The sequence below is a fragment of the Equus caballus genome, unplaced genomic scaffold (assembly GCF_041296265.1).
Source record: "Equus caballus isolate H_3958 breed thoroughbred unplaced genomic scaffold, TB-T2T unassigned-0001564, whole genome shotgun sequence".
Lineage (NCBI taxonomy): Eukaryota > Metazoa > Chordata > Mammalia > Perissodactyla > Equidae > Equus > Equus caballus.
In genome coordinates this window covers 221851-293939 of record NW_027222397.1, presented here as the reverse complement: position 1 = coordinate 293939, position 72089 = coordinate 221851, and the positions used below count along the sequence as shown (strand labels likewise).

Below are 72089 nucleotides of genomic sequence, written 5' to 3'. Positions count from 1 at the left end.
TCCAAACTCCCTTTAATGTAAGAGAAATAACCATCAGCGTGTTTTGGAAGCCAAAGGGATTCTCAGAGTGTGTCACTGCCTTGTACACTGTTTCCCAGACCTGGGAGGGGTGGGGTGGCTGCATAACGGTTCCCTCCAGGTCGGGGCCCACTGAAGCCTCAGGCAGTTAGAGGGGCTGGCCCTCGGCCCTCACTTTGGGCGGTTCTCAGCTCTGACCCACAGGACATAGAGAAGCCACTTGGCATGCCTAAGCCTCTGTTCTCCTCTGTGGAGAGGGGGTGTCTGTTGAGGATTCACTGGGCTGGTGCTCTGCACAGAGGGAGCTCTGTTGTCCCTCAGCGAGCAAATGGCCTCCGGGAGCTCAGTGTGGAATCCTTCGCAGGACCAAAGTCAGATTGTACTTTGAGAGCCCAGAGCCTTGCTGAGTGTGGGAGCTCATGTGTCTCCTGTTGCAGATGTGTGGGAGGGGCTAGGAGTTCCTGGGTCAGCTGCAGACCTTGATAATCCTGGTGGTTTGCAGTGGTGGCCCTGACCCTGTGTCCTCCTCATCCCACCCAGAGTGAAGATGAGTCCACTCTGTCTGTCACTGAGGCCTGCAGGATGCGTGCCCTCCAGGCAGGCGTGATGCAGAGGCTCTCAGAGTCTGTGCTGCCAGCCTTCCCCAGCAGAGTCCTCTGCAGTGTCACCACCTCCCTCTGCAGCTACTCAGGCTGCAGCCCACAGCCCACCAGGTGCTGGACCAGCTGTTTCCCAGGTGACTGCCCACCTCCTCCTCAGCACAGTGGTGACTCTGCCCACTGCCAGCTGTGTGTCTTGTCTTGGGAATGTCACCGCATCTCTCTGAGCCTGAGTTGGCTCCTCTGAAATGTGGAGTGGCAGAGGATGAACTTGCTAGGCTTCTCCCAGGGATGAATGGGATCGCCCTCCAGGTGCTGCCCTGGTGCCCGGCTCTGCAGAGAGGGTGGTGGGCCGTGCTGTGGTTGCTGGTGGTGATTATTTCTCTGTCCCCCACGGAAAGTAGTCTTCCTCTCCCTTCACTGGCTTGTGGCTTTTTGAGTTTGGAAAAGCACCTGGAGAGCACCCTGTCAAGGAGTTTGAGATGCCATCCAGCTGGTCCTGGTGCTTGTCCTTGGTGTAGCCACTTAGGGATCTCTAGGGCCACAGAGGGGCCACAGGCCCACTCAGACACCTGGGGTGGTTCTGGTTGGAGTTCATTTAACAATGTCTATGAAGGACGTACTGTGTGCAGGGCATCTGGACACACTAAGTGTCACTCAATAAATGAAGCAGACAGCCTCCCTGGGCCTCCTCTCTAATCTGAAAGTGAGTCACACTTGACATCATTCCTAGGTCCCATCTACCCTCCATCCCGGGCAATGCCCTCATCCCCTTTGGGACACATGGAGGCAGCTTGGCCCATTGTGTGCGGGATGCTGGAAGACAGCACCACCTCCCAAAGTGAGTGGTCTTTGGGTGCAGACGGAGGGCCTCCTGTCTCTAGCAAACAGGGTGCGGGGAGAGGATGGAGGCTGCGGCCGGGTCAGGCCTGGGAGAACCCTGCATCTCACCCATCTTGTGATTCCCATGGGAGGGCTGAGTTCTGGTGGCTTCCACTCCAGCAGGACTGGACTCAAAGAGAGCTATGCATGGGTCCCAGGCCCCCTGAGAACTGGAAGGGAGGCTGGGCTGAGTTTGCCTCCTAGAGACCCAATCCCAGCAGAGTCCCAGCTCCTTCTGCCTCCTTCTTTTCCACACATCCACCCCTTGTGAGCGCCACCACCAGGTCCATAGTAGGAGGTGTGTGAGCAGACTGCTCACAGATCTGCTGGAGTCTTCATTCCAGTGGTCCATTTGCATGGAGGGCTGGGGTGGGATGTGTCCAGACCCTTGGGGAGGAGAGTGTCGTTGGGAACAAGAGACTCTCACAGACTCTGTGTTCGACCTGCTCAATAGCAGGCCTGCCACAGCCAGGACAGCCAGCCAGGGCTCAGGGCTGGGATGGGCCCCTCCTCTGGAGGGGGAGGGGATGGCGCAGGGGCCCAGATGCTAACAAGAGTGCCTTGGGTGGGCAGTGTTTAAGGAAAGGCTGGGCCACTGACTCTCTGGCCCATCTGCCTCCCTGCAGTGCTATCTATTTCCTGCTGGGAACCTGGCTGGGCCAAGGGCAGGATTGCAGGGAGCCCCTACAGTTTCCATGCTGGACCCTGCAGCTGGCCACTCTGCACGTCAGCTTTGGTGGCTCACATGTGGAGGGCCATGCCTACCTTCTGCCAGGACACCTGGAGCACCTGAAGGCCATTGAGGCCAAACAGAAAGGTGAGGGTACTGGAGTCTGAGAAGACTGTCTGTGTTGAGGTTCATGGGCTAGAGTTCCCTAAAGGCAGTGGAGTCCTTCCTGTCTTTGGAAAGGCACAGAAACTGTCAGGTGTGTGGGTGAAACTTTCTCCTTATCCTGCTGCAGAGCCAGCTCCAAAGCTCCTGCCACATCCAGAGCCAGAGCCAGAGCCAGAACCAGCCCCTGGGCTAGAGCCATCTCCAGCTCCAGCCCCACCACCCATGGCAGAGCTGGAGCCAGCGTCACCTGCATCATCGGACCCTACAGGGCTGGAGGAAGGGGCACCATTAGCTTCAGCCCTAGTGCCAGCTCCTGAACTAGAGCCCACTGGACCCTGGGCTGTGACCACCGAAAACCAGCTGCGGGAGGAGAAGCCGAACATCTTAGTCCCTCCCCGGCTGGTGAGGCAGCTGACAAGGATGGAGGCGGTGAGCAGTGGGGTCTGCAGGGCAGGGGGGCCCTGCCTTCCTGTGCCGTCAGCTGCCCCACACCTGCCATTCCCTGATCCAAAATCTGATGATCTGGGTTGCACATTCCTGCTCCCCCGTTACCAACACTGCGACTTGGGCACTTTCTTAACCCCAAGCACTCGCTGTCCTCACGTGCACAGCAGAGCCGGACACTAAGGGCACCTGCTGCACGGGGTGGCTGTGCCGATGAATGAGGTGGAACAGGGGAGTTGGGCAGGTCTGGCCTTTTGGTGCAGGAGGGAGCTCACTGAAGTGCTGCCAGGTCCTTGGGCCGATCACACGGTGCCCAGGGGGCCTTCAAATCCTCAGCACACATCAGGCATGTGATGTGTACTGACTCCAGCAGAGACAATCACATAAAGCCGGTGCTTCTCCCTGCCTCGGGGGAATGTGCATGGGAATGGGGAGTGGGACCCGAGGGGGACTGCGATGGGTGGAAGATGTCCCTTGGGGTGGGCCGGTGAGGGCTGTTTCCGGAGCTTGGAGGAAGTGAGATGGGGCTGGGAGCAAATGCCCTCCCTTCTGCACAGCACTGTGTCCCAGTCATCTTGTGCTGACACCTTCAGTGGACACAGACAAAACCCAGGGAATCCCACACACCTCAGAGATCACATCCTCTGCTTCCTGAGCTCCTGCTCTGTCCTCAACCCGCCTGGGACTGTGGAGGATCATGGATGCCAAGCTGGGGTGAGGCAGTGCTGGCAACACTCTGAATCTTCCCAGGAGCTGTTCAAGAAATTGGTGCCTGCCCACTGCCTGGGCTCCATCTGGTCCCAGCGAGACCGCAGGGACCGCAAATTCCTGGCACCCACCATCCGTGACTCTGAGGCACACATGAACACCTTGGCCAACAGTGTCATCGCTACGTGCCTCGGGGCCCTGGGCATGACAGCGCAGGACAGGGCCAGGATGGTAGAGCTGTGGATTCATGTGGCTGAAGTAAGTCATGGGAGGCCCATGGAGGCCCTGTCTGGAGTCATGGGAATTGCCTCTTATTTCTCAGCTGTCGATATTGAAGTCTGTGGTCTGAGTCCCTGCACTGGCCCTAAACACTCCTGCCAGGGCCACACTGACCTTGACTTGAGGTCCTGGTGGTGGCAAGCTCACTTCCTTCCTGTGCTCCTTCCTTGTGTTCAGCTAAAAATCCTTGCACCTGGCAGTGTTACTCCTCAGGTCCCAGGTGTGCCCTCCCTGGGTTTCCTGGGCATCTGTCTCATCCAGGACAGGAGAAGTCCATGAGGGGACAGAATCCAGAGCTGGAGAGCTCCAGCCCCCACTCACAGCTCAATCTCTTCCCTTCCCTAGGGGTGCCTTAGGCCTCAGAAATTTCGCGTCCTTCCACACGATCTTTTCTGCTCTGCAGAGCCCTGCCATTAAGCGTCTCAAACACACCTGGGGACAAGTGTCCAGGTGGGTAGGCTGCCCTCCATCCAAGCACCACGAGGGGGAGGTGGACCCTGCACCCAGCATTGGGTCGCCATGGCCCCCGCAGTCAGCTGAGACCACCTGGGAGACAGTGAATGCCTGGGACATGGACTGATCTGGTTCCTGGGTCTCTGAGCCTCTCAGGACCTAGGCCAGCGGTTCTGCCCAGGAACTCATTTCCTTCAATATCAGATCCTGACTTGAGCCCAGTTGGAGATTCTCAAGTGTTTCCTTTGCAGCAACAGAAATCTCCATCCAACTGAAACCAAGAGTGTTCAAAACAGATCTGTGTGGTAGATATGGGAATGGAGGCCCCAGGTGACAACAGGAGAGGCCCCTCCCCAGTCCAATGGGGACCTCAGGGCTCAGAGCAACCCAGTGAAATCCCTCATCCAGGCCCCAGGCTGTTTGGGTCTTCTGGGATCTCAAACAAACGGATTTGACCTTCAACCATCCCATAATATTTCTTCCTTTCTTTCCCCACTCCCCAGGGAGAGATCCTACACCTTTAAGAAGTGGTGCAGGGGACAGCAGCACGTGAGCAAGAGACTGTTCCTGAAGGTAACCTGGGGCTGGAGATCTGGAGGAGGGGCCTGCGGGGGCCGGGACGGGAACATCCTGAGGGCATCCTAGGAAGTGAGGCTATGGTAAGGCCATCCTGGGGTTCAGAGACCCCTGTGGGTGGGGCAGGAAGGAGATGCCACATGGCTCCCCCAACACCCTTGCCCTCTCCCTCCATGTACTGGTTATTGTGGACACACTCTTGGGAGTGCAGAGGTCAGGACCGTGGTGAGTGGTGGGGCAGGGCGAGGGGTGAAGGCAGCAGGGACAGGGACTCTGGCTGGGAGGGAGAGTGACCTCTCCTCAGTGGGTCCTTGAGCAAGTCTCTGCCCCTCTGTGGGCCTCGGTCTCCTCCTCTGGGAAATGGAGGGAGTGGCATGGTGCAGGCCTCACGGTGGGGTGATGCCATCCAAGGGAGGACAGGAATGGGAGGAGATTTGTGCTGGCTCCTCCTCGAGAGCTGAGGGGAGAGCAGTGATGACAGTCAGATGACAGGGAGTCCTCAGGAGAGCCCTGGAGGCAGGTGGAGTTCTCCCACTCTTTCCTGATGAGAAAGGTCTCAGATGGGCAGGCCCAAGGTCACACAACAGTGAGTCCTGGAGCCAGGACTGGTCTTTTAAGAATCAGAGCACCCTGGAGGTGGGAACAGCACAGGCAGCAGGGGACTGGAGCCAGATGGCCAGGGTCTGAGGTCAGGGGCCTTGAGGGACATGTGGAAGGGAGCAGGGCCTCTCTGACCCTGTCCTCGGCACTGACAGGAGGCGACCACCGTGTTGGCCACTGCACAGAGGGGCCGCCATAGAGCCCGGGAGAGGCAGCGGCAGCAGGTGAGGGTGCCTGGGGGAGAGGTGCCCAGGAGTCAGAGGAAAGGGTGCTCCCCCTCCCAGCTAGAGGCCTGCCCCACGAGAGGGTCCTTCCTCCTCCAGCGCATCTGCTGTGGCTGCCGAGCCTGAAGTGCCTGCAGTGGCAGTGAGCAGGAGGAGCCTGGGAGGGCTGCGGAGCAGGAATTGGTTTTGGGGTGGGGTGGGGCTGGGGCCACACCCCCTGGGATTGGCCCACAGCCAGCCCTGGGACGTGACTGGGGGAGTTTGGTGTTCCTGGAGGGGAGGGGAGGAGGGCATTGTGTGTGGTGGGGGCTCCTGAGGGTCCTAGGCTACTGTACATGGGAGCCTGGGGTGGGCAGGTGGCTGGGGTAAGGGGTTTCAGGGGAGGGTTCATGGGGGCACCTGAGTGCTGGAACTCATCACCATCCCCACCTTCCTGGAGCAGGGTGTCATCCCCTCCCTCGAGATGATCTTGAGTTACCTGGAGCTGCTGCATGATGAGACGGATTATTATGAGGAGGTGAGTGAGCCTGGAGGTGGGGCCGTGGGATCAGGCTCCTGAGGGTTTGGGAGGGAGGGTAGCCCTGAGCCCTGAGCTCTCACACTTGGAAAGGTCCTCTGCAGAGCCTCCCAGCCTCCTGTGGAAGCCAGGGCATCAGGCCCATCTCAGCAACGAGTGATGGGAGGCTCTGCCTAGGCCGCCATCCAGGCTCCCTCCTGGTGCTGAGGCTCAGAGCTGCCTGGCTGTGTGGGCGCAGGAGGTGGTGTCTGAGCTGGACTCAGCCTCTCCCTCTGGCCCTGCCCATGAGGGAAGAGAAGTCGGGCCCCTCCCAGTCAGGAAGCACATCATTGGCTGAGCTGTCCCTTCCTGCCTGAGGCCTCAGTCTCCCCACGTGTCATCAGAGAGGGTTGAGTACAAGGTCTCAGCTCCTCTGCCCCCAGGTCTGGAGCCCAGAGCCTGGCCCAGGTCCAAGTCCGGTCTCTGGAAGGGCCTGCCCACTGGCAGCAGTGCAACACTGGAAGAGGTGGGATGGGGGCTAGTTCTGGGCTAAGGGGGCTGTTTCTGATGGACTTCGGCTGTCTGCCTTCCAGGGCAATGTGCTCAGCTGTCGGAATGAGGTAAGGAGCTGCGGCCTCACTGTGGTGAGTATGGGTGTGTGGGAATGAGAGAGCCCCCCTTTCATAACAAGCCCTCTAACTCAATCCCTGGGGTCGGACATTTATTTGCAGAGTTTGATATACAGAGCTGGGGATGCTATGGCGTTGGCGGGTAGGGGAAGGGCTGGCATCAATGACCCCTTCCTGGTAGAGGATCTATTTCGGGCCAACTGTGAGAACAGGCACGTCCTGACTGGAATTGCAGGGAAGGAGAGTTCCCAAGTTGGCAAAGGCCCCACACTGGCTCCTTGTCCCCCTCCTCACCCCCTCCAAGAGCCCTGCAGGGAACCCCACCCAGGCCATGTCTCCATCCTGTCCTTCCTCTGTCCAGGAATTCAAATTCATCAAGGACATCGAGATGGTCCAGAAGGCTGCAAATCTGTACACCGTGCAGCCTGATGAGCATTTTGGTGCCTGGTTCCAGGCCGTGGAGCCCCTGAGCGAGGAGGCGAGGTGAGGCGGGGCAGGAGTTGGGTGAGGCAGGGCAAGCTCTCTGCAGACCAGCTCCAGTGTCCATGGCCGTGGCTCCATGGTCAGCCTCAGATCTGGCTGCATGGCGACCCCTGGGGCCCTGGGACTCCAGCTGCTGGGAGGCTCTGGGAGGCACAGCTCAGGCGTGGCTCCTGGGAGCCAACAACTCCACTCTGTCCTGTAGCTACAGCCTGTCCTGTCAGCTGGAGCCGTACCAGTGGACCAGAAAGATTCGACTCTTCTTCACAGACAGGAAGAGCCACTCATCTTCCCGCCCAGAGCTGAGTGAGTGTCTGGACTGGCAGTGGCTGAATCCAGGGGCTCAGTACAGATTCAGGCCAAGTCTGGGCCAGGGGAGCTGGACAGCTGTGGTGCTGGGGCCCCAGCTCCACCACTGAGCAGTCCTGTCACGGGTGATTCCCCTCGCATTTCTGGGACTGGTTTGTTTCTCTGTGAAGTGGGTGACACTAAATATCAGCCCCTGTGTCAGACATGGGGTGCTGTTGGCTGACTAAGCACTCAGCACCGGGGCTGGGCACAGGGTACAGTGGGTGCGGGGAGGGGGGAGAGTATGCTGTGTTTCTGGGGGAGGCCCCCTAGGAAATTCCTCTCTCTATCCAGACACCAGGCCCCCAAAAAAGAACCCAGTGGTGGTGGCAGATGATGCTCCTGAGACCAGCTGAACTACAGCAGGGACACAGCGGGGACACTCAGGTGCATGGGGCCACCTCTCAGAGGCTGATGTGAATGAAAACTTTGTGATCCATTTCCTGGGGTCCCTGAAGGCAACAAGGGAGTGGACGATCCCCCCATCTCCCTCACACATTTTCCCCAGCGCCTATTTCCCTCTTTGGAGGGGCCATGTTTTTGTTGTCAATGATAAATGCTAAGTTTGGGTATTATATTAAATTTCTGTTTTTTTCTCAGCCTGGGAGTGGACATGTGGTTCTTTCACTCTCTGTGCTCATGAAAATGAGAATCCAGAATCTCACATTCCTCCTTGAATTCAGAAACCTCGCAGAGTCCTCCGCTCAGGGCATGTGGTGAAGGGAGAAGTGCCAGTGCCGCCCCTGGCTGCTGAAGGACAGTCCTGTGTCCCCCTCACTCAGAGGACAGGATCATTGCAGTGTGGTTCACCTGGTCCTGGAGCAGAAGTGGCCCCTCCGATCTTACAGGGGCTGAGACGTTGGAGGGACTTTCTCTGGCAGAACAACAGCCACAGAAACGGGGGTGTCTTTAAAAGTAGCACTTGCTTCGGGCCAGCCCAGTGGTGCAGCGGTTCAGTTCCCAAGGTCCCCTTTGGCCGCCTGAGGTATGCTGGTACAGATCCCGAGTGCAGACCTAAGCATCCCTTGTCCAGCCACGCTGTGGCAGGCGTCCCGCATATAAAGTAGAGGAAGATGGGCACGGATGTTAGCTCAGGGTCAGTCTTCCTCAGCAAAAATAGGAGGATTAGCTGCAGATGTTAGCTCAGACCTAACCTTCCTCAATAGCCAAAAAGCTGGCCCTGGCCTGTGCCTAGCACAATTCCTGCCCAGGACCGTGGCTGCCTTGCTGCACTTGGAGGACGAGGGAACATTTTCCCAGTTCCTCTTGCCCAAATGAGGAACTTGTTTTCTGATTCAGCCCCTGGAATTGCATCCACTGTAAGTGGGGAAAATCCTGTAAAACCTCAAAATGTGCGCGTGGAGAGGGCGAGGCTAGAGGAAGGTCCTGTGCAAAGGGACTAAGGGCGGGCAGGACTATCTCCCTCTCTGGGCCCTCTAGGGTCTCCCTGTTCACCTTTGACCTGGGCTTGGTCCTCCTGGGATTCGGGTCCTTGACTCTGATTCCCACTTTCTGCTTATTTTTCTCCAAGGGAAAAGTGGGGAGGCAGCTTTTAGCGCCAAGGCTGGGGTCTCCCTCCACGACCTGGTGCTCCCTGTGAACTAGGATTTTCAGCATCCCTGCACTTCCGCATGCAATTCTCTCTGAGGGCAGAAATTCCCTAGATGCCCCCAGCCTTTCTGTCAGGTCCATCGTGGCCACTCCTCCCAGGCTGGACCTGATGGATCCCAGGTGCATTCTGGTTTTCCAGGATAACAGACCATCATCCTGACCAGGAATGACCCCACAGTGTTCCTTGCTGCCCAGGGTGACCTCTGGGCCTGTGAGGTACTGAGGTCCATGGTCTTGGACAATCACCAGTTTACACACTCTGGTGTAATTTGACTGGCTTTTCCTAAAGTGGTAGCGGCCCCGAGCCCATGAAGCATGTAGCCCCTGGGGTGACTAGGGTCTTTTCCACAGTCTTGTGCGGTGGTTCTGTCATTGACGTGTGAACCTTTCCTGTTGGGAAGTTGGAAAGATGAGGACTAAGAAAGGTGTAAGAGTGGGGGTCCTGGGGGCAATGCCACCAAACTAACGTTCTGTGGATGTGCATGGACACAGCTCACCAAGTATAATCCGGAAATGCTCCCCGTGTGGGTGTCCAACAGACACTGGTCTGGCTCAATCGGAGAACCCGCCTGAGAACCAACAGCTACGGGGTGACCACCCGGCATTTAAGAAGAGTTCATCCCCAGGAAACACCATGTAAGCAAGGACCAGATGAATCGCTTGTCACTTCTGAGTTATCCCCTCCTTTCCTGATGGCTACAAGTGTCACTCAGACACTCGGCAGGCCAGACTCTGCCAGGAAGGCCGTCTCAGGACAGCCAGGAAGGCTGAGATAATCCTGGTTCCCGGCAGCCTTTTAGGCCCTTGCTGATGCGGCACAGCCACCCAGGAAAGAGACTTTGCCAGAGGAAGGTGGGGAAGGCTGTGCTGTCCCTCCAGGGAGAAAGAGTCGTGGCAGGTCCAGGGCTAGTCCAGGGCCAGGATGAAGGCACGGGTGTCCCACGAGTGTCTCCTCCAGGACTGGGATGCTCCTGAGAGCCGACCCGGCAGGTCAGACATTCAGTAAGTCACGTGGGTACAGCTGTGGCAGAGGAGGGACAATTTATCCCATCTTTGGGTTTCCAAATTGGAAATTGTTTGCTGAAGTCCATGAGTAAAGCAGTAGAAAATCTGGATGACAGGTTTATTTTTGAAGGAAAGTATGAGTTACCAAAACTGGCTTCCCAAGAGCTAACTAAAGGGAAGAGAAAATAACAATATAAAATGTTTGAAATCCCTCAGGTGCATATAGTTTCAGAGAAATCGTCAGAATATTTGAGGAACTGGAAAGCAGGGTTCTGTTTAAACTGTTGCAGGTGTAAGATAGGAGATGGGTCTGCATCTCATCTTCCAGTGTAAGTGAAAACAAGATCACATTAGATGAACTCAGTCTTTCCAAAGTGGTGTAAGACATGGGATTGTACTCCTCACTCACGTCCCTCAAGAATCTCTTGCCACGTGGTCCATTCATTGATGCATCTTCCATTTACAGGAGCTAACAAAAAATCTGTCCCATTGACAGCCATACCACCCAGCTAAATGCCACCTCACCCCACTCACAGTGTCCCGCAAGCCTCTCTTGGTGATCTGTCTCATCACAGTGAGGGATTCATGCCAGAGTATTCCAGAACCCTGGGAACCATATTCATACCACCTCCAATTGCCAAGATGAGGGTCTCCGAATGGGAAACCTGACTCCCAAACACTGCCTTTCCCTTGGCTCGCCTTAGGATTTCTCCCTGAATGACATGATTGGCCCATTCACCCGACTGCTGCCCCTCGGTTTTGGTGGCTCTGGAAGAGGTCCAGATGTACTGGCCTTTCCTTCACCATTGAGGAGACCAATGAGAACCCTTCTTGACTCCTCAACCTGCCCTTAGGTTTTGATGTGTACACTGCCTGTCCCAGTGACCACAAGACCTTGGAGACCACTCTGACTCTCCTTAGGGAATTGAACTCTCTCTAACTACAACCACCAGACTAGAGCAAAACTGGGGCCACTGTTTTAGGAACAACTTCAGCATTTGCAGCTAAGGTAGACACCTGTGAGATCACAAAGCCCCTGGGTAAGGGGTCTGGATTCTGGAGAGAGATTCCGGTCTTCACCAATCAGTTCTCTCATCCAATCATAGGGAAAGGCAGAAGCTCTACGTATGTCATCCCAAGGACTTCTCAGTTTGTGAGATTATTAACTGGGTTGGGAAGGAATATGATGGTGAAGGAGAAGTGCCCTGGAAACATTGAGACTCAGCCCAGGGTCATGCTTGAGGCCGTGCATCCACCACACTGCTCCTGGGAACATTGGCTGAGGACAGCTCACAGCTCTTTCCCTCACAGGACATGCCCACAGCATAGGGCACCACCTAACCTTTAGGACACAGCCCTCTTCGAGGGACAGCCAGAGGCCCATGTCTGGCTGATGACCGGGAATAAGAAGCCTGGTCTCAATTTGGGACAACACAAAGGGCTGTCCCAGCTCCAGAGATCCTTGAGAGTTGGCACAGACTCAGTGGCAACTGTCTTGGCCTTCAGCTTCTCCTTCAACTATCTCCGCCTTGCTAACTTCCCATAGGGATATCTCCCAGAACACTTCCGTAAACCTTCCACATGGAATCCTCCCCCTCACAGTCTCTTTCCAGGGCCCCATCTGTGACAGGCAGCAATCGGGAGACATTAATGCTGAACACAGCAGCATGAGATTCGGCAAATGCTGTTCTGGAAGAATTATCTGTTAGATGATCTGAGAGGTTAGTGGAATGTCATCTCCAGGATAACTTAGGTAATGCTCTGGTAATAAATGCAACAATTGAGAAATTCATGACTAAAGATGCATTTCTCCTCAGATTTACATCATACATTGATAGTTGAGGTGAAGGGACCCCTGCTTCCTAAGTCACGTGGGGCAAGGCTGATGGAGGCCCCACGATCTTGTTGGTACACCATCTGAAACTGATGCCTTCTTCAGTTGCCCCCAAAGGACAGAAAGAGCACCTAGGGTCTTACACCTCCTCTTTTCTTCTCTGGCTTAAAAGTGATGCCATTGGTTGGAAGGTGCCACACATCCTTTCCAAAACCAAGAGGTCTACCAGAAACATAGTCTTCTGTGTGCCAGAGTGAAAGCAGAAGTGGATGCTGGCACCACACTCTCTTTCTTTTCACCAAAGGATATGATTGCTTTCCCTCTCACATAGAGAATTCACTCACCCTATTTCCCAAGGAGGACATCTTGAAGACCCGGTAGACTCCAAACCCTAGCTGACCCTTGGGCTAATAGGACAAAGACTTCAGGGACCACACATGACAAAGAGATTCCGCCAGAACTCGCAGGAGTGGATCAGAAAATTCACTAAAGAAATGAACAAGGACTATTGTAATAAGCAGAAACAGAGACCTTTGGGGATGGGGAGAACCTGACATCCTCAATTGTCACATCATCCTATTCCAAATACTCAGTCTCCTGCAAGAAGCTTCAGGGCATACAAAGGGACAAAGAAGGATGGCTCATACAGAGGAAAACTTAATGATTAGAAGGGGCCCTTGAGGAAGCACTGAGGGGTTGCTTTGCAGAAACTTTTGTCTGCTTGTTGCTATTCACATTCCTGTGCTGAGCCTATGTCTTCAGAAAACTTGTTGCGGGGATGCTGAACAGCTCTGTTTCAGGGTAAGACAGTCAGAGGTCATGGATACCAGCACCTGATTTGTCTATTCTCTTCTGTCTTTCTCCATGACTATATCTACTGTCTCATCTTGCTTTACAAGCAAAACCTGGAAAACCTACCAAAGCAATTGTTTTTGGGTTTTTCTACCAATAGTACAGAAAATATGGCTGTTACTTTTGGTGCTGAAACTCAATTTTGTGGAGCAAATTTCAACCTGAATTTGAAGTTTGTTTAAAATAGTTAAACATAGAATAACCTGATGACCTGGCACTTCCACTCCTAGATATTCCCTAAAATCGAACACAGGTATACAACCAACAATTTGTCTAGGAATATTCACATCAGCCCTGTGCATAATAGTCCAAGGTGCAAGGTCCATCAACTGATGAAGGGAGAAACAAAAATGGGGACATCCATGCAATGGGATATGAATCAGCCATGGAAAGAAGTGAACTGCTGATGTGTGTATAATCTTTAAAAACACTATGCTAGTGAAAGAAGGCAGACACAAAAGGAGAAATCTTTATGTTTCTATAGATACGAAAAGTCCAGAAAAGGCAGATCAATAGATAGAATGTCCCTTCCTGGTTGCCAGAGGCTAGGCGTAGGGTGGAATGGGGAGCGACTGCTTAATTTGTATGGGGTTTCCTTTAGGATGATGAAATGTTGTGGTCCAGACAGTAGTGATATTAGAGATTGCACAGCACTGGGAATGTCCTAAACCCCACTGAATTGTGGGTGATTCACCCTTTCACAGTGAATTTTACATGACGTGAATTTTACCTGACTTTAGAAAACAATACAGAGTTCATTAGCTCCCACAACAGTGTCAAGAGCCCCTGTGGCTCAAGGATGAAAGGGCTCTATCAACAACCTCATGACTACTCCAGGAGTGGTAGATTTTCATTTTCTCTCATAGTGAGAGTTTTATATCCATTGTCACAAGATTATTTGATTCTTGGCCCCAAATGTCCAAAGACAGTGAGAGAAAATATGCCCTGTCATACCCCTTTCACTAGACAGGGCTTTCCTTCCAGAAGCCCCAAGGGAACTTTCTGGGTCAGGGTTGCAATCCAGCCCATCACTAAGCTACACTTTGAGCAGTGACAGAATTGCATTCAATTCCTTCCCCACTGTTCTCAGGTGAGAAGAAAAGGTCATGTCACCTGAGTCCATGAGATGGGAAACACCCAAACCAAACTTAGGTTCTAGCAAGGAGACAGCCATCAGTACACAAATAACTCCCTGTTCTAGGATTTAATTTTCTTATTAATAGACTTTACTTTTGAGAATAATTTTAAGTTTACAGAAAAATTCAGCATGGGGCTGGCTGAGTGGCATAGTGGTTAAGTTTGTATGTTCCAGTTTGGTGGCTCGGGTGTCCCAGGGTTAATACAGGGTGCAGACCTATGTACCACTGATGAAGCCATGCTGTGGTGGTGCCCCACATACAAAATATAGGAAGATTGGCACAGATGTTAGCTCAGCAGCAGTCTTCCTCAAGCAAAAAGAGGAAGATTAGCAATACATGTTAGCCCAGGGCCAATCTTTCCCCAGCAAAAAAATAAAATAAAATAATATATATATATATATATATATATATATATATATATATATACAGCAGACAGCACAAGTTCCAATATCCTCCCTCATACCCCAGTTCACACACACTTTCCCTTGTCATCAATATCTTGCATTTGTGAGATGCATTGGTTATATTTGATGAGCCAACACTGATACAATATAAAGTAAACAGCTTATGTTAGGGTTCACTCTGTGTGTTTTATCTTTAATGGGCTTTGAAGAATGTATAAGGACATCTATCCACTGTTACAGTATCATACACCATAATTTCTCTGCTCTAAAATTCCTCTGTGCTCCTCCTATTCATTCCTCCCTCCTTCTGCCCAAGTCCCGGTAACTACTGAAGTTTTTATCATCTCCTTGGTTTTGCCTTCTCCAAAATGGCACATAATTGGAATCATACAGTGTGCAGCCTTTTCCAATTGGCTTCTTTTACTAAGAAATGTGCATTTAAGATTCCCTCCATGTTTTTTTCTTGGCTTGATAATTCATTTCTTTTCTATTGCTGAATAATATTCCATTGTTTGAATAGACAACAGTTTGTTTATCCATTTACCTCTTGGAGGGCATCTTGTTTATTTGCCATCTTTTCCAATAATGAATAAAGCTGGCATAAACATTCAACTGTAGGTTTTGTGTGGATATATGTTTTCAATTCATTCAAGTATATACCAAGGAGTGAAATTGCTGGATCTTAGGGCAAGAATGCTAGCTTTGTAGACCTCCAAACTCTCCTCCAAAGTGGCTGCACTGTCTTGCATTCCCAACAGCGATGGATGAAGTTTCCTGTTGCTCCATGTCCGCCTCAGCATTTGCAGTTGTAGATCCTTGTTCTGGGTTTTGGCCGTTCTAATAGGCCTGTACTTGTATCTGATTGTTATTTCTAATTTGCATTTCCCTGATGGCAAGGATGTTGAGCATCTTTCTGTGTGCTCATTTGCCATCTGTGTATGAAAGGCAGGAAAACCAATGAACTGCAGGAACAGAGATGGCTGGGATGACAGGAAGGTGGAGGCAGAGATGATCTTCAGGGCTGACTAGGCACTGACTGTGCCCTCTGTCAGATAAATTGTGGTCTACCTAAAATTGAGTTTTGAGTGAAAACTCCATAGTATCTGGTTGTGCACACATATATCTTACTGAGGCTTGAGTTTTTATATATGCTTTTACTGAAAGATGCCATAAGCCCTATGTATAAATAGGTTGCTGTACAGCAGGTGATGACAGTGTCAGAGATGATGAGAGTCTATCTTGAGTGGATGGTGTCTGCCATGCAAGCGGCATGTGTTGCCTATCACCAGAGGCAGAAACCCAAACACTTCTGCCACTGCGTCTTAGTATTGGAGTCTCCAAGGAAAACACAACGCAGCCAAGCACTGGGTGGAACAATGCTTTACTCACATAGAGGAGACAGAGCAAGATCAGCTTCAGTGGTAGGCAGTGGTCCTCCATGGCCAGCTGGTTCCTCCTGGCAGCTGAGGCAGGGCAGTTGGCCTGCACACACCCCTCTCATGCCATAGAAGAAAGAACCTGACCCTCTCTGCAGGGGACAAGTATAGCAGTGGAGTTGGCCAGCTGCCATGTGACTCCCAAGCTTAAGCAGAACGGAGAACACATTCATCTAGGAATGGGACCATCTTCCCACAAGAGGTAGCAAGTCCAGCACAGGCTGTGCAGACTCCTTACCTCTTGGTGGAGAAGTGTTCCCCGCCCACAACTCCTTCCTAAGTGGCCCAGTGAGGGTCCACAGACCACAGGTGCTGGATTGCCTCTCCCAGCAGTGGCAGTGGCAGCAATTCCTCTCCCATTATGCATTTTCATTTTGTATTTGCCACCAGAGAGCTCTGAGAGGAGCTACATCTCTTTATCTCTTGGAGGACACTTCATTCCTGAGAAGTTTCCGTATTCTTGGCTACATTGGGTTCATAATCTAATCATTTTTATATTTGTGTATGTAGCATGCGCAGTATCCCCTCTCTAATGTTCAGTTCACTTGCAACACTGGAGGTGCTTACTATTATATTTCTATTTTTAGGCTGAAGATTCTGAGGTCAGAAGAGATTACATAACATCTACGAAGTTATTACGTTTACTAAGTGCTGAAGCCATGTTACCAGGTCAGACAAGCTTCCTTCAGAGCTGACCTTTTTAACCTCTAATGACTTCTTGTAGAGAAAAGAGAAGAGTGAATGCAGGTTCTTTCTCAAGATCATTGATTGCAGGAGTTCCTTGAAAAGAAAACAAAAAGCAATGCCTTCGTGTTAGGAAAAAACCTTACAGTTCTCCTTTACCCAGTGTCTCATCTTAATTTTCACAAGGAACACCTCACTTCACCAAATCTATGTGGGTTTTCCCCACACCAAGCAATTCCATGGACACCAGCTGGGCGTTCTACAATTTAACGTCATTCTGACACTCTGTAACTGGAGATAGCATCAGATCCCACTGGTTGAGGGCTACATACTCCCATGACACTGCCCCCCACTTCAGATGCCAATGGCAAGCGGTAGGTCCAGGTTACCCACATTTTCTGTCCAATTTAGCTACAAATAGGAGGTTACCACAACTTCCTCCTCAGGTTCGATTAATTTTCTAGAGCAGTTCACAGAACTAGGGAATCATTTATATATGTTTACCAGTTTATTGAAGGATATGACGAATGATACAGATGAACAGCCTAATGAAGAGACACACAGGGTGAGGTTGGGGAGGGTCCCGAACATGAGAGCATTTGTCCCTGTGGAGTCGGGATGGATCACCCCCACTGTAGACAGATGTGTTCACCAACCTGGAGGCACCCCAAAGCCCATAGTATTGGGATTTAGTGGAGGCTCCCTCACATAGTGACCGATTATTAACTCCACTTCCAGCCCCTCCTCTCTCTCTAGAGAAGTTGGAGGAGAAAGGGGGAATGGGAATCCCAAGCTTCTAATCACAGCCTGGTCTTTCTGGTGTCCAGCCTGCATCCAAAAGCCACACAGGAGCCCACCCAGAGTCGCCTAGTTAGAACAAAAGAAGCTTCTATTGCTCTTGGCACTTAGGAATTTACCAGTGTTCCAGGAGCGCTGTGTCAGGAACTGTGGGCAGAGACCTATCTATATTTCCTATAAGCTCACAACATTTTTTCCATTTCACATTACTGTCTCCAGATACTGACTGTTGATACAGCATGTTTGCACCCTTCTCTGCTGTATTAAGCCTGGGGTGGGCTTGACTGCTCCCAGAGGCCGCAGATGGGGAAGCGTCCGTAATCTGTAACGCCTGTTCATGAGTATCTGACTACAAATACTCTGCTCCTCAGGCATATGCAGACATGGATAGCTCCAGCCAGAGGCTCAAAATCCGGAAAGAAGGGGCTATTAGAAGCTGAATCCCTACATAGGATGGGGGAAGAATTTTCCCTCTATTCTTCTAGGTTCTTCTGGCTGTTCTAAGAGTTAAATTGACATAAGACAGAAAAAAGGAGAAAAAGAAAACAAAGTTTAATAACATGTATGCATGGGAGAAACCTAGGAAAACTGAGAAACTCACCAAAACGGCTGAAGCCACCACCTTAATTACAACTCAAGCTGAAGACACAGGGGATGTTGGCGGTGGGGGTTTGGGACTTCCAGGGGCAATTCATGTGGAGATGGGAAAGTAAATGTTTGGTAAATAATTGTTTGCCGTACCTGGCAGAGACTTTGGAGACAGAGAGGACTGTGATCCACCCGGCCTCTCTGGGTTCCTCGCTGTCTGTCACACCTCGTTCATATCACACTGTAGTTTCCATGGTAGGAGCTCCCTCCTGGAACAGGCCTTCCATCTAGAATTCTTTTAGGCAGTTATGGGGAAGGTCAAAGTCTTTTCCTCTTAAAATTGATCAAGCCAAAGAGACACATTTTGGGGTAGCAAATTCTGCTCCCCTACAGTAGTTAGATTCATGAGGAACTGGAGCAAATGGGAAATGTAAAGTTCTCCTCAAAGGAGGCCCACATTTTAGTTATCAGCATTATTACATATTTAAGTATGTAATGCATACATAGCACAACCGTTCAAAAGGTAAAAGGGGTCAGCAAACTTTCCTTCCAAGTGCTCAGACACACAGTAGTTCACTTCAGAGAGAACAGTGCTTTAATTTTGGTGTGTATCCTTGCAGAGAAGTTACTTTCATATACAAATAGGCAGATGCTGAAAATACATACACCTACCTATATGCGTATATAAATATATAGGTCTATACTATGTTAATATGCAATCTCAAATACATATATGCATTTGTAGGTATTTATTTTTTTCTTCACACACATGTGGTTCCAAATCAGTACATTAGACATGTCGTCATTTCCCACAGCTTCAAATTAGGTCACAGTATGTGTGGCTGCACCCTAGGTTAAATAACCCGTCTTCTAGTAACACGCATTAAGGATTTCCCTGTATTCTTACGCAGCGCTCCAATTATTAAACCTGCATAAACTACAGTTTTCATCTATGTAGGCTTACATGTAAGCTAAATTTTCAAAAGTGTATTTTCTGGGTGCATTTTCACTTGTGATGAGTTTTCACTCAGTGTATTTTCACTTGAAAAATTTCTCATGTAGTGACTGTACCATTTTACGTTTTCACAGCAATGTGTGAGTGTCTGTTTCCCAGCCCTCAGTTCCTACTCTGACTCTCCATTCTTCTTGCGCTAATGCTCTACTTTCTCCTCACCTCAAATATCATTCAAAGAGACGTTTTCCCTCTGTGTCAAGGCTCAGCGAGGATTCCACATTTGTCACTTTAGCCACATTTGTACTACAAATAGGAGAACACTATATTATTCCTTTTGTAGGTTCAGCAAAATAAAATCTCATTCACACACATATTTCTAAGATTACTTAGGGTATTTCAATCTCTGACAATGGATAAAAACTAGGCTGAGAACATGATCCAGTACCTCTATAAAGAGTTTAACTGTTTAAAAAAAATGTTATGTTTTGTGGACACTGAAAGCTCATGGAATAGGAGTAAACATGAGTTGGGAACTGTGAAATAATAAGAAATATATATATTGATGTCTTCCCCTGGTTCCTGACACAGAGCTCCTAAAACCCTTGTAAAAACCTAAGTGGTGAGAGCAGTAGGAGCATCTTTGTCCCAACAGGTGACTCTGGTCCTCCGGATGACTCCAGGATGGGAGCGGGTTACCAGAAAGACCAAGTCTTGACTAGAAGTTTGGAATTTTGAGCCCCATCCTTCATCCTCCAGAGAGGGAGAGGGGCTGGAGACGGAGTTAATAATTGATCACGCCCACGAGAGAAAGCCTCCAGAAAACCCCAACAGTACAGTGTCTGGGGAGCTTCTGGGTGAACACGGAGGTGCTGGGAAAGTAGCATGCCTGGAGAGTGCATGGATCTGTGCCGGTTCCCCATGCCTTGCCCTAGGCATCTCTTCCATTTCGTTGCTTCAGAGTTATATTCTTCTATGATAAACTGGTAATCTTAAAAGTAAAACATATCTCTGAGTTCTTTGAGCTGCTGTAGCAAATTAAATTGAACCAAGGAGGAGGTTGTGGGAACGTGTGATCTATAGCCTGTTGGTCAGAAGTGCAAGTGACAACCGGGGCTTGGGATTGGCATCTGAAGTTGGGGGGGAACAGTCTGGTAGGACTGAACCCTCAACCTGTGGAATCTGTTGTGTCTCCAGGTAAACAGTGTCAGAATTTGGGTGAATTGAGTTGCATTGTAGGACAGCCAGCTCTTCCAGGGTCCTGGGTCCAGGAACCTCAAAGAGGAACAGAGAAGGAAGTGACATGAAATAGCTGTTCTTTAATAATTCTATTATAAGAATTAATAATATTATCTGAGAAATGTGGAAATCACACAAGCCAGGGAAGGAGAGACAAATGGCCATAAGATGCTTGTACAATAAAAAGAAATGTGAAAATTTGTTTGTGTGCTATAGAATTTTGCTTGTGTGTGTGCATTTTAAAGTATTATAACTTAATATACAATTATAACCCAGTTTCAGCTATCAGTATCGTAAGAAAATAATTTCCCCATACAAAAAAATAAACACTTAAACATTTTAACGGCTACAAAATTATATTGAGGGTGTTTCGTTACTTACTTAACCATCTCAATCTTTGGGAAATTTAGTTGTTTTCCATAATATGCGATTATAAACGATGCTGGTATTAACATATATTCATACTAAAACATTCTGTATATTTTTTTATTTTCTTACGCTAGGCGTATAAGAGAGCATGAACTGAGAAATTTTAATTGCTCCTAATTTATATTTCCACCAGCACTACATAAAGTTTCTTACGTCAACAGAGTTACCATAAGGGATTAGTATTTCTTTAAACAATAATTTTGGAAAGGGAGACATGGAATGCAATCACAAAGGTAACCATTGCAGGACAGGAATTCTGAGTTTCCTTCCTATATAGATTTTAAGAACTCTGCCTAAAGCCAAAGAGAAGCCCGATCTTCTTTTCTTTATTTTTTAATTTTTCCCAAGGATTGGCACCTGGGCTAACAACTGTTGCCAATCTTTTTTTCTGCTTTTATCTCCCCAACCCCCCCCCCCCGTATAGTTGTATATCTTAGTTGCACGTCCTTCTAGTTGTGGGATGTGAGACACCGCCTCAACTTGGCCTGACGAGCAGTGCCATGTCCGCGCCCAGGATCCGAACCCTGGCGCCACAGCGGAGTGCACGAACTTAACCATTCGGCCACGGTGCCGGTCCCTGGATCTTCTTTTATTTTATATGAATTTTTTTTCTTTTTTACCCCTTTTACAAAAGAAAGATCCAACATCAAGTGATGGAGCCATTGGCCTCCCCAAAGATGTTCACAGATCGCTGCATCCTTTGTCTCTCTTTTCTGGGAGGGGTACATGTGATCAGGCTGTGTTAAACAACTTGATCACGAATATCATGTTGAGCTAGCTGATTTAATTACTCCTTCCCTGAGACTTCAGTGCCACAGGGACTGCTGGATTTGGAAAAAATGACCCGAGACCCAAAGGGGATATTGGGTAGGTTCCAGAACTCTTTAAAAATGTCTACTGCAGCGGAATGAATAAGACAACAGAGAGAAACTTTATTAAGCTGGATTTCAGGGTTTCTCAGCCTACGCTTCCACTATAGGGATAAGGTCCCTAGCAGAGAAATTTTTCTGTTAATCCTAGATCACTTAGAAGAACTATTACTTACTTTTGGAGTGCCAGAACTGACATGTTGAACTAGGACATTGGAAGCGGGAAGAGTTAACAGTGGATGTCTGTGGAGTGTGCTGAGGAAAGCTTTGTCTTGCCATGTCTCCTTAATGGACACAAGAAGATTCATACGTATAAGGAAACTCCATTTTCCTGTGAATATGTCCTCGCCTCATTGAAATACAGGAATTTCTACAATTCAAAGGATGGAATGTATCTTCACGAAAATTCTGAATGAGAATCAAAGCAAACAATGCTTTATTTTGATAAAAAACAACAATAATAACAAAAACACTGAAGCAGTTATGCAGGTGCCATATCCCTCTGGTGTGCTGGGTTCCCTGCCCTGGTCTGAAGAGAGGAGAGTCCTCGCTACGACCTCACACAGCATTCCCTTCTGTATGTCTATGACATCTTCCATGTGTTTGCTCCTGGAACACAAGGAGAGATCTCCAACTCAGTGACACCACGCCAGTTGATGCATGCGGGCCATCTGGCCACTGAGGGGCTCTGACAGTCTTCACTGATGGTCATGACCTCATGATGCATCACAGAACAATCTTCTCCACTTTGCCAAGTTTTAATATCCTCCACGATTACAGTGTTTAGACAATGAGTTACATGCTTATACGTTACAGTAGCTGGGAGGGGTTTCCTCCAACTTCTGGTATTGGAGGAAAGAAAGGACAACTTTGTGAGTCAGTCAAGCCATAGGAGACACACAAAGGCTGTTCACATTGTAGGAAATAATCAGATCTATTTAAAAAAATCAGTCTGTTGAGTGTTGAAGTCATTCTCTCCAACGTTTTGTCACTTGCAGAAATTCTTGTATGAATTCATTATAGGAGAAACCTAGTTTCTTCTGACTTTCTTATTATAATTAGAAACAGTGAGATGAAGGTGCTTAATAGGATTACTCCAGGGCAAGAGGGGTCCCTCTCTGAAGGGTCCTGTAGATGTGGATTTCCTACATACAATAAGTAGAATGATGGATTTCATCTTTAGTTTAAGAAGAGGTCTTTTTCATTAAACATTGTTCTTGGAAACAAGAGGGCGAGATGTTCGCAGTAGCAGGGATAATGAAACTATTTTGAAATAAGCAGAACTTCAAACTGAGGAAACCTAGGGGATTTTTCCAGTGGCAATGAGGAAAGCGGGAACTGAGACTATGCCACCAGCTTGGGGTAACAGGAACCTCACAGCTCCAACGGTGATCTGTCAGCATGAAGGAGGGTTAAGTGGTCTAATCATCAGAATATGAAGAAAAGGACAAAAAGAAGACACCACAAGTCAACTCAGACCTAGGAAGAGACCCAGAGGCTTCACTTGGGATCCTCCACGGTTAATAAACCTGTGTTCTTTCATAATTGTGAAAGGAGGCTCGCCTCCCCCAACAGTCACATTCAATTTCCATTATTAAGTTGACAAAATTAAGAATTTTTTTCTTTCTCCTCCAAAGCATACTGACAAATAAATACTAGATTTGCTGAGGCAGGATTCCTGTTTTGAGATCCACAGAAAAAAGAGCCTGAGTGAATTGTAGCTCTGTGAAAATAATCTTTGAAAATGTCCAGTTAAGCTTATTTTAAGTACTGAGGCAATCAGATCGTAACCTACGGACTCAGAGGTGAGTGAGCTGGTCATTGACTTGAAATACATTTACAAAGAACAGTTACGCTTGTCCTGAAAACAGTGTTTGTGCTTTCACTTTTTTAGAATCTGAATTTGGAGAAAAACCTGATTGACCAAAATTATAACTTTAAGAACTTCATGAATAGAGAAATTTCTTTCTTTCACCTTCCTTTCTTCTATTTCATTTTCATTGTGAAATATACAAACACAAAAATGGATACATATTAGACAAGGAGAACTGATCGGTGGTTGCCAGGGGAAAGGGGGGTAGGGGGAGGGCACAAAGGGTGAAGTGGTGTACCTACAACATGACTAACGATAATGTACAACTGAAATCTCACAAGGTTGTAAACTATCATAATCTTAACAAAAAAAATGGATACATATAGATGGTTATTAAATAAACAACTGTGTGACATCAACCCAGGTCAAGAAATAGAGTACTACTACCACCAGTAGGTCTCCTGCATGCCCCCTACTGTTGCTAGACTCCTCTTGCCCCCAGGGTATCGAATATCCAAATTAGTATAATAACCCTCCCTTGCCTTTCTTTATACTCTTATCATGTCTATTTCTATGCCAAAATCATAGTCTGATTTTTGCCTGTTTTTTTCCCTTGTGTAATTAGGGTAACATATATATACTGTTGCATCTGATTTTCTTCATTCAATATTAAGTATTTAAGATTCATACTCAGTGTTGCAAGTTAATCCTATTAATACACCATTTTGTTTATTCCTTCGATTGTTGATGGAGGTCTGGATTGTGTTCACTTTTGGCAGTTACAAATGATGCTTCTGAGACGATTCTTCTGTGTGTATATATATATATACACACATATATATATCTGGTTACCATTCGCATGGATTTACTTATGGTATTAAGCAGGGATCATAGGGTAACCATATCTTCAGCTTTACTGGGGATATTGTCATTTTTTTCTTCAAAGTCAACAAACCAATTGATAGTCCCACACTGTAATTCCCATATCTTCACATTCTTGCTGACACTTAATACTGTCCAAATTTTAATTTGAGGCTTCTGGTGGGTGTGTGGTGATGACTGTGGTGTAAATTTACTCAGCCTTTTCTTTTCTGTAATTCTGTCCCTGGTCAAGATTTGTGTGTGGGGGACAGGGTAGGAGGGAAACCGGGATTTCTACATCATCCTACGTGAAAATGTTTGTGGGGCACTGATATCATTTATTTCTTTTACTTTACTTGGTATTTCAAGTGCACTGTCCAGTAGTGTGGCCAGGACACAGAGTCATTTCTCAAGGACCCCACGGAGTCTAAATATTAGACTCTAAATATTAGGTCTTCTTGTTTCCTTTGAAATAGCTTCTTTTGTCCATCTGATCAAACAACCTCGATACTCTTTTTAAAAACAATAATTAAGATATAATTGACATATTATATTAGTTTCAGGTGTACAACATAGCGATTCAATATCTGTGTATATTGTGAAATGGTCACCACAATAAGTCTAGTTAACATCCATCACTATGCATAATTACATATTTTTTTCTTATTGAGAAATTTTAGGATCTATTCAGCCACTTTCAAATACACAATATAGCGTTAACTATAGTTAATATAAATATAAATAGAGTCAACAAGTGCGTTACATCCCCAAGACATTTATTTATAGCTGGAAGTTTGTTATTCAACCCTCTTCATCCCTTTCACCCCCCATCCCGACTCCCACCTCAATTACTCTTGAGGGAGCATAAAATCCTCATACTGACTAATCGTGGGTACTTCCAAATTATTTGTCGGCTTCCACCCAGATCTTGCATTGAAAATCTCAAAGAGAGAGTTTAGATTTTCTTTCCTTCTCACTGCCTGACCTGACCGAAATGTCATGCATCGCTACTGGCCTATTGCTACATCCAGGAGAGTCACTTGAGGAATAGACAAAACTGAGGAAAAAACACATGGATAATTTATCACTACATTGTCATCACAAGCATGGAATTCACCAATGATGCCTAGGAAGAAATTGGGATCATTTATGGAATAGTGTAAAGAGAACGTAGGAGATGTCTCAGCTGAAGAGAAAGAAGCTACAAAAAATAATTATGAAAAGATGGAGCAATAAAATGCATCAGGAGATTCAGGAGCATAAACAGAGTTAAGGGAATAAAATGACCCATATTTTCTTAGTTACTCATTATGGAGAGCAGGATCAATTCCTAAAAGGTCAAGTAATTCTGATTCTGATGTATTTGATGATAATATTTATTACTAATGGTAATTTGTATTTTCAACTATCATCATGTAATGCTGATAATTTGCATATATAATTTATATTTCTATAGTTATTGCTACTCTCCTCTTAGACTAGTGACCATTATTTTGAGCGACAAAAACACAGTGCCTTGAGATTATCTGTCTGTTCATTACATGTGTTAAGTTATTGAATTTTTGTCTTGCATCAATTTTTATTTCAATAATTGATTGTCATTTAGATGATTTGGATGTTTACACATAATTATCAAGTCAAATCTCAGTATTTATTTAGCATTTCTCTCTTCAGTTATGGTTGGAAAATCTGTCCCTAACTTAATATTACAAAAACATATGCAGGTGTATCTCCAGATCGCTTTTACATTTAATTATTCATTCCATTTTGACTATTATAGCTTAGCCTAGAGAATTAAGTAAATGTGTATTACTTCACTCCTACACACTGTTTAAACGCAGCTAACAGACACTGAATAAACCAGCCCATCCCCGGCCATCAACAGTTGCTTGCCCCACATGCTGTCCCCAGGCTGCAGCCGCCTGAGGGGACTCGCCCGGGGCCCCGCCCTCAGAGCTCACACCCGCCACGCGCTCTCTCCCCAGGGCCGCCCGCCGACCCTCCCGCGCGGCTCTGCGCGCACAGGCCGGACGCTCGGAGCCGGCGCCGGGCCGCCCTGCTCGGCCTCCTGGGCGCAGCGGCGCCTCTGGACCGAGCACGCGCACCAGCGGCCTCCGCGCGACTCCGTGCCCGCGCACGCGCTCGCGTCGCGCTCCTGGCGGAGAGACCTGCGCTCGGGCCGGGCTCCGGGCGGTTCTCGCGGTGCCGTTCCAACGGGACTTCCGCGCTCGGCGGCCTTTCGGACGAGCCGCGGCGCCCGGAGATGTTCAGGTTGGAGCGACACTTCCCAGAGGGTAGCGGTCCTCCAGATCTTCGGCTTCCATTCCCGTTCGCGCGGTTCTCCTCTTTGCAAGGTCAGTAGAGCTCATTTGTGGATGTGTTAGCACAGGATGCGGGAATCCTGTGAAGCGAGTCAGTTCGAGCCCGACGTGAACCAGAAGGGCTGGCGGCGGAAGCGCTCACAGCGTGGAGGCCCTTAGTAGGGACGCCAGTCCTCGCGGGACTCTCGGGCCTGAAAGGCAGAGGACGGTGTGTCTGTGGGGACAGACGGGCAGCGTGTGGCGGGGTGTGTGTGTGAGACAGAAATGAGAGCGGTGGGATGCGCCTCCGTGCCGTGGGTGTGGCTGCGAGGCTGTGACAGGTGCTTGGCTGTGCTGGGGTGACGGGGATTTGGTGCATGTCCTTCACCTGTGCAGGTGTGATGGCTGTGGCTCTGTGGCTTCACTGTCTGGTGGCTCTGGGCTCCCTGGCGCTTCTTCCTCTTCTCTCCTCACAGCTGCTTGGCTGCAAGAGGGAAGTAGGACATTGAGCCCTAAAGGAAGATTTCCAGCCAGGGGGCACCGAGGTTAGTTTGGGATAGCCTGGGGAGTTCTCTACTGGGAGCTCTGAGGGGCAGCTACTGTCTCAGAGCCTGGGGTTCCAGAGCTCGGACCCCAGGAACGTGCTGTAAACCTATTCCCGTGGTCCAGGCTCTGTCCTCTTTTCCATCTGTTTATGTGTATGAGCAGGGCGGGTGTGGACCTGGGAGTGTCGTGTAAGGAAGTCATTCTGTGCCCCAAGAAAGCCTGGTGCCTCCTGACTTCCTCCTCAGTCCTGCCATCCCCAAAAGAAGAACCATGAAAAGGGAAAATAATTGTTTTACACAAAAAAGTCAACATTGAGGATAGTTTTTTTTCCATAAAATCATTGATTTTAAATTATTGATATAAGAAAAACTTAACAAAACTTTGCAATAATATCTGATTTTAGTTGTCTTCCCAAAAACATTTCCAAATACTGATTGAAATAGAAGAAACTAAGGAATCATTGTATTTCCCCACGTCTTTCTTTGCTGCTTCAGGGCACTGAGAGTCTTACTGATGTTCTCACTTATGAGATGCTTGATCACATCAGGTTCTTTGGGCAGGTTGTGATTCACAAATGTCTCTTTGATTCTGCTGCATTTCGGTGAGGGAAATTTCTCCTCCTCTTTTCTAGAAACTCTTGATTTATGAATTAAAAATGCATTCTCAAGCAAAAGTCCTGACTTTTTTCCCTTTGTTTTGTGAGCATTATCAGAGCAGGGCTGATAAGCACAATTTTAATCTAAGAATAATTGTTTCTTTTATAATACCCAATTAGAGGGCATGCAATGTTCTTCAGTAAAAATATCTAACTTATTTATATAGGATTACAACATGTTATTAAGTTTTTATGTAGATTATATTTCTCCAAGATATTCATGCTTAGTAAGTGATCTTCACACTCTTAGTTTTACTGATGAACAACCCAAGGCATTTAAAATGTCATGAACTCTAAGAGCAGTTACGTTTAGAAAATCTGAGACAGAACCTATGTCTTAAGTTTCAACTGGATCCCCAGTTATGAGTGCGTATTTTACACTTGGACCAGTATCATCCTGATTAATAATGCTGTACCTGCCATCATATAGCAGAACCAAGTTAATTAACCTGTTCCGTTAGATTTTTGTGTTTCTAGTTTTGGCTGTCATAAACTAAGTATTGAACATACTTGTACGTGCATTTCTTTATCTCAGTATTTTCTTAAGAAATGTCTAGAACTAGAATTTGGAGTAGAATAATCAGATTTTTAGTAAGTGCTTATGATATGCCAGACCATGCCATCTTAGTATTCGGGGTGATAAAAAGACTCAAATGACATAGTTGACACTTTTACGTTCCTTCTGGTAAGTAAAGTAAACCCTGAATAGGAATAGATGCATCGAAGGCCACTAGGGAGATTCAGATAATGTGACTTGGTGTTTTATACGGCAGTGATGTCATTCTGACTGCAGTCACCACTGTCGGGTTGTGATTAAACTCTGATGACCTATGAGAGCACCGTGATGGTAAGGAATTTATGTTGCAAATTTTTACATTACTTTTAAGTTGAGATAGATTCATGATCATAAAATTCACTGGTTTTTTTTGTTTTTTTGGTGAGGAAGATTGGCCCTGAGCTAACACCTGTTGCCAGTCTTCCTTTTGCTTGAGGAAGAGTGGCCCTGAGCAAACATCTGTGCACATCTTCCTCTATTGTGTATGTGGGGTGCCACCACAGCATGACTTGTTGAGTGGTGTAGGTCCATGCCTGGGATCCAAATGTGTGAACCTGGGCCAACAAAGCAAAGTGTGCTGAACTTGACCACTACGCTACTGGGCCAGCCCCAAAATTCACCTTGTAAAAATGTACTCAAAAGAAAACGTTTTACTATATTCACAAGGTTGTAAAAATCAGTACCACTATCTAATTCCAAAACATTTTATCACCTTAGTAAGAAACCCTGGCCTTGTTAGCTGTCACTTCCTATCCCTCATCCTCCCATACTCTGGAGACCGCTAACACGTCGTCTGTCTCCATGGATTTGCTGAGTCTTGAAATTCAGTCTACATGGAATCATGCAGTATGTGTCCTTTTATGTCTAGCTCCTTTCACCTAGCAAGAGTTTTTCAAAGTTCGTCCATGTGGTAGATAAGCACATTATTCTTTTACTTTACTTTGGAAAGTATACATGGCATTACATTTGCCATTTTAACCACTTTTCAGTGTACAGTTCTGTGACAGTAAATGCATTCACATTGTTGTGTGACCATCAGCACCGTCCACTTCCAGGACTTTCATCTTCGACTGAAACTCTGTCCCATTAAACACTAACTCCCCATCCCCCTCTCGCCCAGTCCTGGCAACCACCGTTCTCCTTTCTGTCTCTATGAATTTGACTTCTCTAGGACCCTCATAGTAGAGCAATCGTGCAAAATTTATGCTTTCATGACTAGCTCATTTACTTAGCACAGTGTCCTCAAGGTCATCCACGAGGAGTCGGTATCAAAATAGCCTTCAGTTTTATGTCCGTGTAATATTCCCTTATATCCATAAACGACATTTTCCTCATCCATCTGTTGATGGACATTTGGGTTGCTCCCACTTTTTGGCTGTTAGAAATGTGAACATTTGTGTACCAGTTTTTGTGTGAATGCATATTTCCATTCTCTTGGGTATATAGCTAAGGGCAGAAGTGCTGGGTCACACGGTAACTCCTACATTACATTTTTTATTCTGATGATGGTGGTTGCTGAGTGAGATGATGGGATAAGATAATTGAGCAGCTTTCTGGAGGACGTGACTCACAGGGTGGGAAAGGGTTCCGTACAGAAAACTTGCAGAAGGATGTAACCCCGAGACCAGCAACAGTACATATTAGCTATACTCAGGGACTTGACCATCTGTCTAGACAGTCATCCAACAATGAGCATGCCTAGAAACCTGAGAGGAGATTGTGTCACTGGTAACTGAAAGAAACAAAAAACATTTAGTAAAACAACCCAAATTTAGTACATTTCTCCAAGACCTACTAAAATCTGTTTAGAAGAATGAACTTTCCACATTTAGAAAACAGCTTCCACTTAACACACAACAAATGTTCACATGCATAGATATTTTAAGAAATGGCCATTGAATCAGCAAGTTAATACATACTTAAACAAAACCCCATCAGGAACAAAAGATAAGCACTGTTAATATTTGAATGTACAACTTTCTAGCTTGTTTTCTGTCTATTGAAGTCTGATGATTTTTCAGTCATTTGATATTGAGATACACATATGTTCTTCAAATGGTATCATATTGTACCTAGTTTTATAACTGATTCTACTGACAGTATTTCTGGAATGTTTTCCATGTTCACGATATTTTCCTGACTTCACGTTTATTACATGAATATGTCGTAATGTGTTTAATCACAGTCAGTTTTTCTGGAATTGGAATACTGAATACTTCCTGACCAGTTCTATGTCTTTTCTAACCTCTTCAACCTCACGGGACCCCAAGGCCATGAGGTAAGGTGTGGCTGGATGGCGTGGCTCCTTTTCAGTCCTGGAAGGTGTGAATGGAGGGACGAGGACCTGTTCAGGGCAGGGCTGAGCAGCCTAGTCTCAGGTGCAGAGCAGCTTCCCCAAAGTGGAGGACAGGCCAAAAACTGTCTGCTGAAGTGTTTGGGTTTCCTGGGGATTAGGGGAAGAGTTTGGGGTTATCTACACTCCTTCTAATCTTTTCATATTGTGTTTGTACAGTTAGTGGTATTATGCAAAATGGAATGGAGGAGCCAAATGTTACTTCCTTTCATGGTAACCCTAAATTGTGCTTGCTCTCATGGTCTCTTTTTCCTTTCCCAGCTCTGGATTCTCTTTGTTCTTTCCCAGTAGAGGAATCCTGAGGACTGATCAGTTTTGGTAGGTGCAAAACCATGGTATGTGTAAGTTAGTGTTTCCTTCTCGTTGAAATAGTGAGACGCAAACGTTTTCATTAATTGTTCTGAAGCTTCCTACCCAAAAGAACCCCATTTGATTATGTGCTTCCCAGTTCCTCCCATTCCAGTGAACTGAACAATGGTTCCAAATCACCTAGTCCTCCTTATGTGGCCCAGTCTTTTCCAGCCAGTGTTTATGTATTCACTGACAAGATTATTCTCTCCTATGTGCTCAGCTTAGTAATATTAAGAGCTATAGTGGAGGAATGAAGAAATTAAGTCCTGTCAAGAAATTATTTGAGCTTCCCGTGTCAGAACTGTAGCTGGAGGAGAGATGGAGATCCCATTTGGCCAAGCAGGGAAAGACTCTGACATTCTCACAGACCTGAGTTTTCTAGATACATGTGATAAAGACCAGCAATGAACGGTCTCTGGAGGCTGAGATCCAATGTGAGGTTTTTGGAATTGAATAGCAATATGATTTAGGACTTGAAATTATATGGATCATGGTCCTTTGTAAGGGATTCCTGAATGATAAGTATGACTATTTTATTGCTAACTAGGATGCAATGAATTTGAATGAATTTGACACAACTCTGGATCATGCTACATTAGTATCCTCTAACTCATGAACCACAGAAGTACTCAGTCAGGGATTGCTAGTGGCCATAAAAGAGAATAAAATCATAAGTCTTAAATTAACAAAGAGCAAGAACTGAAAAGACCTTAGATAAGTTGTCCAACTTAATGTATAGCATCGTAATATCTAAACATGATTAATTCTATTATAACCATAAATTAGAGTGCTATGCAGCAATTCAAAATATTTGTCAAAATAACGAAACTACATATGATAGAATTTAACAAAGACTCTGAGTATTTAAGATATTCTTTTGCTTTTTTTTAGTGCTGTTTTTCTATCTGTTATGACAAACTCTAAGTTTCAATTGGAGAATTTTATGCTTTTACATTTAATGTAATTATTGACAGTTAGATTTAGGTCATCCATTTTACTATATGTTTTCTTTTTTTCCATTTGGCTTTTGTTCCCCTTTTCTCTTTTTTCTTCTTTGGGGTTAATAATATTTATTTTAAATTCCATTTTAACTTGCTTTTTCTATGTGTGCCTATTTTTAGTGGTCACTGTCTGTATTTACATATATATATATATATATATATATATGTACCTGTATATACAGTTATTTTATTGGGTCCTATTGGCTTTCAACCTTGTATACATTTCAGGTGTCTATCATTAGACTTCAGTTTCTCTTTAGACTGCATTGTGTTCATCACCAATAATTCAGTTTTTATCCGTCACCATACATATGTGGCTTTACCATTTCATCCTCCCTCATCCCTTTTTCCTCTGGTAACCACTAATCTATTCTCATCTATGTGTTTGCTTATATTCCACATAGGAGTGAAATCATACAGTATTTCTTTCTCCGTCTGACTTGTTTTGCTCAAGATCCATCCATCTTGTCTCACATGGGATGAGTTTGTCTGTTTTTATGGGTGAGTACTATTCCATTGTATATATATACAACACTTTCTTATCCATTTGTCCCTTGATGGGCACCTAGGTTGCTTCCACATCTTGCCTATTGTGAATAATGCTGTGGTGAGCATACGGGTGCATATATCTTTTTGAATTATTGATTTCATGTTCTTTTGATGAATACCCAGTAGTGGGATGGCTGGATCATACAGTATTTCTGTTTTTAAGTTTTTGAGAAATTTCCATACTGTTTTCCACAGTGGCTGCACTGGTTTGCATTCCCACCACCAGTTTATGAGCATTCCCTTTACTCCACATCCTCTCCAACATGTGCTATTTTTTGTCTTGGTAATTATAGCCATTTGACTGGTGTGAGGTGATACCTCATTGTCATTTTGATTTGCATTTCCCTGATGATTAGTGATGTCAAACATCTTTTTATGTACCTGTGGGCCTTCTGGATATATTCTTTGAAAAATGTCTGTTCATATCCTCTGTCCATTTTTTTGATTGGATTATTCTTTTTTTGTTATTGAGTTGCATGAGTTCTTTATATATTTTGGAAAGTAACGCCTTGTGAGATGTATGATTTGCAAATATTTTCTTCCCATTGGTAGGCTGTCTTTTCATTTTGATGATGGTTTCCTTTGCCTTGCGGAAGCTCTTTAGTCTGATGTAGTCCCATTTCTTTATTTTGTCTTTTGACTCCCTTTCCTGTGGAGACATGGTATTCAGAAAGATACTACTAAGACCTACATCAAATCTGTACTGCCTATATGTTCTTCTAAGAGTTTTATGGTTTCAGGTCTTACATCCAAGTCTTTAATCCATTTAGAGTTAATTTTTGTGTATCATGTGAGACAGTGGTCTACGTTCATTCTTTTGCATGTGGCTCTCCAATTTTCTCGACACTGTTAATTGAAGAGACTGTCCTTTCTTCATTGTGTGTTCTTGGCTTCTTTGTTGAAGATTTGCTGTCCCTTGATGTGTGGTTTTACTTCTAGGCTTTCAATTCTGTTCCAAGGATCTGTATATCTGGGTTTTTTATGCCAGTACCATGCTGTTTTGATTACTACAGCTTTGTACTATATTTTGAGTTCAGGGAGCATGATACATCCAAGTGTATTTTTCCCCCTCAGGATTGCTTTGGCTATTCAGTCTTATTTGTTTTTCCATATAAATTTTAAGATTCTTTTTTATCTTTTCATGAAGAATATCATTGGTATTCCATTCAGGTTTGCATTAAGTTTGTAGATTGAGCTGTAGATCAATCTGTAGTGATTTAGGTAATATGGACATTTTAACTGTGTTTATTCTTCCAATACATGAACATGGAAGATCTTTCCATTTCTTTGTCTTCTTTGATTTCTTTCATTAATGTCATAGTTATTGGTGTATATGGCATTCACCTCCTTGGTTAAATTTATTCAGGTATTTTATTCTTTTTTGTTGCAATTGTAAATAGGATTATAGTCTTGACTTCTCTTTCTGCTGGTCCATTATTAGTGTATAGGAATGCAACTGATTTTGTGTGTGTGAGTAAGACTGGCCTTGAGATAACATCTTTTGCCTATCTTACTCTTTTATTTTCTCCCAAAGCCCCAGTACATAGTTTATATCCTAGTTGTAAATCATTCTAGTTCTTCTCTTTGGGATGCCACCATGGCATGGCCTGATGAGCGGTGTATAGTTCCAAACTGGCAAACCACAGGCCACTGTAGTGGAGTGAAATGCAAATAATTTTTGAATGTTGATTTTGTACCCTGCAGCTTTACTGTATTCGTTGATTATTTCTAATAGTTTTTTGTTGGATTCTTTACAGTTTTCTGTATATAGAATCATGTCAACCGCAAATAGTGATAGTTTTAATTCTTCCTTTCCTTTTTGGATACCTATTATTTCTTTTTCTTGCCTTACTGCTTTGGCTAAAATTTCCAGTACTATGTTGAAGAAGAGTGGCAAGAGTGGGCACCCTTGTCTTGTTCCTGTTCTCAGAGGAGTGGCTTTTCACTTTTTGACTATTGCGTATGATGTTGACGGTGGGTTGGTGATATATGGCCTTTGTAATGGTGAGGTACTTTCCTTCTATACCCATTTTATTGAGAGTTTTTATCAAAAATGGATGTTGGAAATTGTCAGATGTTTTCTCTCCATCTATTGAGATGATCATGTGATTTTCAGTCTTCATTTTGTTAATGTGATACATCACATTGATGGATTTGCTAATGTTGAACCATTTCTGCACCCCTAGAGTAAATCCCACCTGATCGTGGTGTATGATCCTTTTAATGTATTGTTGTATTCAATTTCCTAATATTTTGTTGAGTACTTTTTGCCTGTAATTTTCCTTTTTTGTGTTGTCCTTGTCTGGTTTTCATATCAGGATAATGTTTGCCTCAGAAAATGAATTCAGAAGTGTCCTGTCCTCCCAATTTTTCAGAATAGTTTGAAAAGCATAGGAATTACATCTTCTTTGAATGTTTGGTAGAATTCACCAGAGAAGCTGTATGGTCCTGGACTTTTTCTTTGGGAGGCTTTTTGATAACAGTTTCAATCTCTGCTTGTGATTGGTGTATTCAGATTCTCTATTTCTTCATGATTCAGTTTTGAGGGGTCATATGGTTCTAAGAATTTATCCATTTCTTCTAGGCTATTCAGTTTGTTGACATATAGTGTTTCATAGTATCTTCTGTAATCCAATGTGTTTCTGCAGTTTCCATAGATTACTCCTCTTTAATTTCTGATTGTATTTATTCGAGTCTCTCTTTTTCTGAATCTGGCTGAGATATTGTCAATTTTGTTTATCTTCTCAGAGAACCGCTTCTTAGTTTCATTGATCCTTTCTATTGTTTTTCTTCCTGTTTCATTTATTTCTGCTCTGATTTCATTATTTCCTTCCTTCTCCTGACGTTGGGCTTTGTTTGTTCTTTTCTAGGTCTTCCAGGTATAGTGAGGCTGGTCTATCTGAGACCCCTCTGGCTTTCTGTTGGCTCCCATAGGCGTGGGTGCTGCTGCCCCATCATGACCGGTGATGCTTGTCCTGGGTTGTCTGAAGGTGCTGGTTGCACTGCTGCCAGGGGTGCTGGGTTCACAGGTGTCACTTTCCCTGCCAGGGACCTGGAGAACTATATGTATCTCCTGCTGCTGCTGAGCTGCTGTTGGGGGGTGCCACCAGTGGGGGCTGGGTCATCAGTTCTGCTGTGTTTCCTGAAGGCTCTGGTCACACGTTCCACCTGCCAGTGTTGGGGCAAAGGGGCTATTTGTTCTGCCCCAACTCCATTTGCTCACAGTTGTGTGGGCCAGGCCACCTCCACTGTGCCAGCAGTCACACAGGCCAGGGTGCCACCATCCATGCTCCACCGGCAGTCATGTGAGCTGGGCTGTCCTCACCACTTGTGCAAGCCACTGTGTGAGGATCCACAACCTGGATTGCTGCTGCTCAGGGAGGGTGGTGGGGCTTCTCCCCTAGTTCCACTGCTTACTGGGGGTTGAGTCCACCCACCTTCAGATGTATAGATGCATGGATCTCTTAGGCATCCTCTAGTGCTGTATAGGAAATCCTCTCTTGGTCAGTGCATGTCCATTTGGCTGTAACTGAGAGGGAGAGACAAGGGGAAAATTCCACCATGATGCTGATGTCACTCATGTTGTCTCACTTTTTTTGAACTTTACAAAAAACCACTTTAAAAAAATTGTGGTCTAAATAGTTTATAATATTGTGAAATTTCAGTTGTACATCAATATTTATCAAACACCATATCAATGTGCCACTGCACCCCTTGTACCCACTCTCCTGCCGCCACAGTAACCACTAAATTGTTCTCTTTGTCCATAAGTTTGTTTATATTCTACATATGAGTAAAATCATATGGTCTTTTCTCTCTCTGTGTGGCTTATTTCTCTCAACATGATGCCCTCAAGTTCCATCCATGTGGTTGTGAATGAGACAATTATGTCCTTTTTATGGTGGAGTAGTATTCCATAGTATGTATATACCACGTCATCTTTATACAGTCATCAGTCATTGGGCACTGGGGTTGCTTCCACATCTTGGCTATTGTGAATAATGCTGCAGTGAACATAGGGGTGCATACGTCTCTTAGTGTTGATTTCAAGATCTTTGGATAAATACCCAGTAGTGGGATAGCTTGGTCATATGGTAATTACATTTTTAATTTTTTGAGAAATCTCCATACTGTTTTCCAAAGTGGCTGCACCAGTTTGCCTTCCAACCTGCGGTAGATGAGGGTTCCCTTTTCTCCACAACCACTCCAACATTTGTTATTTTTTTGTCTTGGTGATTGTAACTGTTCTAACAGGCGTAAGATGATATCTAACTGTAACTTTGATTTGTATCTCCCTGATGATTAGTGATGTTTAGCACCTTGTCATCTGCCTATTGACCATCTGTATATCTTCCTTGGAAAAATGCCTGTTCATATCCTCTGCCCACTTATTGATTGGGTCATTTATTCTTTCATAGTTCAGTTGTGTGAGCTCTTTATATATTATGGAGATTAATCCCTTAACATATATATGATTTGCAAATATTTTCTCTCAGTTCCTGGGTTGTTTTTTTCATTTTGATCTTGGTTTCTTTTGCCTTCCAGATGCTCTTTAGTCTGATGAAGTCGTGGCCACTTGTTTATTGTTTCTTTTGTTTCCCTTGTCTGAGTGGACACTATGTTTGTAAAGATCCTTTTAAGGCTGATGACAAAGAGTGTACTGCCTATATTTTCTTCCAGAAGTTTTATAATTTCTGGTCGTACATTCAAGTCTTAGATCCATTTTGGGTCTATTTTTGTCTATGGAGAATGATAATGGTCTACTTTCATTATTTTAGATGTGGCTCCTTAGTTTTCTCAGCACCACTTATTGAAGAGGCTTTCCTTACTCCATTCTATGTTCTTGGTTCCTTTATTTTTTATTTATTTATTTGTTTTTGAGGAAAATTAGCCCTGAGCTAAAGTCTGCTGTCAATTCTCCTCTTTTTGCTGAGGAAGAATGGCCCTGAGCTAACATCTGTGCCTATCCTCCTCTACTTATGTGGGATGCCTACCACAGCATGGCATGCCAAGCGGTGCCATGTGCACACCCAGGATCCAAACTGGCCAACCCTGGGCCACCAAAGAGGAATGAGCAAAGTTAACCACGGCGCTAGCAGGCCAGTCCCTCTTGCTTCCTTTATTGAGGATTAGCTGTCCATATATGTGTGGTTTTTTCAGGGCTTTCAGTTCTGTTCCATTTACCTGTGTGCCTGTTTTTGTACTGGTACCATGCTGTTATGATTACTATAGCTTTGTAATATGTTTTGAAATCAGGGATTGCGATGCCATCAGTTTTCTTCCTGTTTCTCAGGACTGCTTTGGCTATTCTGGGTCTTTTCTTGCCCCATACAATTTTTAAGATTCTTTGTTCTATTTCTGTGAAGATTTTCATTGGGATTTTGATTGGGATTGCATTGAATCTGTGGATTGCTTTAGGTAGTATGGCCATTTTAGCTATGTTTATCCTTCCAATCCAAGTTCATGGACTATGTTTCCATTTCTTTATGTCATCATCAATTTCTTCCAGTAATGTCTTATAGTTTTCATTGTATAGGTCTTTTACCTCCTTGATTAAATTTATTCCTAGATATTTTATTCTTTTTGTTGCAATTGTAAATGGGATTGTATTCTTCAATTCTCTGTTAGTTCATTATTAGAGTATAGAAATGCAACTGATCTTTGTAAGTTTGTATTGTACCCTGCAACTTTGCCGTAATTTTTTATTATTTCTAATAGACTTGCATCTCTTCTCTATTCTTTTTTTTTAATTTTTATTCAGTTAATGATGGGTTACAATCTTGTGAAATTTCAGTTATACATTATCGTTTGTCACTCGTTTTGTAGGTGCACCCCTTGACCATTTGTGCCCAACCCCCCCCATCTTTCCCCTGGTAGCCACTAATCTGTTCTCTTGTCTACATTTTTAAATTCCTCGTATGGGTGGAGTCATAGAGAGATTGTCCTTCTATAACTGGCTTATTTCACTTAACATAATTCCCTCAAGTTCCATCCATGTTGTTGCAAATGGGACGATTTTGTTCTTTTTTATAGCTGAGTAATATTCCATTGTATATATACACACCACATCTTCTTATCCAATCATCTGTTGATGGGCACTTAGGTTGCTTCCAAGTCTTGGCTATTGTAAATAGGCTGCAATAAACATTGGGGTGCATAGGACTTTTGGAATTACTGACTTCAAGCTCTTTGGGTAGATACCCAGTAGTGGGATAGCTGGGGGTTATGGTAGTTCTATTTTTAATTTTTTGAGGAATCTCCATACTCTTTTCCATAGTGGCTGCACCAGTTTGCATTCCCACCAGCAGTGTATGAGGGTCCTTTTTCTCCACAGCCTCTCCAACATTTGTTACTATCAGTTTTAGATATTTTTGTCATTCTAATAGGTGTAAGGTGATATCTTAGTGTAGTTTTGATTTGCATTTCTCTGATGATCAGTGATGATGAACATCTTTCATGTGCCTATTGGCCATCCATATATCTTCTTTGGAGAAATGTCTGTTCATGTCTTCAGCCCATTTTTTGACCAGGTTGTTTGATTTTTTGTTGTTGAGTTGTGTGAGTTCTTTATATATTATGGATATTAAGCCTTTGTCAGATATATGACTTGCAAATATTTTTTCCCAGTTATTGGGTTGTTTTTTTGTTTCAATCCTGTTTTCATTTGCCTTGAAGAAGCTCTTTAGTCTGATGAAGTCCCATTTGTTTAATCTTTCTATTGTTTCCCTTCTCTGAGAAGACATGGTGTCTGAAAAGATCCTTTTAATACTGATATCAAAGAGTGTATTGCCTACGTTTTCTTCTAGAAGTCTTATGGTTTCAGGTCTCATCTAGGTCTTTGATCCATTTTGAGTTTATTTTTGTGAATGGTGAGAAAGAATGGTCAATTTTCATTCTTTTACATATGGCTTTCCAGTTTTCCCAGCACGATTTGTTGAAAAGACTTTCCTTTCTCCATTGTATGCCCTCAGCTCCTTTGTCGAAGATTAGCTGCCCATAGATGTGTGGTTTTATTTCTGAGCTTTCAATTCTGCTCCATTGATCTGTGCACCTGGTTTTGTACCAGTACCATGCTGTTTTGATTACTGTAGCTCTGTAGTATGTTTTGAAGTCAGGGATTGTGATGCCTCCCGTTTTCCTCTTTTTTTCTCAGGATTGCTTTAGCAATTTGGGGTCTTTTGTTGCCCCATATGAATTTTAGGATTCTTTGTTCTAATTCTGTAAAGAATGTCATTGGGATTCTGATTTGGATATCATTGAATCTATAAATTGCTTTAGGCAGAACAGACATTTTAACTATGTTTATTCTTCCAATCCATGTACATGGAATGTCTTTCCGTCTCCTTATGTCATCATCCAATTCTCTCAGAAAGGCCTTTTAATTTTCATTGTATAGGTCTTTCACTTCCTTAGTTAAATTCACCATGACGTATTGTATTCTTTTTGTAGCGATTGTGAATGGTATTGTGTTCTTGGGTTCTTTTTCCTGTTAGTTTGTTATTAGAATATAGAAATGCTATTGATTTATGCAAATTACTGTTATATGCTGAAACTTTGCTGTAGTTATTGATTACTTCTGAGAGTTTTCCAATGGATTCTTTGGGGTTTCTATATATAAGATCGTGTCATCTGCAACAAGCGAGAGTTTCAATTCTTCCCTCCCTATTTGGATTCCTCTTATTCCTTTTTCTTGCCTGATTGCTCTGGCCAGGACCTCCAGTACTATGTTAAATAAGAGTGGTAATAGAGGGCATCCTTGTCTCGTTCCTGATTTGAGGGGGATGGCACTCAGTTTTTGCCCATTGAGTATGATGTTGGCTATGGGTTTGTCGTATATGGCCTCTATTATGTTGAGGTCGTTCCCTTCTATGCCCATTTTGTTCAGAGTTTTTATCATGAACGACTGTTGGATCTTGTCAGATGCTTTCTGTGTATCTATTGAGATGATCGTGTGGTTTTTATTCCTCAGTTTGTAGATGTGGTGTATCACGTTGGTTGATTTGTGGATGTTGAACCATCCCTGTGTCCCTGGTATGAATCCCAGTTGATGATGATGTATGATCCTTTTGATGAACTGCAGAATTCTGGTTGCCAAAGTTTTGTTTAGAATTTTTGCATCGATGTTCATCAGTGATATTGGCCTGTAGTTCTCTTTTTCTGTGGTGTCCTTGTCAGGCTTTGGTATCAGCGTGATGTTGGCCTCGTAGAATGTCTTAGGAAGTGTTCCATCCTCCATAATTTTTTGGAATAGCTTGAAAAGCATAGGTATTAAATCCTCTCTGAAAGTTTGGTGGAATTCCCCAGGAAAGCCATCTGGTCCTGGGGTTTTATTCTTTGGGATATTTTTGATTGCTGTTTCAATCTTTTTCCTTGTGATTGGTCTGTTCAAATTGTCTGCTTCTTCTTGAGTGAGCTTTGGGAGATTGCAGGAGTCCAAGAATTCATCCATTTCCTCTAGGTTATCCATTCTGTTGGCATATACTTTTTCATAGTCGTCTCTTATAATCTGTTGTATTTCTTTGGAGTCTATTGTTATTTCTCCTCTTTAATTTTTGATTTTGTTTATTTGAGCTTTCTCCCTTTTTTCTTTGTAAGTCTGGCTAGGGGTTTGTCAATTTTATTTATCTTCTCAGAGAACCATCTCTTTGTTTCATTGATCCTTTCTACTGCCTTTTTCGTTTCAATAGCATTTGTTTCTGCTCTGATTTTTATTATTTCTCTCCTTCTGCTGACTTTGGGCTGTGTTTGTTCTTCCTCTAATTCGATTAGGTGTAATTTAAAATTGCTTATTTGGGATTTTTCTTGTCTGTTAAGATGTGTCTGTATTGAGATGAATTTTCCTCTTAATACAGCTTTTGCTGTATCCCATATGAGTTGGCATGGTATGTTATCATTTCCATTTGTCTCCATTTTTTGATTTCTTGTTTAATTTCTTCAATGATCCATTGCTTGTTCAGTAGCATATTGTTTAGTCTCCACATCCTTGTGCCTTTCTCAGGTTTTTTCTTGTAATAAATTTCTAGCCTTCTAACATTATGATTGGAGAAGATGCTTGTCATTATTTCAATTTTTTAAAATTTGTAGAGGCTTGCCTTGTTTCCCCACGTATGATCTATCCTTGAGAATGTTCCACACGCACTTGAGAAGAATGCGTATTCTGCTGTTTTTGCATGAAGTGTTCTGTATATGTCTATTAAGTCCAATTGTTTTAGTTTTTCATTAAGCTCCACTATTTCCCTGTTGATTTTCTGTCTGGATGATCTGTCCATTGATGTGAGTGGGGTGTTGAGGTCCCCTACTATTATTGTTTTTTTTTTAACATCTTCCTTTAGGTCTGTTAATAGTTGCTTTATGAACTTTGGTGCTCCTGTGTTGGATGGGTAGATATTTATAAGCATTATTTCTTCTTGATGAAGTGTCCCTTTGATCATTATATATTGCCCTTCTGTGTCTCTCTTTACCTGCCTTATTTTGAAATCCGTTTTGTCTGATATAAGTACTGCAACACCTGCTTTCTTTTGCTTGCTATTAGCTTGAAGTATTGTCTTCCATCCCTTCACTCTGAGCTTGTGTTTGTCCTTGGGTCTGAGGTGTGTTTCCTGGAGGCAACAAATTGTTGGATCTTGTTCTTTAATCCACTTTGCCACTCAGTGTCTTTTTATTGGAGAGTTCAATCCGTTTACATTGAGGGTGATTATTGATGCATGTGGACTTAATGCTGTCATATCTGGTTTCCCTGCATTACCTTTGTTTCTGGTCCTGTGTGTTTTAGCCTACCCATTGACTTCTGCAATTTCTTATGCTGGGTTTCTTAGATTTTTCCTTATTTATATTTCGTGGCTCTGTTCTGTTTTTTAGTTTAGTGGCTACCCTCAAATTTGTATTTAGAGTCTCATGTATAATATAGTCTATTCTCTGGTGGTCTCTTACTTACTTGGCCTAGACTGATTTAGTCCCTTTCCTCTTCCCCTCCTATATTATTATTTTCATCTCTTATTCCAACTTGTGTTATGAGTTTGTAGTCAGAGTGATAAGATCGTCTTTACTTTGGTGGTTTCCTTACCTTTATCCTAATGCTATAGTTGAATATTTGCTATCGTATTCTGGTTCTATCTATCTGTCTCCCTACTCTGTGGCTTGTGACCTCTTTCTCACTTTTTTTTCTTTTTTCAGTATGAGAGCCTTCTTAAGGATTTCTTGTAGTGGAGGACTTTTGGTTACAAATTCCCTTAACTTTTGTTAGGAAAAGATTTAATTTCTCCCTCACATCTGAAAGATATTTTTGCTGGATAGAGCATTCTTGGCTGAAGATTTTTATCTTTTAAAGTTTTGAATATGTCACTCCATGCTCTCCTACCTTGTAAGATTTCTGTACAAATGCGGTGTAAGTCGGATAGGAGTTCTTTTGTAGGTTATTTTCTTCTGTCTTGCTGCCCTGAGTATTCTTTCTTTGCCTTTCATTTTTGCCATTTTTATTACTATATGCCTTGCAGTAGGTCTTTCTACATTGACAAATCTAGGAGATCTGAAAACTTCCTCCACACACATTTCTCCCTCAATCCCTAGATTTGGGAAGTTCTCTTCTATAATTTCATTAAGCACACTTTCTGCTCCATTTTCCTTTTCCATGCCCTCAGGAATTCCGATGATTCTTAAATTCATTCTCCTCATTGAATCTGATATCTCTCTGATATTTTCCTCATTCTTTTTAATCCTTAGTTCTCTTTCTTCCTCTGTCTGGAGCCATTCAGCCTATCTATCTTCGATTATGCTAATTTGCTTCTCTATGGTGTCTACATGGGCATTCAGGGAATCCGTATTCTGTTTTGTCTGATCCATCGTATTTTTCATCTCTAGTATTTCTGATTGATTCTTCTTTATAGTTTCAATCTCTTTTGTGAAGTAACTCCAGAAGTCATTGACTTGTTTCTCTTTCTTTCCCTCTACCTCGTTGAGCTTTTTGATGATAGCTACTCTGAGCTCATTTTCACTTAGTTTACCTATTTCCAAGTCCTCAGACTTAATTCTGTGTTTTTATTGTTTTCCTTCTGTTCTGGAGCTTTTATAAATTGCTGGATGTTAGAGGAGCAGTTTTTGCACATGATGGTAGTATTCGTTTGCAGTTACAGCCTGTCACCACTAGATGGGCTGAGAGCCGCACATTCTGAGCTCTCCGCCTTCAGGCAAGATGGCAGCAACCAGTGCAGGTTGGGGAGGAGGGGCCCTTTCTCTCACGCACCGATCTGGATTCTGACCAGCTCTCATTCTCTCGTCTCTCGGTGCCTTGGCTTGATGGGGTCCCCATGCACAGAAGCTTTCCCCTGTCAGTGGGTTTCCACTGTACCAGCGGCTGGAGTCCTGGACGATCCCGGTTGTGCGGCCCCTTCCCCACTCCTTCCCTCACCCGCAGCAGCGATCCCAGTCTCTAGAGGAGGGAACGAAGTTCTCTCCTACCCCGTTCCAGCTCCTCCAAGGCTGTCTGCAGCCTCTCCATCCTCCGTGGTCTTGTTTCTGTAGTTCTCTGATGGTCTGGCATTAGGATTATTGGCTGAAGTTCAGTTTTTCCAATCCTTTGTTGTAGTTTGGAGTGGAGAGAGTCCCAGGTCAGCTCACCCCACCATTTTGCTCTGCCCCTCTCCCTGTCTTCTCTTTTCTTGATCATTTCCTTCCTTCTGCTTTTGGTTTTTTTGCTCTTCTTTTATATCTTCTTAAGGTGAACAATTAGGTATTTATTTAAAATGATTTTTTCTAATATAGGTGTTACAGCTATAAATTTTCCTCTGCATCCTCGTTTACTTGTTATCAGTTGTGGGATGTTGTTTTTGTTTCATTCATTCCGATTATTTTTAGTTTCCATCATGATTTCTTCTTTGACATATGGGCGGTTTAGAAGCAAGTAGTTTAATTTCCAAACTTTGAGATTTTCCCACATTTCTTTCTGTTGATTTTTAATTCAATCATATTGTGATAGGAGAACTTGACATTATTTCAGTTCTTTTAAATATATTGAGTGATTTATAGCCTAGCATATGGTCTGTGCCTCTATTCTATACGTGACACCATTCCAATTGGCAGATAAGATTGTTCATATTCATTTTTTAATCTAGTTTTTCTCTCCATTATTGGGAATACAGTGTGACAGTTAAAAAATTATTGACTCAGCTATAAGTTCATTCATTCTGGCTGCTCTGTAAATACACTTTTGCTCTTTAATCACACACCCATCCTTGGGTTATTTTGTGGTGGAGTATCTCCTTGGCTCCTGCATCACTCAGAGCTTCTCCAGTGCCTGGTGCCAGCAGCTCACACTAATCAGCAGCTTCCATGTGTGTCTCCCATTGAGCAGTTTTGCAGTTAAGTATCTCTGGTGAGATGTCCCGTGGACAGCTTTACGCAGCACCCTAGGGGTGGGCTTCTTGAAGATCCATTCTCACAGCCTATTGCACTGTCCTTTCAGTAAGTGAATGCCTTGCCCTCTCCCACAAGGTCTGCATCTCATTCCTGTCAAGTGGATCTCCCATGGGCCCTCAATCTCAGCCCTGTTTAGTGTTCCTTATATGTCTAGTCTTATATTCTGTAGCGTTCTGTTTACCTACTTGCTAATCTCTCATTATTCTAATTTGCTTATGTAAGTATTAATTAATAGTCATTTATGTTAACAGTTTCCTGTTCAAATTACTGTGAGGTTTCTCTTTCTTCATTGGACCCAGCCTGAGAATGGCATATTAAAGACCCCAGCCATTGTTGACAATTTGTTTATATCTTCTTTAATTATAGACTTTCTTCATGTATTTTGTTGCTCAGTTGTCAAATATGTTTATGTTTATAATTGTTAAATATTTATGTAAGTTGCTCTTTTCCTCCTTATAAAATATTCCTTTTTGTCTCTAGTGACGTTTTTGACATCAAAGAGTATTTTGCCTGATATTGATATAGCCACTTCAGCTATTTTGTTACTATTTGCATGGTGCAATTTACTATGATTTTACTTTGAACCTGTTTGTCTATTTGAATCTAAAGTGTGTCTCTTGTAAACAGCATACAGTAGTATATTGTTGTGTTTTGAGATTGACAATCTTTGTTTTTTTCTCCCCGAGGACGATTGGCCCTGAGCTAACATCTTTGCCAATCTTCCTCTTTTTCTGAGGAAGATTGTTGCTGAGCTAACATCTGTGCCAATCTTGCTCTGCTTTAGTGGGATGCGGCTGCAGTGTGGCCTGATGAGGGCTGATAGGTCCCACCTGAGATCAGAACCTGCAAACCCTGGGTGACGGAAGCAGAGCACATGAACTTAGCCACTGTGCCAAAGAGCTGGTCCCAACCATCTCAGCTTTCAATTGGAGTCCTTCATACATTTCAAATTTAATTCAATTATCGATATTGTTTACTTTATAACTCCCATTTTGCTGTTTCCTATGTTTTATGTGCTTTTGTGCCTTTTTTACTGCTTTTTTATATTAAATATATTTTTCCAGAGGAACATTTTACTGGTTCTCTTAATATCCTGAATTATTTTCTTTAGTAGTTATTCAGGGGAAGCAAAATATCATCTTAACATAATACTCTTAAGATTAATATTAATTAACTTCCAGTAAGGTTTAGAAACTGTTTCAATATAGCTCCATTCCTCCCTGCCTTTGTCCCATTTTCATCTATATATTACATCTTTATATAGGTCCAACAATACAGTTTTATCATTGTTTTGTGCAATCATCTTTGCAATCAGTTAAAAGAAAGAGAAAAATGCATTTTCAACGTTATCTGGCCTCCATTGTTTCTGAAGAGAAGTCAGCTTCAGTTGCTTGTGGTTCCCTTGTACATAATGAGTCCTCTTTCTCTTGCTTCTTGCAAGATTTTCTACTTGTCTTTGGCCTTCAGTAGCTTGACTATGATGTGTTAATATGTGAATTTCCTTTTGTTTATACTGCTTGAATTTTGTTGACCTTCTTGCATTTCTAGATTGGTTTTTCCTCATTTGGGGAAATGTTGGGCCATTATTTCTTCAAAGAACTTTTCTGCCCTTTTCTCTGCTCTCCTTCAAAGTAACTATTATACTCCTGGAACTTGAGTCATGTGTATTCTTGCTATGCTTGACTGTTTTCCCAGCAGGTTGTGACATTCTGTTAATTTTTATTCCTTTTATTTTTGTTTCTTCAGACTGGAAATCTCCATTGACCTATCAGCAGGGTCACAAAATCTTCCTTCTGACGACTCAATTTTGCTGTTGAGCTTGTCTTTGGAACTTTGCATTTCAGATATTCAACACTTTATGTCTTGAATTTCTGTTATGTTCTTTTTAAAAAGTAATCTCTCTTTATTGATTCTCTATTTGATGAGCCATTGTAGACATTATTTTCGTTTGTCAAATATGGTTTCATTTAGATCTTTGAATATATTTATAATAGCTCTTTTTAAGTATTTTTTTCCTGAGTCCAATATCTTCACCTCCCCCAGAAACAGTTTCTGTTGACTTTTCCCCATGTATGGTTCACTTTCCCATTTCTTTGCAGGTCTCATTTTTTATTGTTGACAACTGGACATTTTAGATAATATTGCACCAACTCTGGATTTAGATCTCCTACTTCTTCCGGAATTGATATTGTTGCTTTTGTGTACCGACTTGACTAATTATGTAATCTGTCTCCTTTGCAACATGGAGAGGCTGATGTCTCTGACCAGTTTATTATTATTTTAATTCTTTTTTCTCTTCTAAGCCTGGCTTCATAGAGTCTCTTCTGGGTCACCATAGCTTAGTGGTCAGCTGATGAATGGCCAGATGTGCCATTCTACCCCTTGACAATGGATCTGAGTGTTGGTTGGGAAACACATTAAAATTCCCAGCTTTTAGCAGACAAAGAGAAACACCATATGATTTCACTCATAAATGGAAGTTAAACTAACAGACAAAGAGAACAATTTGGTGTTACCAGAGGCAAAGGGTGTTGGGGAAGGCACAAGGGGTGAAGGGGCACATTAATATAGTGACAGACATATAATAATGTACAACTGACATTTCACAATGATATAAATTATTATGACCTCAAGAAAATAAAAAAAATAAATCCTTGACTTTTTACTTTCTGCAGGGCCTTCTCCTGTCACCTCTTTGCATACTCAAGACCTCATATTCAGCCAGAGATGAACAGATGGCTAGGGTTCTCACAACTTTATGCATACACCCAACCTTCCAGACCGCCACGAATATGTCAAATCTTATTAAGAGCTTCTCTGGCTTTCTCATTTCCAGAATTGTCTTGATTAACCTCTGGTTAGTCTCATGATACTGCACCCTCAGACCGTCTGTGTTAGCTATCCATCCCCAATTGTTTGCACTGAGGTTCATATTCCTTTTGCACAGCACCTCCAGGCATGGGGTTTTTCCATACTCCATTCTAACTCATGGCAGTCTCCTAGAGCTCAAAGGTGCTGGTTTTCATACCTTGTTCAGCTCTGGTAAAACAAAGCCAGAGGGAGATGGGAGCATCTAAAACTCTGGACACTCCCATCGTCCCTTCCTGGAGTTCAGTAGTTTTGCTTGAATAAATGCTTCTTGATTGATTTATGTGTTTGCTCAATTTTCATAGTGTGAAAGTAATTGTTTTAATAATTTTATGCAGTTTCATCATTGCTTTTTGGGGAAAATTGCCAAGTTCCTCATTCCACCATTCTGAGAGTCCCACTCAGTTATCTTTTTACTAATTTAAAAAATAAGAAAAAAATATACTTATGCACATTTTTATCATGTTGAGAACATTTTATGAGAGTCCAGAATGGGTAAGCTGGGTGTCCAGGAATTCCTCTGCTCAGAGACTCCAGCAAGTCTTCCCAGTGGCTCATCTGAGGGCACAAATGGTTTCACAGACCGGGGCAAAAAATGACACTATTTTAAAACAAAATTTCAGATCAATCCTTGATTTTGATACCTTTTCATTTGAAAACCGAATTTTCTCCTCTTCACAAATTATCACAATGAATAATACCACTTATTAGTCATTCATTTTTTCCCTTAACCTCTTTCTTTAATACCTATTGTGATGTAACATGGAAGACATAAATTCAAAAGGGGATCCAGTACTCAATTACCGGAATGTGTGAAACGGTTTTAACATATTATACTGTAGTGATTGATTTTATTGAGAATTATTTTAGTAAATATATGGGGAAGAAGCCAATGTTCCTTTTGAGAAATATTCTAAAGAAAAACTAATTTGGTTGAAAAAATTCTAAATAAAGAATTTGTAATGTTGATTGTCCATAGGTCTACAATAAAAAATGTGTAATTACTTATGATTTGGTAACAGTGAAGAAAAGTGAAGTTGTTTACATTTGTATTGCCAAAGTTAAATGCAAATAGACAATATTAACTTTGGTTAAAAAAAAAAAAACCTCCTAAAACACAGATAGCAATGCTAAGAACACAATAAATTAGCAAGTGAAAGGGATTTAAGAAGAACTGAGTTAGAGACTGAATGATGTTCACTCTCAAGAAGTCCACCCATTTTATTGAGCAAAAATGTCCTCGCCCTCTGTAATGGGTTGAATTGTGTCCCCCCTCCCCCCATAAAGGATATGCTGTGCTCCTAACTCCTAGCTCCTCAGAGTGGCACCTTATTCGGAGACATGGTCTTTGCAGAGGTTCAGTTTAAATGAGGTCACAAGAGTGGGCCCCAATCCAATATGACTGGTGTCCTTATAAGAAGGGGAAATTTGGATGTGTATGCACATAAGGAGAGTGCCAGGTGAAGATGTAGGCAAAGATCAAGGGGGTGTATCTACAAGCCCAGGAACACCAAAGATTGCCAGCAAACCACCAGAAACTAGGAGAAAGACCTGGAACAGGTTCTCACTCACAGCGTCAGAAGGAACCAAATCTGCTTAAACCATGATCTTGGACTTCCAGCCTCTAGTGCTGTAAGAGAATAAATCTGTGTTGTTGCAGCCACCCAGTTTGCGGTGCTTTGTTATGGCAGCCTGAACAAGCAAATACACGCTCATTCTCTCACTCATACAGTGGGGGTTAAAAATAATAAACAACCCCAGCAGAGTAAACAGCAGCAGCAGCAGCCTCCTGAAGGTTTACAGCATAGAGAGACGGTGGAAGAATGAGTGCCTAGGCTCTCTTCAGCTGGAAACAACCCCATTCTTCTTCAGAGAGCTGCTCCTACCACTGATCAAGAGCCACAGCCCTGTGGTTTCAGTAAAAGCTGCCAATCACTTTCCCTCTCATCTCCAGGTGACAGATGATCTGCATCTTGCTTTGCCATCCAATTAGAGCTTGGAAAAGGGATTGAGTTCCTCCCTAGAGGAGACATCAGAGTCTAGAGCTGTTGGCTGCCGTGTCTTCCTTACTGTGAAGGAAGCTGATCTGTCGTGTGAAGGAACAGAGTCAACATACAGAAGGAAGCGGACTTGAGTAGGAGACCAGGAGAGAAGCTGATGGTGTGTGAGAACCTGGTCTCAGCCATCCTCAAAGCTCAGCTGCACACAACCTTTCCAGCTGTGTCCTGTCCTGCTTGTGGTTTGTTCATATGAGCACATGCATTCCTCTAAGCTAGTTTAGTTGTGTTTCTGTTCTTGCAAGTAAACAACTCCACGTTAATATACCACTGGAAAATTAAGTGGATTTTAGTATTCCTATATGCCAAAAGTGTGGTTTGGGTGTCTTGAGCAGGTGCCTAAATTGATATCACAGATTTAAAAAGGGTTTGAAAACCATAAGCCTTATCATCTTAAAGTTGTACTCAATGCATGTTTTCATTAGATCAAATTATATAGTGTTGGAATTCAGAGTTACTGTTGCATGGGGAGTCAGGTATTAGTAATTCTGATGACATAACTTTATCTCTCTATATAAATTTTTTACAAGTTATTTCTTTAAATCTTGCCCTGTGTCTTTCTAACAAGTCGCACTGACATTGAATCAGAAGGAATATTGAGTTGCAATTTTAAATATCACTCATCTTCAGCCAAGGACTCACTGAACTGAGACAGACGGTATCTGGGCATTATAAATTCACCTCTAGACTCTTCCAACAGGGCTTATTTTTCTGCCACATGCTTGTACCTCCTCCAATTAAACCTGCTACTGCCACAACATTAATCCTTTTAAACCTCATTCAATCATCTATGTGTTCATTCATTTGCTCAGTAATTCACATGTCAAGTTTTTATTGTGTGCCTATGTGTGACCATTACTCTGATTGGTGTTGGGAATGTTTAGATTCAAGGAATATAGCACCAGCCCTCAGGAGTTTCCAGTCAGCACAGTTCATGCCAATTCTTGACTTGAAAATGGTCCATACCTCCAATGGCTCATAGGATAGTGTCAGAATGCCTTGGCTGACCAAAGTGTCCCTTAGCTGGAGTTGAAAGTGCAGCTAACTCAAAAACTGAGAAGTCAGCTGGTGACCAGGAAGGTAATCTGAAGCATTCAGATAAGTTGCCAAAACTCATGGAGGTATCAGGAACTAGAGCACGAAACTTCATCACAGCCAAATGTCGGCCGGGGAAAGTATGTAGCTGTTAACCCCTCCTGTGTGAATCAGCCCATGCAGCTGAGCCCTGGCTTATAATACAGGCTTAAACGTGGACTTCTGGGTTGACTTCAGACAGGAAGGTTGAAAATACAATCGTTTGCCACCCTTGGAAAGTGAAAAAAAAAAAAAAGGCTTAATGACTTATTCTTTGCTTCATTAATTCATTCATAAAATCACCAAATATTATACTCCAGTCATGGTGCTGGGTTCATAGAGTCTAGGACAGTAGTGACCTGGGAGTATGGAGCTTGCACCGTCTCTGGCAAGATGAGTGTTGAACCAACAGCTATAATCATGGTGAAGGATTACAAGAGCTCCTCCCCTCATCTCCCAGTCAAGAAATGGCGGCATCTATGCCATTACTCAAATCAAAAATGGAGGCATTGCCCTTGACATCTCCTGTGATCAACATTAGCTATGTTTCCCAATACCCGGTTTCCCTCCACTGTTTTCCACAGAGAATAACTCTACTTTTCCCTCCCCTTGACCAAATGATCCTTGCCAATGAGCTGTGAGTAGAGGTGACAGGTGTCACCATTGTGTGGAAGCATTTACAAGTCAGTGCATGATTGTCTGTATTCTTTTAATCCTAATTCAGCAAGCAGCCACATTCCAAGTGCAGTGTCTCCATCAACCTGGGTCTTTGAGTGGGGACAATGTGGAACAAAGTCCCTGCTGAATTTCCATGGACATGGAGCATGGAGGGGGAGTTAATCTAAGTTGTTCTAAGCCATTAAGATTTTGGTGCTGTGTGTCACACAGTATAGCCTGCTCATACTGAAGGATATACTTCACTATCTCTCAGCATCATGCAATACATCAACAGTTCCTGTTGACTAATTCAAGATAAGTCCTGGATCTATCCACTTCTCATCATCTCTTTACAGTCATCCCAGCCCAAGCCACAAGCCATCTTTTGCCTGGACCATTGCAATATCCCCTCTTTGGTCTCCTTGTTTCTACTTTTGGCCACTTAAATAGACATTAGAGTGATGCTTTTAAAACTCAACTCAAATCAAATCATGTCAGTCTTCATTCTGAAACCCTACAATAGCTTGCTGTTAAACCTAGCAGAAAATGTAAACTGCTGCCATGGGTACAAGACCCTACATGGTCTTCCTCCCGCCTGCCTGTCCTAACTCGTCTCCGGTCACATTGCCTTTGTTCATTACACTTCAAAAACGCCAGCCTTCATTTCCTTTCCCAAGGTTCCAAGATGTCCCCTCTGCCCGGAATGTTCTTGCTTTGACCTTCACTCACCTGGCTCCTTTGCTTCAATGTCACCTCTTCAGAGAGATCTTTCCTGACCAGAAAACCAAAGGAGCTTTCTAGTGCGTGTTATTTTCATTTTCCACATAACACTCATCACCATCTGATGCTTCTCTTGCTTACATGTTTGGTTGTTTTCAGTCTATCCCCATGAGAAGGCCAGCTCTTTAAAGCAGGGGCCTTGCCTTCCTTTTTTTGAATATCTCCCTAGAGCTTAAGGAGGTCTTTAGTCAAAATGCGTGGCCTGCCCCAATCAAACGAGGGATCCGTGTGTGAGTGAATGAAGGAGCGTGTGCTAACAACTACAACAGGAGTGCTGGGCACAAAGGAGCTTGCTGCCGGGGAACAATCCGCCAGCAGGGACTTGTTGCCAACAGTGACTTCCACACCCATTTTTGTGCAAATCTTTCATCCTGTGCTAGTGAGCTGGTCTATAAAAATTAAAAAAACAGCACATAAGTGAAATCTCTCCTCTCTGTCTTAAGAGAACAAGAGGAAACAAGCTCCTAGTGCAGCACTTCGAATGTAAAGTGGTGAAGGGTTTTAGGGCACCATAATAGAGTGTTATTCCTTTTGTGAAAAATCCCATTCCTGGAGATCTTTAAAAATAGGATAATATAAAGATGTAGTTTAATTTTTACTCATTTCTGAAACCCCATGGTTATTTCAACAACAACAGCAATGAGGGGATGTTGCCAGAGAGTTGCCATAGACATCTTTCCATGATAGTGATCGCTTGGAAGCAGTGGAAAGCTCCACACTTAATAACTGTTTCAGTGTTGCTTTTCTCTTTTATTTGAAGATGTACATAAATGATACTCAACAGAAATAGTGGGCTTAAAAGAGGGACCCGCCAGTCTTTTGTTGTTGAGGCGTGTTTAGGTTTGTCTTACCTTCTTGGTAAGCATTGGATTATAATCCAGTTGTGGCTGGATGAATGTCTGTGCCTTTCCTTTGATCGCAGTTTTGCGGCAGGTAAGAATCCTGATGGGTTGAAAACGCAGGCAGTTTTTTGACACTGCAAAATGTCAAACCATAAGAATGAAGCTCCTTTTGGCTAATTTAAAATAGTATTTCGCTTATTTTTTCCACTTCATGATCTTCCTTTTTTCTCTGAGACAATACCACTATTATTTCTTCTAATTCTAGTTCTTCTGGTTACAATGTCCCATTAGGTTTGGACTTAAAGGTTGTTCATATGGGGTGAGACATTCAAAACAGAAATGCTCCAGGAAAGATTCTGGTTCTCTTAACCTGACATATTCGGGAAGCCTGGTGACGTGTTTTATGGGGTATGTGGACATGGTGGGCTATCTGATACAGCACTGAAGCAGTCATAAAGTTTGTTTTAACAGACATTTAAACAAAGCCTGCTCATTCTTAAGTTTATTGAAATTGATCACTTGCTACCTGGACTGAAACCATAGAGGAATTTATTGGTCCCCAAGAGCATTGGCATTTGAGCGGCAAGCTGGGTAAACTGAGGCCTAGAAAGGATTCAACCCAGGGCAAATGGAAGTGGGGGAATTGGCTCTAGTTTATAGGTTTCCAGGACTCAGGTCACAGGCAATTTTCTGGCCCAGGGGTGCAGGGTTTTGTTTTGTCTTGTTTTCCTTTTTGGTTTTGTTTTTCAATATCAATTTAAGCTTGAATGGCTGATGTTTGCTGCTAAGATTTTAGGCAAAATGCCAAATATTTTCTTTTCACAAAGAATTGGCAAAAGCCAAAAGCCTGCTGATTTTGCTTTGGTGCTGTGTATAATTTTTTTTCATATATCTTCACAGCTCATCCTGCCTGATCTTTTTTGTCTTAAACCTTTATGATATAAAAATCTCATGCTTTTGTATAATTCTAAAAGAATTCCAGAAAGGAGGAAAAGATCCAGGATACTCTGGTAAAATTCAATGGAATTTAAATTCTAGGAAAGGATCTATACTCTGGGCCTCCTCCACCATCCCAGATTCTCAGCACAGCCCGATGCCTCCCTTCCTCTCCTACTCCAGCCGAGAGGGGTTCTCTGAGTAGTGGATATACTACCTTGAGTCAAAGATCCCCACAATTCCTTAAAATGATCTAAGAATTTCAAATAAACAAACTGAGACATACCACTGGAGAACAGTGAAAAGAAAATAGAACATCCCTTCAGTCAAAATACCCTGCATCTTCACATACAGCTTCATGACACATGACAGGTAGAAGATGACATTTCCTATAACTAGCCAAAAATAAAATCTATGTTGAGTGTGAATTGCCTTTAGAAAAAAAGACAAGAATATTCCCCCCGCCCTCCCCTCCCTGCCCCAATAATCCTGAATCTGTAGTAGGGTCTCTCAACCTGGAATCTTGCTCCAAAGTGGTGTTTGGGTGCTGGGGGGGTGGGAAAGAAATGGTTCATTGTTTGTGGGAAGTTAATAAGGGAGAAAACACACTTGATTCCTACTGTGTGAAACAGCATTTAACACATTATGTCATTTTTTATACAGTAATTCTTTCCGATAGTTTTGGTAGGAAGTGAGATTTCCAGTTTCGATAGGGTTGACGGCAGCAGTGGAGTTCCTTAACTTTTCATTTCTCTTTGGCTTTTGCACTCAACTTTTTGCTTTTCGATTTTGTCTCTTAGCTTCTCCTTGTGTCTGTCTGTCTCTCTCTCTCTCTCACACACACACATGCAAAGTAACCTCATTTTTAGGTTTTTTTTTTTTTTCTGTAGTGGTTGCCCCAAAAGAAATCCTCTCCACCAGAGCTGGTGCCTGTCACCACAGCCCATCACTTGCCTGGTAATTAAACTCTGACTGATTTATTGACTGACAGCCAACAAATCCCAATCGAGTTTTTATTATATACATACTTCCTTGGGCTAAATTCACTGAAACAACCCAGTCAGAGGTGGAGGCGAGGGGGAGAGGGAGGTCAGGGATGGTGGGGAGAAGGGTGAGCCGAACCGTATGAAAGTCTATGCCGAAACCAGCATTCATTGGCAAAAGGAGACATTTTGCAAAAGAAAGAAAGAAAAAAAAAGAAAACTCAGTGCAACATCTTTTTCAAATCCAGAGTTCTGGGGAGAACAGGGGAAAAGCTGGTAAACATCATTACTTTGGCTTTAAGACTCATTTGAACCGCCTCACGTACACAAGCGCTCTGAAGGGGAAAACAAGACGTGCTCGCAGCTAACATTACAGTCAAGTTCCAATTTTACCTAAGGGAAAGCAGCTTCATTAAAAGTCATGACTGAAATTGCATGACAGGTGCCAAGATTCTCCACCCTGACAGATGGGTCAGTTTGCAAATGCCATTTTCTTGTCAGCAGTCCCTCAATGGAGTTCCTCGCATCACCATTTGTCTCTCTTCCAGCGAGATCACACATGCCCGATGTTTGCCTCCAAGCTGCGCTGCGTGGTTTGCCATGTGGAATCCTCACAATGAGACTTATTAAAAGACAGTCCATTATTTTTATTTAGAGCATTTCCAAAACAAGCGGAGCGCGCTCAGAGATAATTTAAAAATCGTGTGGCAGGTCATCTCCAGGCCAGCGTGGCTCCATTTGAAATGCATAAGAAAGTAGCATCGCATCTCGATCCTTCCAGACACACACACACACGCATACACACGTACACACTTTCCAGTTCATAACGGGCGTGATTTGAGTGACATTTAACCCTTGACAAATAACCCCCGCTGTGCAAAGCACTATTTTGCTATAAACCACAGAGCATTTCGACAGGAAGGATTGACTACTCCTGCTCCCGTTTTTCTCTAAATCTTTCTTCCTTCTCTTCTTTATTTTTTGCTTCTTATTTCTTTGCATCCCTCTTCTATTTTGTTACAGGTGGGCTTTCTCACTGCAGCAATAGATATAAAATACTCCTGATTGGCTGTATTGATGGGGCATTTTCATCCTCCTGGTGGTTTCAAATACAAAGAAAAATGGTCTCTCTCCACCGTGCCTGGTTTGAACAGCAGGTAAACTCCAGCAGCCTCCTCCCCAGCCTCTGATGGAAAATTATTACAGATGAAATGATTCCGTCATGGAAATGGTAAGAGGAAAGTTTTGGCTTAAAGGATATTTGTGCTGACATGGAGGGGAGGCCGTGACACACAATGGATTCTGCCACCAGGACAGGTGTGACCCAAGCTGGCTTTGCTTTCCAGGCTGGGAAAGGGCAGAAGGCGGGGCAGCCTTTGCAGAGCTGAACAACACTGCCAATAGCAAAGATTAGAATTTACCGGCATGAAATTTGTTCTCAGGTAAACTGCTGGATTTCACGCCTCTTACTGCTTTATCTGGCAGAGTTAGATCCAAGTGAAATCTCAGTGTCGATAGGCATTGATTCTGCAGGCTCATTCCCATGCAGCATGGACACTGGTTAACCTTCTCAGACCAGGAGCAGCATTTGGCAAGTTGCCCCAGCAGCAGTCTACAGTCTGGAAAGGCAGCCATCCTGGAACAGTGGGATGCGTTTAAGTCAGCTTTCAGGTGTTGCGCACACAAGGCAGGGGCCTGGCAGAGCATTTGTGGAAGGGCTTGTACAACCTGCCCTGCCCTCATCCTGGCTCTCTCCAGAGCTATCAGGCTCTTGTTTTTACGGCCACCCTAGTGATCCTCTAAACAGTAAAAGGAAAGAAGGAAGAATCCGTAAAAATTGCCACCTTACTGTCATAACCTTGAAATGACAGGTGGGCTCCAGAGGAAGGATGGTCTCCTGAGGTCCCCCTGGGTGATGGCAGGTGATGGTGGGTAGACCACACCACCTTCACACCCTGGAGGAAGGTGATGGATGCAGACACTTGAAGGGGCATCTGAGTATATTCATTTGCATTTAGTATTTATTTTTTGAGAGCCTGCTAGCCTACTAAGGCAGTGTGCTCAGTGCTAGGAACCAAAGACATCAAATATGTGGTTTCTAGCTTTAAAGAGGTCACAGATATTAAACAGATAATAGGATTTCCTACTTTGTTTTCCTTAGTAAGTATGTGTATTTACATGTCACTTCTGCTGAAACTGTTAATTAACTACTCAATATTTATTCTGCTATGGAGTGTTAGTTTTCATCCCTCCTATAGTCATTTTTATCATGTAACCAAGATGAGTACGTTTGTTGCTCTCAGTTTCACCAATTACAGCATCCTGTCATCTCTTCATTCCTACCTATGTGTTGTGCACATGTGTTGAAAGTCCACAGGAAGTGTGCTCACTAGGAATGGTACCTCTTGTTTTCCCCCGACTTTGGGACATATTCTTTTTACTACCATTTAGTTATTGACTCATCCAAGGAGAAAACAAGATGTAGGATTGATTCCCTCCTTCTCATGTAGAAGCTGTCTACGCAAAGCTGGAGGGCACTGGTCTTCCTTGTTCTTCCTCCTTTCATAAAGATTGAAATTATTTGGGGGTCATTTTCATTGTTTCACTCACTTATCTGATATTTCCTTCACTTTTTCAACAAATTTTAATTAAACACTTGGGGCTTGGTGATGAACACAGACATTGGCGCTCTCATGTATCTTAAAATCCTAGGAGCTCAGGGCTGTCCTTGCCCTTGACCATTATGAAAAATTTTTAACTGCCCTATTCACCAGATTATTTGGATTTGTATGTCTGTCTATTCTTTGGTATTCCATAGTCTTTAGGAGAGGAGGTTCTGTGTTTTATTTTGGTTAAAGAAAAAAGTATTTACTTATATAATTTTGTATGATTATTTTATTTCCTCACTCAGAAGCCTTTGTTGCCTGGCAAATAAATCCAAATTCTTTTCCTTGGCCTTCAAGGTCCTTCCCTAACCTAATTATCTGGACTTTCATTTCTTGCCCCTCCTGGCTCGTCCTGTCCCACACGCTCTAGCCACTGAATCTTACAATTTGCTCAACAGGATGTGCATTTCACATCTCTGTATCTCTGTATAAACTCTAGTTTCCCCTGTAATTCATGCAGGTTAATAAAATTGTCTGTCTCTTTCAGGACCAGTCTTTACTGCCTTCTCTGACTCCTCCTCCTCCTCCCTTGTATGTGCCTCTAATACAGCACTTCTAACACTGTAGCAAACATTGTTTTTTATTCATCATGTCCCACACCAGACTGGACGCTCTCCACGGACAGGATCTGTGTCTTCTTCATTGTCTTTTATCCATAAATGTCTCCTGGAACATCTCAGTGAGCCTACATGAACATTTCCCAAATACACCTAAACCTTACCACATTATTGGCTTTCCAGGCACAATTCCCATAGCTTTGGAATGACCTCTTAGGAATCTCTAGCTGCTGGAGGCTTAGTAGTTCTTGAGAAATCATTTGGAGTGGAAAATCCATTCCTGCATGAATTCCTCACATTCCTCTAGTTAGATCTGATCTTTTTCTCCTAAGAACACTCAAGAGCTTTATTTATATCTTTACAGGGACATTACCTTCCACTTAGTAATAAAGTTATTTGTGTACATACTTGTTCCCACTGGTAGATTTTAAATATCTGAAAAGGAGGTGGTTATATGCAGCTGATAGCTCTCATGGAGCATAGCACAAAAACACAATGACCATCACATGGTGAGGCACAGTGAGCCCTAATAGAAGGGTTAGGGAAGGAATTGGTGTACTATGTGTTCACATACGACTTCAACTTCATCTGTCTAAAGTCAACTTCTAAGATGACACATTATAGCAAGTTGGTCTATGTACTTTTCATTCAAGCTATTCCCCTCCTTCTCTCAAGGAAGAAGAAACCAACTGATAAGATAAAAGTGTGCTGGACTCAACACATCCGTTGAAGAACCTTTCTTGCACTCCCACTTACACTATTTCTTGAACTACTCTCAGGATCCTGATTTCAGTAACGTTTGACCACCAAGAACATTAGAGTTATGAAGGTGGTAACATATAAAATACACAATTAAAAAGAGAGAGAGGAAAAGAAAGGGAATGAAAAAGGAAAGAATGGAGAAGCTGGAACAGGTCCACCTAACGTGTCGGGTCCCCGCATGGTCCCAGGGCCTACTGACGGGAGCTGTCAAGCGAGGACGTTTCTTTAAAATCTTGCAGGCTGTTTTGACACGTAGGAAGTGTGTAAAGATTTGTGCCTCGTTTGGATCACTCACGCCCATGGAGCTATTTGTCAGACAGGCACCTGAGACCCTGCTGAACATGGTGACTGAGAAGAGAATGATTAACAACCTTTTTGAGCTTTTTCAGGAAGTAATTTTATTCACATTTCAAGAACCACAGGGTATCCCAGAATCCAAGTTCTCCTTTTCTTGTTTCTGTTAGATTTATTCTTTGGCTCTATTTTAAGGTCTCCTAAAAATACTTTTAACTGCTAAATATGTCTCCTCTCAGGTCACTTACAGAGCCCCCAGTGAACTGGAACTGCCCAGCGGTGACGAGCTTCAGATCTTACCTGTACTTCCATCTCTGACAGAACTGTTTTTCATTTTCTTTTCATTTTTTTTTTAACCAAAGAGTTTACAGGAACAAATCCCCCTTATTGTCTTAAAACTAAGAAGCTCAGTGGACTTGTCACAGAAGGTGAGGAGCAAAAAGAGGTAATTGGCTAAAATTCTGAAAAGAGGGACAAAAGGAGAATAAAAGAAAACAGGAGAAGTTCCCCTCTGACCAGGAGAGACCTGTGTTCACGAACTGGGCTCCATTATGCACAGCATCTTCTGTCTGCCATATGAATGGAGAATAGAAAGTGTTGGGAGAGGGAGAGAGGTGGGGCAGGCCATTAGTGGAGAAAACAGACTAGTGGAAGAGTGAGCAGAGCAGAAACTAGATGAATGAACACGTGGTTCGAGGGAAGAAGATTCTGTCCAGCTTCCTCAGGGCACGCCACACCCCTCTCCAGGCCAAGCAGTGCCTTTGCGCTGGATTAGGACTGAGAGAGGCTCAATCGAGCAAATGCTGCTCTATCTACACACAGAAATCCCTTCGTGATAAATAATCAACCTCAGTTGTTCTTTTATAATGGGTCATTAGTAACTCTGGCAAAAAAGTGCTAAGACACCAGTTCTTGCTGCTGAGTCAAGAAAAGATCCTCAGGTTTACAGAAGGTTCACTATTTCTCCCATGCTGAATCATCCCACCACTTCAGCATGCTTCTTCTTCTTGTTCCTAGTTACTACCCCACACTCAATGAAAAGAATCTTTATTACCCAAAATCCTTATTCCTAAGTATCTGAACCTGTTTGTAGATAATCTATGACTATTGAGATTGTGGAGTAAACTCAAACAAAAATGTTCCTGTCACTATATTTGCAAACCAAATTGGAAAAAAACCTTATCTAATTCAGTCAGACAATTTACCTTCAAAGCAGACAGTTTAATCCAGTCCCTCTCCCAAAGGCCACAGTCCCGTGGCTATTATCGCTTGTTCCTGCTTTATTTGGAAGACTAGCTACTCCCTTCACTCATCACCCTCCTCCAGTCCCTAGGGGTTTGCTCTGGGCAACCAGCATTGATGACCCCGTGCTTAAGAATTCCTGTGTCTAAGGGCAAAGGAAACAGGTGGTGTATGTGTGTGCCTGTTTGTGTGTGTGTGTGTGTGTGTGTGTGTGTGTGTGTGTTTGAATCAAAGGTTTCCTCCAGAAGACCTGGAAGAGTGATGAGGACCACTCTCACTTCAGACTGCCATAGAGACCTCAAAGATCAGCCTTAAATGGCAAAGCACCAGCTAGATCTCTCAGGGGAAGGAGGCTCCCTCAGCCATCACCCCAGTCCCCAGTCCCAACTAGAAGATAATTGCTTTAGCAAAGGACACGGGTGTTCTTCAAGTTTCTTGGGGAGATGCTTGGGAGGGTTACAAAGATTTGAACTTCTTTGCAAAAAGTTTTCTTTTGCCTTTGGGAAAAGCCAGACTTAGCCTGCCATGTTTTCTCCTACATGAAGTTCCCTTAGTCACCTTGTGAACCTACAGTAGTCTATGTCCCCAAAGGGTGCCTTACACAATCTCCATAATTGTATGTGGAGCCCTTTGGGGGGTTTCAGGAGATGAGCTGCAGCAAAGGCAGTGGTGGCCTTTGACTTAGGGGTTTGGGGAGGAACACGACCAATAAGGAGAACACTCAGGAGCTGACATGAGACAGACTACTCCTTCCAAGAACCAGATGCTAATTTAGTGGTGATGGGGTGATAAGGTAGAAAATTGGGGTGTAGGGTAACAGCCCTATTTATATACCTGGCTCCTTCCACTGGACTGTCAGCTCCTGAAGAGCCAGTGCTGTGGCTTGTTCATCATAGTAGCTGAGTGTCTGGCCCAGAGTAGGGACTCAGGAAGTCTCTACTGCCTAAACTGTGAATTTTATTGAAATATGATAATTAAACATATTTCCAAGTAGTTAAAGTCTGGAACAGAAGGCACTGCTTTTTCTGGATCAATCCCTATAGATAGTACTGAATAGAATGACTCAAAGGACATCGACAGTGTGTTTTCCATTCTCTTCTCTCCCTCCCCCAACAGCCCTAAAAGTGTCCCTGTTCAGTTGTCTAGATCTAGATCTGGATCATCTGCATCCAGACCTAGACAGACACACTCACACTCATTATATGTTAGGGGTCTAATTCAGGCCATCTGCTCTTTCATAAAAAGTGACAGCTTTTAGATTCCTTTAATGTTTCTACTTATAAGAGATCATAGGTCTGTATAATAATTGGTCTTTTCCTACTAATTGGTGACAACTTGAATCCCCTTTTATCTGAGCATCAGAATGTTTTAAATATTAACTGAGCTTCACGACCTCTCAGTGTGCTTTGTGCCGTGTGTCTGTGGTAGAGATGGGTCAACCGGTCCACTGAAGCACCGCCCGCTCCGGGTCTTGTGGGGGATCTCAGGGCCTGTCACCGACAGCATCACACACAGGCCACGGGCAGCCCAGACCCAAAGCCATCTGAAAGTGGCCGTCCCTGCACTGTAGAATACTGCTGTACGTAAGACCTGGCTTTTCTCCAAACCCTGTGCCTATCCCATTTGATTTTTAAAAGTCAAGTCAGTCAAACAACTCATTTCACATTTCACTGGTGTGATCAGTCAACAGAAAGAAAGAACTCTAATCATGTATGTGCACAATTACTTCAGCAAAAGCGTGTTTTAAAGGGATTCATACCATGTGCTTGATTTAAATGTTAAATGACCTAAGCATCGTTTGGGGGAAATTTATCAATACTTTAGCTATGTCTGTGCTTATACGAGTTGATATTTTTGTAATAAAGTGCACCCATTTGTTTACTATATAGATTTATAATTAATTATGTAAAAATAATTATGTAATAATTACATACTACCTAATATTAATTATATAATAAAATCACATAAATTAAATAATATAATTATTAAAATTATATTTTATAATTTTTATATTTTATTATATAATTATATTATTTTAATTCATTACATGTAGTTAATATAACATAATTTATAGATTATATATTAAAATAAAGTCATTGTTTGTAAGAGTGATATTTTTAAAAGGATTAATATTTGTATATTGCTTTCTAGTTTAAAAGCTTGAGTAACACTGATGCAAACCATAGGCCAATTCAGGGAAATCCAGAAAGTGGTATGAGCTGGAATCCACAGGACTCCGGAGGGTTATGTGAGGAAAAGTGAGCTTCCTCCGTAATCTCACCCCTTCCAGACTATATATATATATATATATGTTAGAGGAAAGCAGCATTAATATCTTATCTAGTAATTGTGATAATGAGGTTTTTTTTGAGCAGTTTCTGGCATACAAAACTCCCAGAATTTCCCAGATTTGAAATTAGAAGACTGTAGAAATAGAGTATTACCAGGGACAAAACTTACATAGTTTAAAAGGGGTAAAAAGTCATGACTCCTAGGCTGACTGCACAAGAATCACATGAAGACACTTGTTAAATTGGTAGGGCGATTGGCAAAGTCTGAACGAGGTCTACAGGTTCAAAAATTGTACTGTATCAGCACTGATTTCCTGACTAATTATGCTAGTTACATAAGATATCCTTATTCTTTAGGAAATCTATATGGAAGTATTTAGGGGTAAAGGAGCATCAGACCCACAACACACTCTTAAAGAGTTCAGAAAAAAATGTGGATAGGTAAGTTGATAGACAGGTAGGCAGGTAGAAAGGGAAAACAATGAAGCAAATGTGCTAAGATGTAACATCAGGAAACCGGGTAAAGGATATATACGGGAATTCTTTGTACTACTCTTGCAAATTTTTTCTAAGTTTTAAATTATTTCAAAATAAAAAGTAAAACAAGAACAACAACATTACTGGGCACCACTGCCAGAAATTTGACTCAGTAACGTCTGATAAAGGCTTGGCATCTGCATGTTTTAAAAAATTTCCAGAGTATTTTGATGCATGTTTTGATCCCCTGGTCTGGAGCACTGGAAAATGAACAATCAAACAACACTGCACAGCTTTCTTCCATCCATAAATGAAATAATATAAAATCCCAGCACTGCTGTGACACGGCTTCCATAGGAGGATGTGTGTTTTATAACTTATAATAATAACTGTTTACTCTCCATTCAATTCACTTAGTATTTGCTTAATGCCTTTAGTACATTAGAATAAGTTAGAATGAAAATATCCTTTACCTGCTGTTGTCTGCTAAATACATTTTTAGAAGGTATGTCATTAGCTACTCTAAACAGCATTCCAAAGGTATCTTACCTCTGCAAATGTTTGGAGCAGTTTACTTGAGCAAAGGCCTGTGGAAGAATAGCATCACAATGCGACCTTGTGCTGAAAGCATGTAAAAACTCTTAGAATCCTGAAGCAGGAATTCCACTGTTGTAAAATCCACTGCACTGTTAGCTGGAAACTGAAAATTAAGAAGGAAAAAACACATAAGAATGAGTATACAACACAAAAACATCTTTGTAAAGCCAATCTAATATTAATTATGGAAGTTAAGAAGAGTACGCATTCACACCTACATGCCACTCCTAATTTATCGCTCTGGTGTAAAAAGCAACAATTAAACAGGCTTTGTTGGAGATAAAGTTCTTGGAGTTGCTTCTGGTATTGTGTATTCAGATTCCAGGAGTTCCCTAAACACGGTCAACTTCAAAGTAAAAGTTAAGTGAAAGAACATTATCCTCTTCAGAAAAGAGAGAGAATCACCAAATGAGTTAAACAACAGATTTTGAAAACTGAGGTTGTTTCATACACAAATTACTGTGGAGGCATTGGAAGAGTCACATTTTGGTGGTAGGCGTGTAAGTTCTATGTGGTACCTCTCAATCAACTCAGTTATCACGTTGAGATTTACCTTCACATTCCATTACATGAAATGTAATACTAGGTTTATTGAAAATAATGTGTGCTTCTCTCTCTACAACACAACTTCAGCAAAAAATAAACAATTTGGGTAAAAGTGAGCTGTGGGCAAAAGAAGCTGGCAGAATTTTTGTCCCCTGTAAATTAGTAAAGTGAGTTAATCTACAAATAATGATTTAATGGTATAACAATTTTCTCTCAAGAAACTAAATTACTTACATTAAATTCTCAAACCAATTAGAGGTTAGTGGCAATAATTTCAAAGATTTAAAAAGTTAAGAACAGTGAAGATAAGTAACTTTCTAATGTCACCAAAACTCAGATCAGAAAAAATTCTTTCCATTACTAAGATAGAATGCTACATAGTTTTCAAAGGCATTTAGAATAACCATGCTACAATGTGTTTGTTTTGTTTTCTTTTAATGTTCATCGTTTCAGAGACTCTGTTATATTCTGAAACATCAGCATAGTTTTTTTACTGGAACTGTGAGGTAAAGTAACAGAGTTCCTCTGTTTTTTTTTTTTTCTTTTTGAGGAAGATCAGCCCTGAGCTAACATCTGCCAATCCTCTTTTTGCTGAGGAAGACTGGCCCTGAGCTAACATCCGTGCCCATCCTTCTCTACGTTCTATGTGGGACGCCTACCACAGCATGGCTTGCCAAGCGGTGGCATGTCCGCACCTGGGATCCAAACCAGCGAACCCCAGGCCGCCAAAGCGGAATGTGCACTTAACTGCTGCACCACCGGGCCGGCCCCCAGAGTTCCTCTGTATCACTTACACAAGAAGCATTTGTTTATGAAATACTGAAAGATGAAATGAAAATAAAAAGATTTTAATACTTAATTATACAACATTCAGAAATTCTAATCTAATCTGATGGTTATAGCCAAGCTTCTGGCTTCTCCTTTATCAAACAAACACTATTATTTCCTTACAAAACACTTTTAGTTGGGGGCTGGCCCAGTGGCACAGCAGTTAAGTTCGCATGTTCTGCTCCTTGGCGGCCCGGGGTTCGCCGGTTCGGATCCCGGGTGCGGACAGGGCACTGCTTGGCAAGCCATGCTGTGGCAGGCGTCCCACATATAAAGTAGAGGAAGATGGGTACAGATGTTAGCTCAGGGCCAGGCTTCCTCAGTAAAAAGAGGAGGACTGGCAGTAGTTAGCTCAGGGCTAATCTTCCTCAAAAAAAAACCAAAAACACATTTTTAGTTATTTTTTAAATCAATGAGTTTAAATTCCTGTGGGAAAAGAGAGATGAGAGATGCTACACATAGGACAGCATGTAGACTAGATGAATCCAGTAAGTCTCCTGAGGAGGAGAAACTGGACACAACTTCTTTTAAGGGTGCTTCTCCAAGGCAGTCAGTGTTCAGGAGGGCTTACATTCTTGAATCAATCATTTGACTTCTGTCATACAAAAATCCTTTACTAAGATTTGGGCAAAGGGAAATAAACATAAATTCAGTACTTAGACACAACGTAAAGAAATCTACACGGTTTAAACAGTTTAATGCTTATATAGGTCAATAATTATTTAGATTAAAGTAAATATAGATAACAAAGCCAGAAAAAAACTATTAGTCATTTTCCATACAATTTTCTATGAATGGATCTAAGGATACGAGTTTGCTATACTGAAGTTAAACACATATGCATAACTCAACAGCTGAGGATACTATTAAAAGATATTAAACAAGGGGCTGGCCCCGTGGCGGAGTGGTTAAGTTTGCGCACTCCGCAGCAGGCGGCCCGGTGTTTCGTTGGTTCGAATCCTGGGCGCGGACATGGCACTGCTCATCAGACCACACTGAGGCAGCGTCCCACATGCCACAACTAGAAGAACACAACAAGAATACACAACTATGTACCGGGGGCTTTGGGGAGAAAAAGGAAAAAATAAAATCTTTAAAGAAAAAAAAAGATATTAAACAAAATCATAAACTGTGGTTTTTCCAATTCAAAATTATTTTGGAGCAGAAGGCACTTTTGTACTTCTATTATGTATTCTTCACAAGTCAGTAAACATTAGGCATCAGATTCTTCTAGACCAAGGGTCAATAAATTACACACACAATGATTCCAAAAATGACTTTTTAGCAGAAGCAAAAGTCACCATCTTTTCACTTCTCTCCCTACTGCCAGTTAGAGCTGCTGCCCACTACCTCTGAGCTGCGTGTAAGAGTGAAACACGGCCCACCGCTGGAAAACAGACAGATAGAAGATGGCAACCAAATACCCTCTGTTTGAAACCAAATCTCGTTCAAGATCATACACGGTTTATGGATTTTCTCTTTTGAGAGACTCCACTAAATTATGCCCCTAGTAAAAGATATGAAAAGTGTTTCTATATATCTTGTAAAACTGCTTTGAAGACATGTCCAGTAGGTTGTTCCATGTCCCTTAAATAATAATACCCCTAATAAATAAGTTCCATAAGTTAAAGACAATGCCTGGAAAGTATCTTTTTTATTTAAAAATTGGTAACTTTTAAAAAGAGACATTCATGCAACATCTACCACGTATAAGTCATAAGTCGCTAATTAGGAGCTTTAAATCCCCTGGAGGAATTTTTAAAAATATAAAAATTTTCAAAGAGTTTACACTTCAGGGGAAAGAGAGAGAACTGGTATACCTACTATAGAATACGTTTTTGCTTTTGTTCTGTCTTAGCTTCCAGGAAGCTGAGTGTTCAAATCTGTATTCAAGTGATGCAATAATTGTTTGCATATGTTTTACGGTAAAGCTATCTTTCTGATTCTTTATTACCTGGCTCTTGTGCCTTTAAACCTAACTTAAACCCTCTTGTAATCAGATTGTTATTTAATAGCCCTCATACTCACAGTTACTTTTTAAAAGTTGACAGGATATAAGTAATAAATAAAGTAATACATAGAATAAATAGATCACTTCATGTTAGGAGTTCAAAAAAATCAAGAACTGAACATCCTAGTAATGGTTACACTTTGCTTTTTATTTGTTTGTTTTTTTGAGGAAGATTAGCCCTGAGCTAACATCTGCTGCCAATCCTCCTCTTTTTGCTGAGGAAGACTGGCCCTGAGCTAAGATCCGTGTCCATCTTCCTCCACTTTACATGTGGGATGCCTGCCACAGCATGGCTTGCCAAGCGGTGCCATGTCTGTACCCGGGATCTGAACCGGCACCTGGAATCTGAACTGGCAAAGCCCGGGTGGCCAAAGTGGAACTTGTGAACTTAACCACTGCGCCACGCCACGGGGCTGGCCCCTACACTTTGCTTTTTAAAGGTACAGCAATACATACCTGTTTGACTCTGGATAAATCACTTACCCTCTCAGGGCTAGTTTTCTTCATCATACAACAATGGGCTTTAATAACATTAGATCAGTGCTTTTCACATCTTTTTCTTCTTAGCAGAGAAACTTTCTTTTTCAAATCTTACATGGAATTTCCAAAGATAAACAGATAAAAGGAAGCTGCATGACTAAAGTCGGAGTTGAGGGCCAGAGGCCACTTACCAGGCTCCCCATTCACCAACCTTTCCTCCTCCAGTCTGTGGCAACTCCAGAGGTGCTGCAAGAGGTTCTGTACCACGTACTTTAAAAGCCACCAACTAAGTGCTGGAATATAGTCTTTGGTGGTTCTAAAATTCACTACGCACCACAGCCAAAGCTTTCCTATTCCTTATCCCTACAGCTTAGATAGAAACCTTGATACATTATTTTTAAAATTAGTACATGAAATGTGGTCAGAGTTTGCATGTTAAACCTAATGAGAAATTAAAAAAAAATCTAAATAATTCTATTTGTATATCTGAATAAACTGTAAAATATGGTTTAAAAAGTTTTAAACATTATTAAAAATTATATATTCACAACATCCAGTAACATCAACAATGATACCATTAAGAGTCATAAGCTCTGTTCAACCAGCTGTCACAAATTCCTATTTGAAATTAGAATTAAAAATGAATAATTAAGAAGTAAATGACAAATTTTTTATTAATTCATCTTCACATCCCATGGAATATATCTCCTAGTCTCACTTTAACACAACACTGCTAAATACAAAATAAAAGATTCATACCTTTGTAGAGATTTTCATATAGGCTCTCAATGGTTAAAAGCAAGTTCTTTTCCATAACTAATCCAAATATAGCCAACCAATGTTTTCTAAAGCACTGTAACAAATGTATTAGAGTCCATGGTGGTTTCAAGTACAGCATCTAAAAAGTATTTAGAAAAAAATAGCATCTATTGATTTATTTATTATTCCTATTATTAAAAAGTACCTATTCAGGAATTCCTACATACATTTTTGGGCAAAATATAGTTAAATTCTTTTTAAACTAAAAAGATGTTTTATTAAAGCCAATCATAATCTTAAAGGCTAATTCCATTGCAAATTGCTTTTGTAAAATTCATATTTGTATTAGTCCTTATAGTTTCAGAAACTATATGTGTGAAAAGCAAGCACAGTTCTAATTGGAAAAAGCATAGTTTTAACCAGCAAAGGGCATCAATCTACTTTTCAACACAGTCATTTCTTGAGGAAATCAGTCTAGTTATTTCATATAATTGGAAAAAATCTATATAGAAAAGTTGTCAACTATGCTCGACACTTGCTACACTCTTGCAAAGACATGTATAAAAAGAGACTGAGGGGCTGGCCCCGTGGCCAAGTGGTTAAGTTCTCCCGCTCCGCTGCAGGCAGCCCAGTGTTTCGTGAGTTCGAATCCTGGGCGCGGACATGGCACTGCTCATCAAGCCACGCTGAGGCGGAATCCCACGTGCCACAACTAGAAGGACCCAAAACTAAGAATATACAACTATGTATTTGGGGGACTTTGGGGAGAAAAAGGAAAAAAATAAAATCTTTCAAAAAAAAAAGATTGATCACTTAGTACCTCAAGACGTCAGCATGGCCTTTTTGGAAGCATTCACATGCAATGATTTTCCTAGACTCTATTAGGAAATATCTAATTTATGTCAACCCTCCTAGAAGCATCTGATCATTCTTCATCTTGGTTCAACACTTGATAATAACCAAGCAGCAAACACATCATATTGGCAAACATTAGCATCTCCGTGAACATCTGGAATAGATACAGTCTATAGTTGATGGGGAATAATGTTTCTCCCAGCTATAAATGTCAACAGCAAACAAACCTTAAACTAAACTAAAAAGGCCACTATTGCCAAATGCTGTGTTTTACTGATTGCAGAAAAGATGTGAGTCTAAAGAAAATTCAAGATATCTTGCTAATAAGATCAAATTTATACTCTGATTCTCATATTTACATGACATAAGCCAAAATATATACTTCTTTGAATACATATTGCTAGGGGAATTCCCTATACAAGACATTTTGACTCACATATGAGAGAAATTTTTCTGAATTCAACTTCAGCTCCATGAGGCAAGGTGTTTGACACTAGGAGATTCACAATAAATATTTGTTCACTGAAAAAATGAATAAAATATAGTCCTGGTCTTTAGGAAATGTCCATCAATTAATTTTCAAAAAGTATTTTCAAAAACTTCAAAAAAAAACCATAATATTATATAGATTAGTACAATGAAGCTTACACATTTTATACAAGAAATATTTCTTAAAGTAAGGTAACAAATCTTTAGCAATAAAAGAGAAATTTTCAACTATTAGGGTTGAAATAATCACCTCCATCCAAAGGTTTCCAAAAGCAATTTTCATTTCTGTTTCTAATATTGAAGATAAAGTTGTTCCAAGAGATTTTTCAAGGTCAGATATGATGCTTTCAAGTAGAATGAGTAGTCCAGAATTTGTAGATTCTTCCTCATAGCTCTCTTCCAAAGGTGCTGCTTTAAAAAAACCAGTTACAGGCTTTATTTAGGACACGAATAGTAAACATTTCACATATACAGTTAGTATTAAGCCATAATTAATAAATACTTTATGTATATAATTAGTATTTGAATTACTTGGAAAACAAACCAATACTTTCTTTAGAAACATGTATCTCTAGTATACTTGTTTTAGATGCAAGATAAATATACTATGTTAGCCAATGCTTTATCTTTATGACAAAAGGCAACTAAATATTTTTACTAAAATAGAAATTTAAGAAATGAGTGTGATATTTTAACTACAATTTTATTTTTATTTTCCAAAAAAGGAAAAATTCAAAAAATGCTTTACATATATTTATAATAGAAAACCAAGAACTATGGATCAAAATGTTTTGCTTCCAAAAATAGTATATTTTTCCAATTGCTGCTCACATCAAGAAGGATGAAATATGTTATGAAAGCACCAAAATCTCCAGCTTAACTGCCTTTACACCCTCTCCTTTTAAAATGAGCTTTTATTATTTTAATTAATATCATTTCATTAACATTACTATTTTGATACCTGAAAAGAACTGCAATTTCTTTATTGGAAAATTCAAAATATTAAGTGGTTTATCTCTAGACATACAAACTAAGGATTAAAAATGACAGTCATATAATGGGCAAACTGAAAGTATGTGACCCCTGAAAAACCATACACTGGAATATCCTGTTACCTCTAATAAATGCCATTTTGAATTTTATGACAAAAGAAATTTTATTACCAAAAAGGTCAAAAAAGTAGCATGTGTACATATGAATTTTTCTATAATTATATGTAAAAGGTACATACAATATTAGAGATTTCAATAATTACACTCCCCACAGAGGAAAAAGGTGGGATGTATTTTTAAATTATGTCAGATTTAATATAATATACCATCAAATAACAAGCTATAGAACAGATTATTCTGGTCAAGAAAAAGAGATTAAACAACAGTATGGCCTTTAGCTTTTTTAAGTATTAGTTTAAAATTAAAAAATAATTATTACTAGAGTCCCTCAAGTTTCTCTATTACTGAGTTTTTACTGTATTAATAGAAGGTTATGAATATAAGGCTAATTGTAGAAAGAAACAAAAAAATTCTCTCCACCTCAAATGAATATTTCCTGTAGCTACTATTAATTTAAAAGCCATACTCTTCAAGGTACAAAATAGCATGCATACAGTGATTATAAATATGTAAAAATGTGAGTGTGCAGACAAAAATTCAAATTAATTTGTAAAAGTGTATGTAGAAGGCAATAATGTTAATTATGTTTTCTTTTGGATTACCATTATAGCATTCATTTATTTCTACCATTTATGTGCCAGCAAATATTCCAAACAATGTTATTTTAAATGTACAAGATGAAAATTTACTATTAATTCCAATTGTTATCAATAATCTTAGTATATAAAATAAGATATATTTCTAATTATTTGTAGTAAGAATACTACCTGCTTTCAATTGTTGCTTAGATATACAGGGCTGATGACATACATCTGTGTTCAGAGATAAGTTTAACAACTCTGCACTCAATTATTCTTTACTGAGTGACTTCACACCACTTATTAGGCCTTTGTTTCTTAAATTTCTATCATACCTAAGGTTGAGGTTAGGAGTAAAAAATATTTTATTTTTTGTAAGATAAATCACACAGCAACTCAAAATACATGGGATCTAATCAGAGGTTGGTGATTCTCAGCATACATATTAACAAAGGATAGCAATTTTTTTAACAGAAAAGATAAAGGAATTAACACATAGCAGAGGCACATCATATGAGTTTTTGAGGATAATAATAATTAT

At 42.3% G+C, this 72089-nt stretch overlaps 1 protein-coding gene and 3 long non-coding RNA genes across 5 annotated transcripts; all 4 read left to right on the top strand.

Moving 5' to 3' along the window:
* Positions 1–1345: 1345 nt before the first annotated feature.
* On the top strand, positions 1346–2586 carry LOC138923078 (uncharacterized). The gene is made up of 3 exons (XR_011436197.1): positions 1346–1458; positions 2126–2316; positions 2462–2586. It is a non-coding gene; the product is annotated as an uncharacterized lncRNA (long non-coding RNA).
* Positions 2587–2754: 168 nt separating this feature from the next.
* Positions 2755–5760, top strand: LOC138923077 (ral guanine nucleotide dissociation stimulator-like). Its single transcript, XM_070259659.1, has 5 exons — positions 2755–2763; positions 3529–3744; positions 4169–4215; positions 4722–4791; positions 5550–5760. The coding sequence occupies exons 1-5, from the start codon at positions 2755–2757 to the stop codon at positions 5742–5744; spliced, it is 537 nt and encodes a 178-aa protein (XP_070115760.1). The 3' UTR covers positions 5745–5760.
* Positions 5761–26745: 20985 nt separating this feature from the next.
* On the top strand, positions 26746–30549 carry LOC138923081 (uncharacterized). The gene is made up of 3 exons (XR_011436200.1): positions 26746–26930; positions 28360–28433; positions 30328–30549. It is a non-coding gene; the product is annotated as an uncharacterized lncRNA (long non-coding RNA).
* A 246-nt stretch (positions 30550–30795) lies between these two features.
* On the top strand, positions 30796–61489 carry LOC138923080 (uncharacterized). 2 transcript variants are annotated; one of them, XR_011436198.1, is made up of 4 exons: positions 30796–30813; positions 32252–32348; positions 56028–56235; positions 59523–61489. It is a non-coding gene; the product is annotated as an uncharacterized lncRNA (long non-coding RNA). The 2 variants fall into 2 exon arrangements; XR_011436199.1 differs by lacking the exons at positions 56028–56235; positions 59523–61489 and adding an exon at positions 49630–50607.
* Positions 61490–72089: the final 10600 nt, after the last annotated feature.

What these genes read in the sequence shown, in the direction of transcription:
- LOC138923077 (XM_070259659.1), top strand. An exon ending in TGTGGATTCATGTGGCTGAA is followed by an intron (nt 3,745 to 4,168) that starts GTAAGTCATGGG and finishes TCTGCTCTGCAG; the next exon opens with AGCCCTGCCATTAAGCGTCT. An exon ending in GCAAGAGACTGTTCCTGAAG is followed by an intron (nt 4,792 to 5,549) that starts GTAACCTGGGGC and finishes CGGCACTGACAG; the next exon opens with GAGGCGACCACCGTGTTGGC.